Below are 71,727 nucleotides of genomic sequence, written 5' to 3'. Positions count from 1 at the left end.
CCTGTGATTGATGCAGATAAACCAGTGTCTCCCCAGCTCCGAGTCCTCACTCTGAGTGAAGACTCACTGTAGGAGACACGGCACTCTTTCATCAGCAATGCAGTGGCTTCTTTCTTTAAGTCCTGCATCAGAGAGTCTGGCAAAGCAGATGAGAAAGCACTGCTTTCTCACTGCAGCGTGGTACCATTGAGTCAGAAGTATCTCACTGATACTTAACAGACCTTAAATAATGCTCTTTGAAGGCCAGTACTGCTCTAATTTTGAGATGTTTCCATCTTTGTAGGGATGGTGATAAAATGGCTCCTTCAGTTGAAAAAAGAGATTGCAGAGCTTGAGATGGGACTCCTTCACCTGCAGCAGAATATTGAGATCCCAGAGATCAGCTTGCCAATTCATCCCATCATCATGAACGTTGCAAAGCAGTGCTATGAGCGTGGAGAAAAACCCAAAGTTACAGATTTTGGTGATAAAGTTGAAGACCCAACTTTTCTTAACCAATTACAGTCTGGAGTTAATCGGTGGATCCGAGAAATTCAAAGGGTAAGGACACTGTAATTGACAGCCGGTGTGAGATGGCTTGCCCTTTAATGTCTGTGGGAAGTTGTCCCAAGTTCTTCTGTTGTGATAATATGACAGTAGGGACGTCCTAGGGACATTCCTGCAGCACCAGAGTCTGGGCAGAGAAGTAAGCGTACTGTGAACTGAGAGAGCACTTGACACAGCCATCTTGCCAAGCTTCAAACCAAACCCTTCGCTTGTATCGGGGAGGGATCAACTTGAGATTTACCATCAAGTCAATGTCATCTTGTTTTCTTTTTTCTTTTTTTAGTTTTTTGAGACAGGGTTTCTCTGTGTAGCCCTGGCTGTCCTGGAACTCACTTTGTAGACCAGGCTGGCCTCAAACTCAGAAATCTGTCTGCCTCTGCCTCCCAAGTGGTGGGATTAAAGGCGTGCGCCACCACTGCCCGGCAGTCATCTTGTTTTCAAAGGTGACAAAGCTTGACCGAGACCCAGCATCAGGAACTGCCTTGCAGGAAATCAGCTTTTGACTAAATTTGGAACGTGCTTTGTACTGCATCCAAGAGAAGCAGGAAAGCCCAGAGGTACTTCTAACTCTGGACATCTTGAAGCATGGCAGACATTTCCATGCCACTGTCAGTTTTGACACTGACACAGGTAAAACCCAGAACCAATAGTCGGATGCATAAGTTACTGACCTTCCTTTTTAAGGTCTTTGGTTTAAATGAGAATTAGTAGACACGGTTTGGGATCAGACCCAGGCCCAGCCTTTTATGTGTCATATAAGTACTGCACCAGGGACACACCCTAAACACTACTGTTCTAACTCTTAACTCTTTTTCTCGCCTGCATCTTTTCTCCTCTCGCACTCAGTTCTACAGAAGAATTCCCTTCCCCTCATGGCTTTTGAGAAACTAAGAGAGTTCCTAGGCCTGAGGCTAGTGAGCCCTGGGACTTGCCCTCTTGTCTCTTCACTGTGTGGCTGTGAACATTCGGTCAGCCAGGAGACAGCCATTGCCCTGTGCTGAGGAAGAAGGAAGCATCCCTGTTGCTTTCCCTCTTCCCTCCTGCTTCTTTCCCTTCTCTGCTCCCCTCCTCCTTATCCCACATGGTCAGTAAATGCAGGCTGGACACGCTGTCCACACCTCAGTCTCAGCACTTTCTCTTCCTGCCCCAGAGTAGAGAATTGACCCAGTGTCTCTCAGGTACTGAGTGAATGTCCTCGCACTGAGCTATCCCCCAAACTGGTCACAGAGCTTTGCAGGTAGGAGTAGGATTCCAAGTCAAGGGCAGCCTGCTCTACATAGTAAGACTCTTGTTTAAAAATACCCAAGGAATATGAATGTAGCTTGATGGTCGAGTGCTTACCTAGCAAACACAGGTCTTGGGTCCAGTCCCCAGGTCTGTAGTAGATTATCAACTTCGTTTCTTAGTAGGAACAGTGGGAGTGGAGTTGCACTGATGTGCACTAAAAGCAGAAATGTTTGGCCAGATATATATCTGTGAAGTATTTTTATAGGCTCCAAGAAATCAAGTGATTAAGGCCTATTTATGTCCTCCCCACAAGGTGTGGCACACTCTGACAGTCTCTGTGGCCCACAGTCACAGGAGAGATACCCAGCCTCCCCCTTTCAGTTCTGCACAGACATTGCAAGGACAGAGTACCTCTCCAATGCTGACGAGCGCCTCTGCTGGCAAGCCAGCTCCCCACCTGCCGACGACCTGTGCACAGAAAATGCCATCATGCTAAAGCGATTCAATAGGTATGAGATTTTAGGCCAAAGGTGCAGCTAGAGTTTGGTATGGGCGTCTGTTCATTGTAGTCACACAGCCTGTCTGACGAGACGGAAGGAGAGCGGCTGTGGGGAGCAGGGCTGAGAGCTCAGCGTTCATGTTTACATCTTTAGTGAATTCTGCTTACCAGTTTTTCCGGGAGATAACTTGATTTAAGTCACATCTAATTAGGAATCTGGCAGTTTGTAGAGATTGCCTGTGTGGAGTGATGGTTTATTCCTATCCAATCAGGAGACTGCCTTTCCTGAATGAACTTTCACTTAATCATGTGTCATTTTACCTTCAGGTACCCGCTGATCATTGACCCCTCCAGACAGGCCACAGGATTCATCATGAATGAGTATAAGGATCGGAAGATCACAAGGACCAGCTTCTTAGATGATGCCTTCCGGAAGAATTTGGAGAGTGCTCTGAGATTTGGAAATCTTCTCGTCCAGGTTTGTGTCTGTGTTTGAATTCGTCGCTCCTAGGCATATCATTCTCTGTGGTTGATGTGAAGTAAATGTAAATTCCATAGCACAAACACCAGTAGTATTTAAACATGGTTTGATACTAAAACAAAAATAAGCTTTGAGATTATGTTTCAGAAATGCAAGTCTCCAGATAAGCATGGTCTTTACACACACCTTTATTTATTTTTTTATTTTTTATTTTTTAATTTTATTTTATTTTATTTATTTTTTATTTATTTATTTATTTTTTTGGTTTTTTGAGACAGGGTTTCTCTGTGTAGTCCTGGCTGTCCTGGAACTCACTCTGTAGACCAGGCTGGCCTCGAACTCAGAAATCCGCCTGCCTTTGCCTCCCAAGTGCTGGGATTAAAGGCGTATGCCACCACCATCCGGCTACACACACCTTTAATCCCAACACTCAGGAGGCAGAGGCAGAAAGATCTCTAAAGTTAGGCCTACACAGAGTGCTCCAGAATAGCCATAAAAAGAGCCTGTCTCAAAACCAATGACCAGGCAGTGGGAATGCACACTTGTAGGGAGGCAGAGGTAGGTAGATCTCTTGAGTTCAAAGCCAGGTCTACAGAGTGAGTTCCAGGCCAGCCAGGGCTACACAGAGAAACCCTGTCTTGAAAAACCTGGAGTGAGGGGTGCAGGGGGGATCTGAGGTGTTGAGAGTGGTTGATAAGCCCTGTGGTTGGTGTGTCTCTGAACTGGGTTTTTGTTTGCTGCTGGGGTAGAACCCAGGCTCACACTTCAAGTGCTCTGCCACTAAGGCACATGCATGCCCCACTCATCAACAACGTCTTTAAAAAGGTGAACCTCCACTTTAGTTCTCTCAAAGGTATAATCACAGGCAGGTCCCGGGGCTTATGGGTGTACACTGGCCCAGAAAGGAAGTTGATGGCTCCCTTCTGTGCGTGCATACACAGGATGTGGAGAGCTACAATCCAGTTTTGAATCCAGTACTGAACCATGAAGTTTGGCGAACAGGAGAAAGAGTGCTGATTACCCTCGGTGACCAAGACATAGACCTGTCACCATCCTTCGTCACCTTTCTGTCTACCTGAGACCCAACTGTAAGCAGTGGGACACTTCCATGGATCGGCATGATGCTGTTAGGTGTGGAGCTGAGTGAAGCTACCAGTCTGTTTTCTGTCCTGGCAGGTGGAGTTCCCACCGGACCTCTGTTCCCCGGGGGACCTTCGTGAACTTCACAGTCACCCGCAGCAGTCTACAGAGCCAGTGTCTCAGTGAAGTGCTTAAAGCGGAAAGGCCGGTGTGGATGAGAAGCGTTCTGACCTCCTGAAGCTGCAAGGTGTGCTTCTGGTCCTCAGCTTCCCAGCAGGTGTGGCAGCAGGCTGAGCTCCAAAGGGTGAGGATGACGTTCCCCAGTGGCACCAGTGGCACAAATCTGTCTTATCACAGGGGAGTTCCAGCTCCCTTTACGGCAGCTCGAAAAGTCTCTGCTCCAAGCTCTGAACGAGGTAAAAGGCCGCATTCTGGATGACAACACCATCAGTACCACCCTGGAGAATCAGAAGCAGGAAGCTGCCGAGGTCACCAGAAAGGTGGAGGAGATGGATATTGTCATGCAGGAAGTGGAGACCATGTCCCAGCAGTACCTGCTGCTGTCCACTGCCTGCAGCAGCATCTGCTTCACTATGGAGTCCCTGAAGCAGGTGAGGCCATTGGCATAGCACCTCTGGCTCCCAGCTGTGACCCGAGGCATATTCTGATGGTCATATGGTTTCCTTCCAGGTTCACTTCCTGTGTCAGTACTCACTGCAGTTCTTCCTCGACATCTACCACAACATGCTGTCTAAGAACCCCAACCTGAAGGGTGTCACCGATCACACACAGTGCCTCTCCATCATAACCAAGGACCTCTTCCAGGTAGTGCGCAGAGCATGCATCTGTCTGGTGCAAAGGTATAGATGTATGGCCTCCAGAACACCAAGGTTCCCCTCTCGCTTCCCAGGTGGCCCTTAGCTCGAGGCATGCTGCACCAGGACCACATCAACTTCGCCATGCTTCTGGCGAGGATCAAGCTGAAAGGCACCATGGGGTGAGGCTGGCTGCTCAGAATTGATGTGGCTCTGCAGGTTGCCCTAGCATGCATTCTGCCTGCCTTCATCTTTTGAGTCACAGCTTGTCTTAGTTGCTGTGTAAAGACACCTGCCTGACCTGTCCCCCACTTCACAGGGAGCCCACCTATGATGCAGAGTTCCAGCACTTCCTCAGAGGGAAGGAGATTGTGCTGACTGCTGGCTCCGCCTCCAAAATCCAAGGCCTGACTGAGGAGGTTGAGCTGTCTGCTTGCCTTTAAAGATCTAATTGCCAAGGTTCAGGCAGAGATGAGGTAATTGTCCTTTCAAGTGTTTCGAGTGAGACCTGTCAGTGAGCAGCTTACTGCATGTCTGACTGCATGTGCCTGTGTCCAAGCCGGGGGTGACACCTGCCCTTAAAATTCTGTTCATCTAATACAGCAAGACCCTAAGCTGCATGCCCAGGACCACACACCAGATTATCCATGTACCACGGTGACACTTTCCCTATTGTCTCTACAGCAGTTTGGCATTTGGCTAGATAGCAGTTCACCAGAGCAGACTGTGCCATACCTCTGGAACAAGGAAACACCTACAAGTGAGTCAAAGCCAAGCCCCTGTTGTCCTTTCTCTGGGTCTAAGTAGAAAGTTGGGTATATTGTTCCTCAAAAGAAAAAGGTAGTAACTCCCTAGAGAAGTACTTGAGCATCAGGCTTGTTGGGAAGCCAGTCTGGAGTGTCGTACCCTGAATCTCAGCTACTCGGGACTGGTGAGTGCACCTAACAGACCACACAGGAAGGGGCGGGGAGCAGCTTGTGCTCTCGAGGACCCCAGGGCAGAGAACACCACTGCACTTGGCTGGCATGCAACCAACAGGTATTTGTGGTGTGGTTTCGGGATCAATAGATGAGGACCAGCAAGACGGTTCAGTGGGTAAAGACCTGAGTTCCATCCCTGTGACCTGTGTGCTGAGAGAAGCAACCGGACTAGCTGTCCTAACTCCCACATTCCCATACACTGCAGCCACACATACATACATACATACATACATACATACATACATACATGCAAAATAAAAACCTCCCCCGGGGCAGCTAGTATACCCCCACTCCCTATAAAGAGACTTTGTCTCAAAAAATGCTAGGCCTGATAGCACATGCCTTTAATCCCAGCACTGAGGAGGCAGAGGCATGCAGATCTCAACGTTCAAGCCTAATTTAGTGTGACTTCCAGGCTGCCCAGGGCACATAGTGAGACCTTGTCTCAAAAAACAATTTTAAATAAACAGAAGACGGGGGCCAGGGAAAGTGCTTAGTGGGTAAAAGTGCTTGCCTCCCTAGACAGACAACCTGGATTTGGATCCCCAAAACCTACACACACAGTAGTGCAACCCATGAGGAGATAGAAGCAGACAGGAATGAAGAGAAGTTCACAGGCCAGCTAGTCCAGTCGCAAGGTGAAGAGTGGGCATGGACACCAGAAGGTTTATCTCTGACCTCCACATTTGCCATGCCATGTGAGTGCACATACTCACACACACACACACACACACACCCCTACACACCTGGAATCCAGCACGATGGAGGAAGAGGCTGAAGGATCGTGAGTTCAAGGCTAGCCTAAGAATAGTCTCTGAATAGGCAGTATCATCAGTACCCCACACCTAGTGGTAAGATCTTGTCACCAGATCCCTAACGTGACAGTGGAACAGAGAGACAGATGCTCCCTGGGTCCAGGAGAACCAGTAAGCTGTGGGCTTTGTAGGCTGGGGTCCAAGCTGGATCTCGGGTGCTTCATGCCTGGCCGAGCCAGTGCTCTGGGTGGAGATGTCAAATGTCAGCACTTATACCCGCCCTCACCACGCCTCATTTCAGCTCCCATTGGGCAGGCCATCCACCTAATTCAAGCCTTCTGACCCGACCGCCTGTTGGCCATGGCCCATATGTTAGTTTCCACAAACCTTGGAGAGTCCTTCATGTCCATCATGGAGCAGCCGCTTGACCTCACCCATACTGTGGGCACAGAGGTAATGTCCGAGTGCTCCATCCTGCCTCCCCATGGCACCGTGTGCTCTGGCATCAGCACTGGCCACAGCCCAGGTACACTGCTTCTTGGCTGCAGTCTTCCCAAAGCCAACGCTACCCTCCTGACAGGTCCTATCTTACAACCGGTCATCTCGGGTCTGCCTTTCATTTACAGGTGAAGCCAAACACACCTGTCCTGATGTACTCTGTGCCTGGGTATGATGCCAGTGGACATGTTGAGGACCTCGCAGCAGAGCAGAACACCCAGATTACTTCTATTGCCATCGGTAAGGATGTGTGCTGGGTCCGTGGACCTGTAGCACCCTAGAAGCAGAAGGCTGCCTGCTGTTGTTCACACTCGGCTTCCTTGTCTCAGGCTCAGCAGAAGGCTTTAACCAAGCAGATAAGGCAATCAACACCGCTGTGAAGTCAGGCAGGTGGGTGCGATTGGTTTCGTCTTAAGACCTGTGTCCCCAAGACTCCAGTGAAAGCCATTGAGTCACTGTGACTTTGTGTGTGCAGGTGGCTGATGAAGCTGGAGAAGAAGCTGCATTTCTTGCAGCCACATGCCTGCTTCCGGCTCTTCCTCACCATGGAGCTTGACCCCAAGGTAACCAGGATAGGAACCTCTGGGTGCAGGTGCCTCTGGTGTGTGTGCACATAGTCAAGCCTGGATCAGAACCAGTGGGTCAGCTGGGTGTGGTCAATGTCTGCAATCCTAGAACTTGTGATACTGGGTCAGGAGTATTGCTGCAAGCTTGAGGTCAGTCACACCTTGTCCCTCTTGTCAGGGGCAGCCTAGCGTATACACTGAAGGCCTAAAATCAACAATAGGCCTAAGTCAGCCTGTTAACACAAAATCTTGGGTCTCTGTGGAAAAACACTGAAACAGATAGCTATAAGATAGTGTAAACAGGCCGCTTTGGTGGAAATTTACCAGCTTGGATAAGAACAAGTAGTCATAGGTCTTGTGGATAGTCATAGACCTTGGGTAACCTTGGTGGATAGTACCAACTTAGATAAGGACAAGTGAATCATAGGTGGAGTCATAGTGACCTGTCCCCAGAACCTTCACCCAGCTGACACTCTGTTCTGGAAGATATCTGTACACCTACGCTCCTGCATCATCCCCTTCCCCACATCCTGCCTTTTTGCGTATATAACCCATGTGTGAAAAAGTAAAAATTTCAGTTTGATCAGCCTATAGACAAGCCGTGGTTCTTTGCGTTCACCTGTGTCCCCCCATCCTCTCTTTCAGGTGACCTCCCTGGACCCTGTTCAATGCTCTGCTGGATGGGGCACCCTCCAAAATAAAAGCAGACATGGCAGAGGCCACCTTCTCCCTCAGGTGCCAGTGAACCTGCTCCGTGCAGGTCAAATCTTTGTGTTTGAGCCACCACCTGGAGTGAAGGCCGACAAGCTGAGGACGTTCAGCAGTGTCCCTCCCTGTCTCTAGGATATGCAAGGTAAAGACCCACGACCATGCCTGCCTGTGCACACAGAGTGGCGAGTGTTCCCAAGTGAGCAGACACACTGCAGAGCTGTGACCCTCAGTCCACTCCAGAGCGCATAGCATGCACTGTTCCTGTGCCATGTGGGGACAGGGTGCTTTCAGCTGTTTAGGTTTTCAGTTCTATTTTGTTCAGTGCTGAAATCCACTGAGTCTACATTTTAAGAAAGCCTATCTTCTGGAGACTGTAGAGATGGCTCAGTGGTTAAGAGGACTGACTGTTCTTCCAGAGGTTCTGAGTTCAAATCCCAGCAACCATATGGTAGCTCACAACCATTCGTAATAAAGAACCTTTGGGCCGGAGCAAGAGGGAGAAGCCTATTTTCTAGAAACCTGTCTAAATTCAAGGGCCAATCTGTAGATCCTGATCTTTAGAAAGCTGGGTACTTTGGTCAGCCATACTGCTTGATTCTGGTGCTGCTTCTGTGCTACAGGTCAGACGGCTGAAGGGTGGGGAGTGTGGCTTGTTCTGCCGACCTTTGCTTCTGAAGTAGGGTCTATTTCCTTACACAAACAATGGTCTATTTCCAGCACATGCTGTCTGACGAATCTGTCTGTAGTCATTTTCTTCATCTACCCTCTGAATGAGCGTGCCCGCTTGTATTTCCTGCTGGCTTGGTTCCATGCCATCATCCAAGAGCGCCTGCGCTATGCTCCACTGGGGTGGTCAAAGAAATACGAATTTGGAGAATCTGACCTTCGATCGGCTTGTGACACAGTGGACACATGGCTGGATGACACAGCCAAGGCAAGTTAGGCTACACCACACCAAAGATGCCAGTGCACTTAGGAAACGTCATGCTTACACACATCATGTGATGGGGGAAGACAGTGGATCTGAACTCAAGGGAGCGCTGAGACTTTGTAGCAGCCAGAACTTGACAGTGCAACACAAAGCTGGGCCCTCCAATGTACACATGTAACCCAGCCTCTGTCCTCCCCAGGGCCAGCAGAACATCTCACCAGAAAAGATCCCATGGTCTGCCCTGAAGACCTTGATGGCCCAGTCCATCTACGGTGGGCGGGTGGACAATGAGTTCGACCAGCGTCTGCTCAATACCTTCCTGGAGTTCCTCACCCAGAGTTTCCATACTGAATTCAAGCTAGCATGCAAGGTTGATGGACACAAGGACATTCAGATGCCTGATGGTATCAGGTACAGCTGCCTGTGAGAGCAGAAGTCATGCTTGGGTGGGGGTAAGAGAATATTTGGAGCCCCCATGTCCCTCTGACTCTGATTCCAAATGTCTTCTCAGGTGAGAGGAGTTTGTGCAGTGGGTAGAGCTGCTGCCTGATGCCCAGCGCCCTCATGGCTGGGTCTACCCAACAATGTCAAAAGGGTCCTGCTTACCACCCAAGGTGGATAGTAAATCTCCTCACTCCTGGAGCCCTGCCCACCCTGAGACTGCTGGGAGGGCTTGTTCACCTCCGTGGCCTCTTACAGTTCTGCACTAGGGAGTCCTGAGAAGGAGGTTTAAGGGCTAGCTTTAGTTCAAGGGTTGGAAACACTGACTGGGGCTTGGTGGCACGCAGGCCTATGCCCTAGCCTAGAGGCAAAGGCAGAAAAATCATGGAATTCAACATCCGGTCTACACAGCATGACTTAGGCTACATCTCAAACAACACAACACACCTTGTGTAAGTCAGTTTTTGTCTTGTTTACATCTCACAACATTGGGGGTAGAATCCAGAGCCAGACACAAGCTCGGCAGAGCTGAGAGTGAGCCCCACAGGCTCTACAACCATTTAAAGCCAGGCTTCATGACTCATCCCTGGGGCCCCAGCACCACGTGCTAGAGGCAATAGGGTTGAGAGTTCTAGGCTAAGCTAGATAACATGCTCAGCGGCAGCAACAGAGTACCAGCCTTTTCCCCGTGTCCTCGGCCTTCTGGTGGTCTAATCTGACTTAAACGAGAAGGCTGAGAATACAGGCAAAGGCTAGTGCAGGCGTTCAGATGCAGTGAAGCAAGGAGGCGGGGCTGTTGTCCACAGACAGTGGGAGGTGAGCGGCTGTCACATGTATTTAGTATGAAAATGAGTGTTTGAGGCTTGGAGGCTAAGCAGTTCCTGATTGGGCTGGATGCAACCTCTCCAGCACTCAGCTGTCACTTGCCCCAGCAGTTTCCTAAGTCCTGTATCCCATCAATGCTGTCCCGAACCAGAGTCACTGTCCAGCTTCTCCAGCTTGCCACAGTCCAGAAAGCAGTGAAGTTCAGCAGTCTGGCCGTCAGTGTCCCAGTGTGAGGGACAGGCCAAGCACAGTGTGCTTTTGGTAACAACTGGGCATGGCATTTGTGCGAGCAGAGTTCAGAGGAGTCCCAGCCTCCATCCCAAACGTTCCCCGGGAGGTTCTGCATCCAGATTGAGTGAGGCTTCTGAGGCCCACGGTTGTGTGGATGGGCTGGGAACAGCCTCACAGCACACGACCAGGCCATTGGTTCTGATTCTGTCTTCATCACCCTGTGATAGACTTGAGCCAGCTCTTTTCTGCTTACCTCCTCACTGGGGCTCTGTCTGCTTTAGGTCCTGTGCGGCACTGAGTGCAGACTGCTGCGGTGAGCGAATGGCCATGCACCTTTGGGCTTTTACATTGGCGTCTTCTTCCTCCCTCCAGATGCTGGAGGATAAGGATGACATGGCCTACGCAGAGATGGAGAAGACGAGAAGGACGGACTCCACCTCCGATGGACGTCCAGCCTGGATGAGGACGCTGCACACCACAACATCTAACTGGCTGCACCTCATCCCACAGACACTGAGCCCATAGGTGACTTTACCCGTCTACTTGAACTTCACCGTGGACTTTAAAATTGCTACAAAGGAAGATCCTCAAAGCTTCTATGAGCGTGGAGTTGCAGTTCTGTGTACTGAGTAAAGCTAAACTTTTCTCCAATCTTCTTTTTGGAATAGTAAAATCCAATATTTAACATTCATTCATCCTTAAACATTTGGAAGGTTTGATGGACATGTGAAAAGCAAGTGGTTAGTTAGCACTGGCGGGATGAAAGGTGGGAAACAGTGGGTGGGAAGGTGAGGTGTGTAGGTTCCCAGGGCTGACCGAATGGCTGGTTTTATTAAATAAAACACTAAGCATGATAGGCTCCCACCTCTTGCCACTCTGCTCAGTCTGGTGTGGAAATCCTTGTGCCCCACCCCACGGGGCAGCTCTTGCCAGCTGCACCCCAGCCCACCTCACCTTTGTCACTGTGGTCACAGATGCAGAAGCAGTGAGGTGAGGCCAGGAACGCTACACGTCACACCTGTCCTTGACTGACAGACACACTAAGGCTTGACTGTCTGACACTCCCATGCCCTGGGGACCTTTTCTGTCTCTCAGACACAAGCCCTGCCACCAATCCATTTCCACACCATCCTGTAGTGAGAGAGTGGCCTTGCCCCACAGGAAAGGTGACAATTAGGCTGGTCCTGGCATCTCAGAGTTTCTAAAACCCTCTGTGACTGTGTTATGACAGGGTGTTGTCACAGCTGTAAGGTCTCCTGAGCACAGAGAGGCACTGTCCTAACTCCCTTCTTGGGAGAAGACACAGTAGGTTTCTCTGCAGAAGTGACCCAGCCCTCGGGCAGTAAACAGAAGAGACCCAAGCCAACATTCTCCACCAAGAACACCTAGGAGGGCGCAGGTGACACAGCACCCATGGCTTTTCCTTGCTGCGTCCAAACACCTCAGAGGATATTGCCTGAGTCTGTGGGGATCACTGGGAACACAAGGCTCGCCCTAGCCCCAAAACTAGACTTCTGTTCCAAGAGTGCCACCCCCATCCCTAACCCCTCCTACAATCAGAGGGGCCTTACTGGACAGTGACCACCAGCCCTATTGTCTTCCCTGGCAGAGCCACCTGAGGCATTGATGAGTACCCCTGACCAGTGTCGGAACAGCCCCAACGGCATCCAGAGGTGGACATGCCCTGCCAAGAACGGGCACCTCCTCCTGGTGCCACTTTTATTTGTACTTGGGAACTTTGTCCTGCCACCATGGGAGAACACATCTTGGAGAAGAGACCCAGACCTCAGCAGCAGCAGCAGGCTGTGCTCAGCTTCGTTACCTACCAGAAAGAATACAAAGTTCAGTAGACAAGCTGACAAAATCAGAACTGGGGAAAACCAGCTCCCATGGAGAGCCCAGCACTCCAACAGGCTTGAGCCCAAGCTGACCACTAGGAACCCTGCTCCCGGGTGACACGAAGGGCTTGCCCAGCACAGGCATCAGAGAGACATCTGAACACACGAGGAACAGGAAGGGATCTGTCCCTACCTCAGCCTTTGATCCAGCACTCAGTAGACGGGCAGGCAGACTGCCAGGGAATGGGACAAGATCCTGAGGTGGGGCTAGGAAGCCCAGTGAAGGCCACTTGGACCCATCCCTGAATTGCAACCTATTTTTAAATGCTTTTTACATTGTGTATGCATGTGTGTGTGTATGCATGTGTGTGCACGCACTTGTGCATACTTTCTCTCACAAACACACACACACATACACTATTATGTGTTCCTGTGGACGTTCTCTCCTTCCACCACATGAGTCCTAGGGATTAAATTCTGATCACAGGCTTTGCAGCAAGTGCCCTGACCCTCTGAGCTATCTCAGAATCCCCGCACACCCATTTCCATGTCAGATGGTAGGGACTTATTTACCACTCATCACTGAGTTTGGCATGAGTCCCTGGCTCTGTGCCAGCCCCATACCCCTACCCTGAGCTAACTCGGGCCCCTGGGCTAGGCCACGTACTACTTCTTTCTCCGGCTCTCCAAGTAGGAGCTCCAGTTTTCTCTTGGAAAACGACAGCCTGAGCCCCTTCTCTCTCTCACTCCTGAGTCTGGATGGTGGACAGGTGGCTCAGGCTCTGCTCAGCGGGTGTCTGCCTATCTCTGAGGTCTCCACAGGAATAAGGGGGCTAGCAGCCCTTGTCATCCTCCAGTCCTCTGGTGCCGGGGACAGCTTGCCAGGATGCCCCTTGGTCTCTGGGGGGCTCAGTGTCTTGAGTTCACCCTCAGGCTGCATATCGACATCGCCAGCTTCCAGGGTTTTAGGGGCCCAGCCAGAAGCTTTAGTGGTGAGGTCTGGAGCCTTTGGGAGCCTCCTCTGCAGTCCTGAACCTCAGTGTGTAGGAAGGTGCATTGCGGTTCCTGTCACCCAGGAGGCGGTAGGTATGCTGGCAGTAGCTGCGGTAGTTGGAATGGCCTGGGGTGTCTTCTGAGTCACCATCATAAGGATCTAAAAACTGGCAACAAAGTTTTTGAGAGTTTGGTTATGTGTGAGGGCCTGAAAATTCCCATCACCACAAAATAGAGAAGTTTCTGAGCCAGTGGGTAAATTCCAGCAGCAGCGTAGTATATAACACAGAGGTGCACAAAACAACGTGTCTCCATCACTATGATGGCAGATGGCAAATTTGTGTGCTTTGCCTTGCATCGAAACTCTTTAAAGGACAGGGTCTCATACCCAAGACTAGCCTGGATACTCCTTGTATCTGCACACATCTGTGTAGCCAGGATGACCCTGAAACTCCTGATCCTCCTCTGCCTTCACTTCCCATCAAGAGACCATTCTGAGGGTCAAACTCAGATGCTCACAGATGCTAGGCAAGCATTCTGCCCACTGGGCCACCTCCCCAGCTGCTCATGTGGATGGTTTTTGTTTTGTTTTGGGGCTTTTTTGTTTTGAGATGGTCTTACTACATAATTTGGCTGGCCTCAAACTCCTAGAAAACCACCTGCCTCTGCCTCCCATGTGCTGGGACCAAAAGTCTGCACTACCACACCTGGCCTGTTTTGCTTTTTAAGACAAGGTCTCAGGGCTGGAGAGATAGGAATTGAATCTGGAAACTGAACTGCTAACCTAACAGTCACATGATGACTCACAACCATCTGGAAGGCCAGCTCCAGGCCATCGTCGCCCTCTTCCGGCCTTCTTGTATCTGCACACATGTCACAGAGCACTCAGACATACAGAAGTAGATCATTCCAAACCATTAAAAGGCAGGGTCTCATGTAGCCCTGACTGCCCTTCAACTTTATATCCTCCTGCATCAGACTCCACAGTGCTGGGATTACAAATGTGTACCACTACCACCTGCTACAGCAAACCCCTCTTAAGGGTGCTTGTCAGGGCCTTTGGGGAGTCCCCTGACCTCTGCTGTGGTGATCAGAACTTCTTGTCTTTTCTTGTTTTCTGTGGTCAGATTTTGTCAATTTGATCCAATCTGGTCCTGTCTTGTGGTGGCGTTATCTGTCATCCCAGCACTCAAAAGGCAGAGAGACAGGAGGTGTGTCCAGGGTTTGAGGCCAGCCTGGGCCATGTAATGAGACATCAACTTTCCTTTAGTTACCAGACTGCCTGTGTGCAGGATTGCATACACAGAAACATCTCCTGCTTGGATTCTGATCCTCACAGCCTACTCACTGGGCTAGCCTTGGCTTTGAGGGCTCCTTCAGGCCTCTGGACTCTAGGGGGATGCAGCCATGTCTGTGGTATACCTCTCTCCAGATGCCTTCAGCAAAGTCCATGAAGTTCCTTCTAGAGTTGACCAATGGGGAAAAAGCTGGATGCTGATTGTACCATGGCAGCTTAACAGAGAGCACTTGGGATGCTTGCTGGCCACACCACAGGGCATGCTAACACGCAGCCTGGTGAGAGGGAGCGAAGTCCTCCAAAAGCCTAGCAGGCAGGGAGCCCGTCCCAAGCACAGTGGGCACATTGTACCTCGGCACTGCTTCTGGGCCCAAATCCAGAAGGAGGTGGAGGGCACTAAACTTTCCTTCTCAGCTGGTCACGAATGCAGAAGTGAGGCTTTAAAAGCTCACAAAGGAGCCCAGGCCTGGCCTGGCCTCTGGTGGTCCAGCACTTTCCCACCACCCCAGGCCACTGAAGAAGGTAGTTGTCATTTTCTTAATAAAAGAATGCTGGTATCTGAATATTTCTAGTTTTGGCATGGGAAGAATGGATCCAAAAGTTACAGAGATGGGTATCTTACACACACACACACCACGATTGCCGGGCACCTGAAGGCAATGGCACATATGTCTCTGCCACTTCCAAAAGCCAGCTGCACTGAACGCTTCCCTGATGCAGGTAGGTCGGCTGGTCCTCTGACTGGCCATCCCTCGAGGCCAGGCACATAGACTGTCACTTAACTAAGGAGATCAAGGACAAAACCCCCATCAGGTTCTAGAGCACAGGGAAGGAAGGTCAGACCACAGGGAGAAGAGGGAATTTTTTTTAAAAACATCTGGTTCCACCCTGTAGCTCAGGCTGGCCTTCTTCCAGATTCTCTGGGAATATGAGGCAGCTAAGGAAGGTGGAACATAAGCTCAAGGCTAGCCTGGGCTACATAGAAGGTCAAGGCCAGCTTGGGATATAGCAAGACCCTATGTCAAAAACAAAAGCAAGGGTTGTGGATATAGCTCGGTCCATCCAGTGCTCACTTAGCACATGCTGGACCCTGGACTCAGCCTCAGCACCTACAAAACAAGAGTGGTGGCAGGGTTTGAAAACCCAGCACTCAGATTTGGAGGCAGGAGTATCAGAAGTTCAAAGTCATCCTTGTTAAGGGACCAGCCTAGGCTATATGAGATCCTTCCTCAAAAAAAAAAAACCAAAACAATAAAAAGCCCCTAGGATTGTGGGTACATAACAGCTCAGCAGTAGAGCACTTGCCTAGCTCTGCATTGTGGGAAAATTCAGGTTGGGGATAGCAGGAGAACACAAGAGACAGTGCTCCACAGAGAAGCCATCCTGGATATCTGAGACTCTCTCTTTTAAAAGATTAAAATTAAGAGCTGGAGAGACGGCTCAGTGGTTAAGAGCACTGACTGCTCTTCCAGAGGTCCTGAGTTCAAATCCCAGCAACCACATGGTGGCTCACAGCCATCTGTGATGGGATCTGCCGCCCTCTTCTGGTGTGTCTGAAGACAGCTACAGTGTACTGTACATATGCTTAGAGATAAATAGATCTCTTTTTAAGTTTAAAAGTAAAATATAAAAGTGCTAAAGATGGGCCTGGAGAGCTGGCTCAGTGGTTATAAGCACCTGCTGCTCTTTCAGATGACCCAGGTTCGGCTCCTAGCATCCGCCTGGTGGCTCACAACCACCTGGATGTAACTCCAGCTCCAGAGGATCTGACCCCCTCTTCTGTTGCACAGACATTAAATCAGGAGACCCACTCACACACATAAAATATAAGTACCACGAAAATTAGTGCCACAAACCTCCGTGAAGTCTCCTGTCAGTCAGCTTCTCTGGAATCCTCAGAGCAGCTGCTATGCCCTGTTGGAAAGTTCCTCAGTTACACACAGCACACTGGCTGCTTTTCAGCAATAAGACCTGCCTTCCCAAACTGGGTTCCTGGGAGCCCCATTCTGGAACCTAGGAAAGCAAGTGAAAACTGGCCCTACCACACCCTCATGAACACAGGACTGGTGAGCATCTTAAAGGCTAGAAAGGCCTAACAGAGAAAAGGAGCCCAGCCTGGCGGTGCCTGCTTCTGCCTCGAATCCCAGCACTGGGAGGGGGAGGGTCAGGAGTTCAAGATCTTTCTCATTTACATAGAGTTGGGCCAACCTGGGCTTTGTGAGACCCTGTCTCAGAAAAATCGAAAATGGAAGAGGAAGCTGGAGAAGGCTTAGAGGTGAAGCCCACACACTGTTCTTGCAGAGAACCTGAGTTCAGTTCCCACCATGCACATTCAGGGGCTCACAACCACCCTAACTCCAGCTCCAGGGGATCAGACACCTCGGTCTTGGGCATCTGTATACATGTACATACATATATGCATGCATGCATACATAATACATACATACATACATACATACATACATACATACATACATACACACATACACCTTAACATAATACTTTAAAAAAGAGACAAGGCAGGGGGTCTGGAGAGATGGCTCAGTGGTTAAGAGCACTGCTCTTCCAGAGGACTAGGGTTCAATTCCCAGCACCCACATAGTGACTCACAACCATCTGTGACTCTAGTCCTACGGGATCTGATGCCCTCTCTGGCCTCCACATGCATGGACATAGGGTACATATATACATGCAGGCAAAACGCCCATATGCCTAAAAAATACATTTATTTTAAAGGAAGGGAATAACTACATGTGCATTAACCATATTCCTTTTCATCTAATGACCGTTTCCTGCCCCACAACCCCAAGTGACATTTAAAGATATTTAAGTCCTGTTGTCTTCAGATTTGATGCTGTTGCAGCTTCTTAGAAAACCTTTCTGGTTTGGGGGTACACTGTGGAGTGTGGCCCCCAAAGTTCTCATCTGGAATGGCCTGAGGCTTTCTTTATGAGAAAACTGGAGTCGTGGGTTGGAGGGGAGGACTCCAGAGGCCAAGTGTCTGTGTGTCCCATCATCAATATGACTTGGGTCCTACAGCCTACAGTGACTGGGCCCCGGGCTGCCGTACTGTCTTGCAGGGCCTCCATTAAGAAGTGCTCGACCCCTGTGCTCTCCTCTTTGGAAGTGAGTATCACAGTCATATTTGAAGGGTGAGGGCCATCTACAGAGAGCAAGGATCCACATAACCATATGGCCTGAGCTTCCCCGTGGTGCTAAGAGACTGGTTTGGGTAACAGTATGGAGAGGGAGCCTAACACAGGCCAAAGGGCTTCTCAGCCCCTTCCTGGCCCCACATTATATGACACTCACTAAAGTGTTTACTATAATTAATATTTGATTTTCAAGGCAGGATGTCTCTGTGTGGCCCTGGTTGTCCTGGGACTCTCTCTGTACACTGGCCTGACCTCAAACTCAGAGATCTGCCTCCTGGGTGCTGGGCTTAAAGATGTGCACCATCATTGCCGAGCTCTTCTGTTTCATGTATAAGGCTATTGTATTTACATGTATTTCTGTGCACCAGATACATGCCAGGTCCTTTGTACGCCACATATGCATACACCATAAATAAATGTAAAAGAAAAATGCACATGCACAAAATTCCCTTGGCTACAAAGTCTACAAATGAGAAATGGCTCAGCAGTTAAGCACACTGGCTGGACTACCAGAGGTCCCATTTACAATTCCAGGTATTCCCATGGTGGCTCTTAGCTCCAACTTCAGTTTCAAGGAGTCCAGTGCCCTCTTCTGGAATCTTCAGGTACTACATGCATCCGGTGCACAGACAAATTTTCAGGCAAATGCTCAAAAATAAAGCTGGTCCTGGTGGCTCATGCTCCAGCACTTGGGAGGCAGAGGCAGCTCCTGTGAGTTTGAGGCCGGCCTAGTCTATAGAGTGAGTTCTAGGACTTCATAGAGAGACTGTCTCAAAAGCAAGCAAGCAACATAATCAACCTTACTATGCCTTGGGTTTGCCAGGTTTTAAAACTACAGGTACTTTTACAGGTAGACAAAGGCCCTGCCTCCAGGCATCAAGGGCTCCAGACTCTCCCCTCAGCTGTCCTCTCACTGCTGGGACTCTACTAAGCAGAAGGACCTTGAATGGACGCAGTGAATACTCAAGAGAAGAGGCACCCTAGTCTCCTTGTGATGGAGGTCTCGGAGCTGTGCATGGGAGCCTACCAGCACCTCATGTATGTAAACTGTGCCTCTGGTTCAAACACCCTGCTCCTGTCCTGAGGTTAGGTGGGTAACACATCTGTAGCATGGGCTCTCCACCTGCAGGACACAATCCATTGAGAGAAGGACACCTAGCTTCTGGCTGGGGAAACTGAGGCTGAGAAAAGTGGACTTTTTTAGCAGCACAGAGTGAGGGCCAAAGATGACCAGGCTGGCCTGGAACTCAAAGAGATCCATCTGCCTCTGCCTCCCAAGTGCTGGAATTAAGGGTGAATGCAAGACATCTGGCTGTGATAGCCATCTCTAAAACTACATCCTGCCTTCAGAAACTGAACTTTTGCTGGACATGGCAACCAAGTTAATAATATGCCTTGAGATCATTTAAAACGTTGCCCTTGAGGAGTTGGAGCAGTGGCTCAGTGGTTAGGGGCCGCGACTGCTTTTCCAGAGGAACAGGGTTTGCTTCCTAGTGTGTATGTTGTGACACACAGTGGTCCGTAGTTCCAATGCCAGGGGGAATCTGATGTCTTCTTCTGGCCCCAAGAGGGCGCAGCATGCACACACATGGTCCACAAATATTTAGACAAACACTCATACATATAAAATAAGAATAAATACAACCTTAGGTAGGTGGTGGCACACGTCAGAGGCAGGCAGCAGAGCTTTGTGACTGAGGCTAGCCCAGTCTGCAGAGAGAGTTCCAGGATAGTCAGGGCTATACAGAAAAATTGTCTTTAAAAAAAAAAATTAAAGTCTATTTCTCTATTATGTACTCAACTTGTTTAGTTTAACCTGCCTCTGAAAGCAATGTAACTGACCCTGCTGTACCTTGAATGTCTCTTGTAATCAGCTTTACACTAAGCAAATAAATAGCTTTAATCTTAAATTACATACTCTTCCATGCCCTGGCCCAGAATAACGTGTATTATAATCTTTTCAAAATCAGACAGCAGGTGGAAACCAACCTCAAAAAACACCTATTTGCAGAGCATGGTGGTGCACAACCTCAATCCCAGAACTCAGGAGGCAGAGGCATCTCTGAGTTCAAGGCTAACGAAGTCTACATCATAAATTCCAGGCCAGCCAGGGATATATAGTGAAACCCTGCCCCCAAAAAGGAATAAATTTTAAAACCAAATACCCCATTAATATTAGGTGTAACATATAGGGATGCACAGTAACAGCTGACTCCAGGTTTGAGTGCTGTTTAGGGTCAGCTGGGGTCAGAAAAATAACATCTATCCTTGTAAACTCTGGTTAAAAGTCTAAGACAACAGCATCTTCATTACTGTCACATACCATGTTTTCTGTTCAAGAAGTACAGAGCAAAGCCTTTCACTAAGGACAGACAAACCACAGACAGCAGGACGGCCGAAAGATTTTTTCTTAAGATTTTCATGTTTGTTGGTGTTTTGCCTGCATGTGTGTCTGTGTGAGGTCCCTTGGAACTGGAGTCACAGATGTGAGTTGTCGTGTGGGGGCTGGGAACTGAACCCAGGTCTTCTGGAAGAGCAGACTGCTCTTAATCTCTCCTGCCCAACTTTTTTCTTAATATGAGACCAGTGCACCAGTCCCCTCCTGGTGAAGGTACATCCCTGAGGACCTCCCAGCTCCAAGACACAAGCTGCTTGCCACACCACTAACCTCAGAGGACAGAAACAGACCAAGAACACAGCCTGTATTCACCTCCCTCTCAACCCTGTCTTCCACCCTTAGCTTTTAAACTGGAGAATGATTTGAAGCCAAGTCTATTTTTGGCAAAGCCACCATGTCATACAAACATGCCTGCAATTTTTTCTTTTAAAAAAATTATGGGGCTGGAGAGATGGCTCAGTGGTTAAGAGCACTGACTTCCAGAGGTCCTGAGTTCAAATCCCAGCAACCACATGGTGGCTCACAACCATCTGTAATATCTGTAATGGGATCTGATGCCCTCTTCTGGTGTGTCTGGAGACAGCTACAGTGTATTCATATATAATAAATAAATAAATCTTAAAAAAAATTTATGTGTTGGGGGTTGGAGGGACAGCTCAGCTGTTAAGAGCACTGGCCGCTCTTGCAGAGGACTGGGGTTCAATTCCCAGCATCCACATGGCAGCTCAAAACTGTAACTTCAGTTCCAGGGGATCTGACACCCTCACACCAATGCACAAAAAGGGAAAACAAAATTGTGTGTGCTGGTGCATGCTCACCGTGGTGCACATGGGCCGTGGTGCACATGGGCCGTGGTGTTCATGCTCACCGTGGTGCACATGGGCCGTGGTGTTCATGTTGGGGTCAGAGGGCAACCTTTTGTTAGTTGGCTCTTCCTACCATAGTACTGAGTTTTGACCTCAGGCCTGCACAGGGTAACAGCACTTTTACCCACAAGGCATCTCACCAGCGCCCCTGCAATGTTACCAGTAAGCCACCTCCTAAGCCTCTCTACACCTTTTACCCCACCACACCCCCCTCTTTACCCCTAGGTCCCTTTGTCCCTGCTCCAGGCCTCAGTCCAGCTCCAGGGTGGCCCTGTAGCCCTAGGACTAGTGAGGCTATCTGTGTCTCAGACGCCTTATCTAAGGATACCCTGAGGTGTAGGTGGGCTGGTGGGACAGGTTGAACCACCCCCTTATAATCCTTAAAGCTGGGAGGATTATAAAATATTCACTTTTGCCTTATGTTTGAAAACTACATAAAGAAAATTCTAGAAGTCAGCACATCCACCTGAAGTTGCTAAGTCTTCACCTCCAGGAAAATTCTACTTATTCATCTCCAACGCTGGTCACAGTACATGCTGTTCACTAAACATCTGTCTCTACCTACCTGTGACAGGTCATGTGGCCCAAGATTGCCATATTACCTTGATTTTGTTTCCAATTGTATATAGCCAGGCCCACTTCCAACCTTTCCGGTGCTGTCTCCAGTGGGGATCCAACTGAGATCTTCCTGCTGTACAAATGTTACTCGTGGGGAACAGCTCTGAACTCTGTTTGCTCAGCCTAAAGTAGCATTTCACCTGACCCCTCTCACTTCCAAACCTAGCTATCAGGAAATGCTGACACCTTCCAGATAGCCAGCAGTCAGCTGCTCCTCCACACCCCTGCCCAGTCCTGAGCCAGCTTCTTATCTGCCTCCCTGCAGAATTAAACCCCGCCTTTCTCAGTGCTGCCCTGTCCCTCAGAGGAATCTTCAAACTGTTTTGTTTGTGACTGAACCCAGGTATGCTGGGACCCCAGGTATGCTCCCCAAGCACTGTATCTACCACTGAGCTACAAACTCCCAGCAGGTATGTTTTTGTATTTATTTTTTTTAAACATAATCTCCCACAGCCCAGACTGGCCTCAAATTCTCAAACTATGTAGCCAAAGATGCCTCCGTCTTCCAGGTTCTGGATTAAGGTATGTGCCACCAGACCCAGTTTATGAAGTGTTAGAGATCAAACTCAGGCCCCCACGCATGGCAGAAGGTAACCCAGCAGCCGAGCTACATTCTCAGCTGAGTTGTCTTTAAGGCCACTCTCACCGAGCGTTCCTTGCAGCCCCTGGCTGTGAGATCGTGACAGGATGGCTTGGTTTTTGGCAGAAGCGCTGGCTGGAAATGGCCCAGAGACACACCAGGTGCCCATGCCTGTGAGTAATGAGCATCTGTTTTGCCGCACTCTCAGAATCCAGGCTCCCGACACACGGCGAAGATCTCCATTGACCAGCACCTTGCAGTCACGTAGGGCAATGCCCCTACCAACCCCTCCACAGGTAGAGGGCATGACTACAGGCCTCAGCCTCAAGAGATGTCCATATTAATGAGTTATCTAAAGGCCAGAGGGCATAGCTAATTACATATTCTTTTTCCAGAGCCTCCTCCCTCCCTATTTAAGTCAGGTCCACCCTGACCTAAAGGGAAGTGCATCCAGATTCAACTACCATCTCTCATGAAAATAAAGCCTGTAAAACCTACAGACTTCCATGTGTCTTTTGGGGGCCCACCGTGGGGAAACCATGGAGAAGGCCTTTAATGAGCCACTGTAGCTGCAGCTGCTGCGCTTCCCTGAGGACCTCTCTGTGTTCCAGCTGCAGAGGCCCACCTCTTCAAGCAAGCTAGCCGAGCAGAGCAGCCGCCTTTCAGCCAAGTGAGTAACCAAAGAATCCCTCCCTGCGGGCACAGTTGGGGCTTCCCTCTCCCTCGTTTCTCTAGAACGCTATGGGCTTGATGGATTGGGCCTTTGTTTTAGTTTTGGCCGACAGTGTTATCTGTGAGTTTTACAGCCTGAATGGTACTCCCGCTGTGGAATCAGTGTGCTAAGGTCTGGGGTCTTGTTGCGTTCTCAATTGACCTTAGTGTGTCAGTCAAATCATGGACTCATCCTGCTTTAGAGAGCTGTAGTTGGTCCCAAGGACCATTGATTTTCCTGAACAGATACATAACTGGCTACATAGTTTAAGATGGAGGGCCTTGTTCCTTGCTGGCTGAGCACTCATGAGAATAGGCACTGCATGTCACCTGGGCAGCACAGTGGAGCTGGCCCTGGTAGAGGGGAAGAAGATGAGCTGGCCCCAAGAGGGGATGCCCTCCCCTCACCTGCAGTAGCTAGAAGAGCTGGCCCAGAAGGGATGAGAGCGGGACAATTAGCCCCGCCCCCTCACTGGCCATAGGACGTGGGAGGGGGCCCTGTACCTCGCCTGGGCAACACGGTGGGACTAAAACAGGTGAACTAGCCTCAAGTGTGTAAGATCAGCCTGTCCCAGCTCCTCACAGGCTGTGGCACTTGGAGAGTGGGCCTGGCGCAGCACAGTGGAGCTGGCTCTGGAGGCATGAGGGCAGAAGAGCTGACCCTGCCTCCTGCCCATGGCAGCATTGGGTGGCTTAACCAGAGCAGTGCTGAAGAGTGCATCCTGGTGGTGCAGAATAAGGGAGAGCCTATGGGGTGACCAGTCAGTTACCACCCAGGCTCAGATCCAGGGCTCTGAGTTGGCCTATCCCACAATATAGATCATCTGTGAAGAGTTGGGGTGCCTGAAAGGGCCTGTCTTTTCTGTGACAAAGCTGCAGAATCTCCATGACACAGAACAACAGGATAATCAGGAGGAGTCCCAATGAGGATCCAATATTGATGGTGTTACAGAAGCCAGAGATATCAAGCAAGACCAATGACTCATGACAATGGACATTTGCAAGTAGAGATGTGTGGACAGGGGGTATACTGTGGGGTACACTGTGACACACTACATCTTCCACAGTGAGATGCATTCTATGCCTTGTTGTTGTTGTTGTTGTCTGTCTATATGTGAGTTTTTATTTTAGGGGAGAGGTTGCAAGGGCAAAGGGCAGATATGAGGGAGTGCAGAGATGAGAGGGACTGGGGTGCATGATGTGAAACACTCAAAGAATCAATAAAAAGTTTTTTTAAAAAAGATGGAGGATCTACCATTAATTCTATCAGAATGAGAATTAAAGGCCTAGCCAGTGCTGATAGCAGAGCCGTTAGCCAGGGGACCCAGAGAACAGAGACTGTCACCATTATATCAATTATCTGACAAATTATATATTTATCTCTTTTTTTCCCAAGAAAACAAAACTAAGTTTTATTGTTGGGCTGTTTCCTTTAAGTGTCGTGTGAAATGTGTTTGGCCAGCTCCAAAGATCTCCATTCCAAGATTCAGGTGAGAAACTTGTGTGTCTATGCCACTATGCTTCAAGATCTGAATCACAGGTGAGCCAGCCCTCCAATTCTGGATTGTAGTTCAATCCAGATATAGTCAAGCTGACCACCAGGAATAGTCATTACAAGTCACCTCTTGTCAACTTGACACAAATCATATCTCATGTCCAAATGAAACAATAACTAGGTCATAAATATGCCTAAACATGATATAACTATTCCTCATACAATTGTAAATGTGTTTGTAAATTTAGCAAAAGTCAATGTCCCTTGGGAACATTCTTTTAGTATCTCAATTTAAATACCAATTGATGTCAAGGAAATTGGAAGAAAGCACAAATATCTATACAAATGTCTTCTTGACAAAATAAAACAGAAGCATTCATATTACTTTATAATTCTTGTTTCTGCAACTGGCCACGTGGCCTTAGATGGTATTTATAACTTTTGTCCTCTACTGCCCATTCTGTATTTCCTCCACCCTATGTAAGCACTTCAGCAGGTCTTGGCTCTTTCCCTGGAGGAGTGACCCATACCTTCATTCCTGGTGGGTCTATGTCCTTTGTCATCCTGCTTGGATTAGGCTGTTGTAGGTTCCCACTGACTTTAGTTACAGGACAAGGTAGTACCAAGAGATGCCCTAAGGGATTTCCCGCACTCCAGACACAATCCTTCTTATCTCCATTATGGAGAGGCAATCCAATTTCCCCATGGTAACCTGAATCTATCACCCCTTCTAACACAGTTATTCCTTTCTTAGCCTGTTGGTTTAAGGACATTAGATAGCCAAAATGACCAGAGGGAAGTCTGAGCTTCCAGTTCAATGGAATGTTTGTTGTGGCTCCTGGTAGGAGCACTCCTCCCCCTGGAACCAAAACTTCTAGGCCAGCAGAACCTAGAATTGTAGGGACAGGAAGCAAAATCTTTCCTAGAGGGTCACTAAGAGTGACAGTGAGTGGAACTATTCCCTTTTCCATCCCTTGATTCCTGGACTCATGGATCCTGGCTAGGGGAGAAACTGTACCATGTATCAGACGCTGATTCAGAAGGATATACTGCCTTCTGAAGAACTCTGCCCCAGCCCTCCATGCTGCTGCCACCTAATTGGCGCTGTAATTGAGTCTTCAAAATGCCATTCCATCTTTCTATCAGACCAGCTGCTTCAGGATGATAGGAAACATGGTAAGACCAGTGGATTCCATGATCATGGGCACACTGTCACACTTCTCTGGCTGTGAAATGAGTTCCTTGGTCAGAAGCAATACTGTGTGGAATACCATGATGGTGGATAAGGCATTCTGTAACTCTATGGATGGTGGTTTTGGCAGAAGCATTATGTAGGAAAGGCAAATCCATAACCAGAATAAGTATCTACTCCAATAAGAACAAAAGGTTGTCCTTTTTACCGAGGAAGTGGTCCAATGTAGTCAACCTGCCACCAGGTTGCTGGCTGGTCACCTTGAGAAATGGTGCCATATCTGGGGCTCAGTGTTGGTTTCTGCTGTTGGCAGATCTGGCATTCAGCAGCAGCTATAGCCAGATCAGCCTTGGTGAGTGGAAGTCCATGTTTTTGAGCCCAAACATAACCCCCATCTCACCCACCATGGCCACTTTGTTCATGTGCCCATTGGGCGATGACAGGGATGACTGGGGAAAGAGGTTGACTGTCCACAGAACGGGTCATCTTATCCGCGTTATTACTGAACTCCTCCTCAACTGAAGTCACCTTTTGGTGAGCATTTATGTGGGACACAAATATCTTTACATCCTTTGCCCATTTGGAGAGATCTATCCTGCCAGAAGCCAGGACCCTCGCCCTTACCCTGACCCCCTACCTTTCCCCACCTGCACAATGTCCCCTGCAGCGTGGCAACCACAAGATCCTGCTTGGCAGGCAGTGTACCGTATCTTCTGAGGAAAGCAGGGAGACCATAACTCAAAGCAGTGTACCATATCTTCTGAAGAATAGCAGGTAGACCATAATTCAAGGCTGTGTACCGTGTAGACCATGAAATGCTTCAGGGCACAGGCCATGAAGATTCTGTACTTTTCCACCACCTGGCCCCTCTTACTCCCTCCCCCTTGTAAAGCATACTATAAAAAGGGGCTTCACGTTCAAATACTCTTAACAAGCAATTGCTTCCTTAAGTCCTTTCTCTCTCTCGCCCATTATTTTTTCAGGTTGTGGTCCTCCTCGCCCCCACGAATAACTAGGACCTGGAGGTCAGGTCACTATCCAATACTTCTTTTCCAGATGTCTTTCTCACCAATTTTCCAATCATGATCTTTCCAAGTCCCTGACCATCCAGCCAATCCACTGGCTACAGTCAGTGAACAATCATACATCTGGCCATTTTGTCTTTCAAACAAACTGTAGTATCATGTGTACTGCCCGAAGTTCTGCCCACTGTGAAGATTTTCCTTTACCTGTATCTTTCAGGGTTGTTCTGAAAAGGTGTTGTAATGTTGCAGCTGTCCACTTCTGGGTGGTGTCTGCATCATGTGCAGAGCTATCAGTAAACCAGGTCCTAGTCTTCTCTTCTTCAGTCAGCCAGTTGACCATAGGGAACATCCTATGAGGCTATAGGCGCATGCTTGGCACCAGATGGCATTATAACAGGAGTAGAAACCATAGGCATTTGAGAAACTTCTTCATGTAACCTGCTTGTGCCTTCAGGACCTGCTCAGGCCCGATCCCACATATACCACTTCCATGTGATAACAGACCGCTGCTGTGCACGTCCTGCTTTATGACTTGGAGGATCTGATAACACTCAGCTCATGATGGGCAGTTCAGGTTGCATGATAACTTGGTGTTCTATTGTCAAACCTTCAGTTTCCCCTAAGGCCCAGTAGCAGGCCAAGAGCTGTTTTTCAAAGGGAGAATAGTTGTCTGCAGATGATGGTAGAGCTTTGCTCCAAAATCTCAAAGGTCTCTTTTGTGATTCACTACAGGGGCCGGCCAGAGGCTCCAAACAGCATCTCTATCTGCCACCGACACCTCAAGTACCATTGAATCTGCTGGATCATATGGTCCAAGTGGTAGAGCAGCCTGCACAGCAGCCTGGACCTGTTGGAGAGCCTTCTCCTGTCCCAGGCCCCACACAAAGCAAACAGCTTTCCGAGTCACTTGGTAAATGGGCCTGGATAACACACCCAAGTGAGGAATGTGCTGTCTCCAGAACCCAAATAGATCCACTAAACATTGTGCTTCTTTCTTGGTGGTAGCAGGGGGCAGGTGCAATAACTTATTTTTCACCTTAGAAGGAATATCTCTGCACGCCCTACATAACTGGACTACTAAGAATTTTACTGAGGTTTATGGTACTTGAATTTTGGCTGGGTTTATTTCCCATCCTCTGATATGCATATGTGTCACCAATGAGTCGAAAGTGGTTGCTACTTCCTGTACACTTGTTCCAATCAGCATAATGTCATCAATATAATGCACCAATGTGATATTTTGTGAAACAGACAGATGATCAAGATTCCTTCTAACTAAGTTATGACACAGGGCAGAAAAGTTAATGTGTCCTTGAGGCAAAACTGTAAAGGCACACTGCTGGCCTTGACAACTGAAAGCAAATTGCTTCTGGTGTTCTTAATGGACAGGTACTGAGAAGAAGGCACCTGCTAGATCAATAGCTGCATACCAGGTACCAGGAGATGTGTTAATTTGCTCAAGTAATGGAACTACATCTGATACAGCAGCTGCAATCAAGTTACTACCTGATTTAATTTTTGATAGTCAGCTGTTGTTCTCCATGATCCATCTGTCTTCTGCACTGGCCAGATAGGAGAGTTAAAGGGAGATGTGGTGGGAACCAATACCCCTGCATCTTTCAAGTCCTTGATGGTGGCAGTAATTTCTGCAATTCCTCCAGAAATACTATACTGTTTTTGATTGACTATTTTCTTTGGCAGAGGCAACTCTAAAGGCTTCCATTTAGCCTTTCCAACCACAATAGCACTCACTCCACAGGTCAGGAAACCAATGTGAGAATTCTGCCAACTTCTAAGTATATCTATTCCAATTATACATTTTGGAACTTCGGAAATGACCACAGAATGTGTTCAGGGACCTACTGGACCTACTGTGAGTCAGACATCAGTCAAAACTCCATCAATCACCTGTCTTCCATAAGCCTCTACTTTAACTGAAGAGCCACAACGTTTCTTGGGATCTTCTGGGATCAGTGTCAATTCAGAACCAGTAACCAATAGACCCCAGAAAGTCTGATTATTTCCTTTCCCCCAGTGTACAGTTACCCTTGTAAAAAGCTGTAGGTCCTTCTGGTAAGAACTGGAGAAAGGCTAACAGCAAAACTTTTGGTGTCTGATCAAGATCCTTCATCAGAGGAACCTGGCCACCCCTTCATTCAAGGGGTTCTGGGTCTGCAAACTGACTCAAGTCTGGAAGTTGATTCACTGGCCAAGACTGTCTTTTGCCACGATCCAATATAGCCTTTCATTTGTTTGAGAATTTTTCTGCTTATACAGATCAAACAGATACGCCGCAGTAGGCTTCCTATCTATTTCATGCCTGGAAACACCATGACTGATTAGTCAGTACCAAAGGTCCATACAAGTCATGTTATTATAAATTTCACCTCTCCTGTACTGACCATTATGGGCTAGGTCATTATGAACGTTGTTTTATCTACACTGCCCACTGTAATAACTACAATCATCTTGTCTCTGGCAATTCAGCGCTGCTACCTGGCCCTTGCTACCTTGGGACCTACTTAAACCCATTGCATTTAGTTCATCCAATTGAGCAACAGCATCTCCAACCCTAAGGTCTGGCACAAGGAAAAGAGCAAGAACAAAACTCTTCAAATGTGCTGGTGCCCTCCTCACCAGTTTGTGTCTTGTGGGATTTGTGAAGGGCATATCTTCTGGGCCTTCCCAGTGTGGAGAATTAGGTTTTACACAACATATCCACTCTAGCATTGCAATTTCCCTGAGCCTTAAAATCCCTTCATCAACACTAAGCCAAGGGATACCAAGCATCTCCAACTCCTTTTCAGTAGCCCGTCTTTTGATAAATGCTTCAGCCAAACATTCAAACAAACTTCTGACACCTTTTTTTTTGTTTATTTGTTTAACTGTGCGAGCTTCCATATGAAACCTAGAATCTCCACTCAGAGGGTCCATGTCAATAAACTCAGCCTGACCTACCTTTATGTTCCTTCCACCGTCATCCCACACCCTCACATCCATTCCCACACACATTCCCCAGACTTCTGCCTGAATGAATTAGCAAACTCATTAAGCTCCTTAGTAGTGCAGCGCATTTCCTCATGGACTACACTTCCTACCTCCCCTCTAGGGGCTGCTTTGCCTCAAGTCTGGTTCTAGGTCTAGAAGAAACTATTGGTGGGCCTTGAGGAACATCAGTATTGTCTTGCCTAGCATTTTCTTCAGAGAAAGTCACTGCTGGTTTATCAGACTCTGAGGGATTAATTTCCTCATGTGGAAAACGCATTGTTTCAAGGGGTGGGGCTAAGGGTACTACTTCCTCTGGTGGGGCAAACCCTTGAGAATCTAAAGATTTAAAATTCTCAGCTTCAACAGGGTCCTCCCACACATCCCATCCCAAGTTATAGGATCCATTCTTTGCCAATTAACGCCCTTACTTTAACTGCTGACGCCCTCTGAGGCTGAGACTTGAATTTTCCCTGTAATTCAGCCAACCTAATAGTGAGGGCTCCAGTTGGATTTTCTGCAACTGGAGCTCTATGACTGCTGGGGAGAAGATTCTCTCAAGGGCACACTCAGAGACCTTTAGATTGTTTCTCGCACCTGGAGCCGGTCAATTTTATCATACTGCTTGTTCTTTTCCTTCATCAATTTGTCCAGAGATCCTAAGAGCAACGAGCCAGCAAAATCATTTTCTGATTTCTCCCTCAAATTGTAGAAAATTTTGTATACCAGGTCACCTAATTTATTGCCAGTTACAACTGATGGATCAAGGTAATCAAAGGCATTAGCTTTTTTGAGATATAGTTTCCACCATGGGCCTTCAATGTTCCATGAGCTCCCAGGAGAGAGAGCATCTGGAGAGCATCAGTGGTTGAAAGTGCTGGTGAATTAGAAGGTGCTGGTAAATTATTAAGCCAATTCCAGATTCTTAGAAGATTCATCTTTATACTTCTACTCCTCCAGGACCACTCCTGCTACCAACTTCTGTATCAGTCAGGGTTCTCTAGAGTCACAGAACTTATGGAATGTCTCTATATTAAGGGAATTCGTTGTGATGACTTACAGTCTGTAGTCCAACTAATCCAACAATGGGCTGCTGTGAATGAGAAGTCTAAGAATCTAGTAGTTGCTCAGTCCCACAAGGCTAGCTGTTTGAACTGGTCTTCTGCAGAAATAGGTTCCAACAGATTTGCTGGCAAGTAAGTGCAAGCAGGTGAGTCTCCCTACTTCCAATGTCCTTATGTAGGCCTCAGCAGAAGGTGTGGCCCAGATTAAAGCTGTGTACCACTGTGGGACTGCGTAAGGGTATCCTGGGTCATGGTTGAGCAGGTGCCTAGAACCCTGAGACTCTGCAGACTCTGCGTGGGATTCTGCGTGAGAACCGGCAGGAGTTTGGCGCCCCCCAGAATCCAGGATCCTGAAAAGCAGTCACGGTCTCCATAGAATTACATTGTTCAGTCACATAGGCCAGGCTATAGGCCTCAGACCCTAGGGATTTACATACTAATGAAGGTCAGAGGGCAGAGCAAATTAAGCTTACCTCCCCCAGATCCTCCCCCAATCCTCCCCCTTTCTCCCTCCCTATATAGCTCAGGACTGCCCTGAGTTTTGGGGGGTACGCCTAGATCCATCTATCATCCGCCATGACAATAGTGACAATAAACCTTTTTGGAACCAAGGACTTCCTCGTGTTATTGGGGCCTGCCGCCGCCAAAGCCTCTAGGCCGCTGGAACTACAGGGTTCCTCTCGAATGTGGGACCCACCACAGCGTGGAAGCCCCTCCAGGGCCCCACCGCTGTGGCGGCCTTTAAATTTTCCCCACATACCACCATGCCTCGATCTGATCATGCCCAGGCTGACCTTGAACTCCTTATCTCTTTTTCATTTTGAGATTTTTCCCCCCAATCATAGCAAGATTTTTTAAAAATTACTCCTGATTGAGTAACATAAAACAAGTTTCTCTCAAAGCCATATGCAGTGTCCTTTATCTCATGACATGTCTAAGTTGCTATCCCTGTGTAGTACAGGGATAGCACAGGGATGTCTGAGCATAACCAGAAATCCTGGGTGATTTCTGGCTGGGAATGATTAACTGCATTCCCGTGTCCCTTCCTGTGGCATGGAGTCTGATTCCCCAAGTTCTCCTTGTTTCCCAAACTCCAGAATCTTTTAAAAGAAAATTTAAACAATTTTCCAGGAAGCTTTAGTTTCACAACCCCAGTTTTTGCACGGGAAACTCCCTTGTTCCTGGGAACCAGGAGGCCACGATGCAGGGCACACATAGATTTATAAACTCTGCATTCCTATCTCAAAAGATAAACGCCTATATCTTTGCTTTCTCCATACAGCAGACACCAAAAGTAGATGTCAGTAAGCGAAGGTCAAGATGGGTGTAGGTCTGCAGTCACACTGGCTCTCACCGCCCACCTCTGTAGCTGTCTTCCTCAGTTCCCAGGTCCAGACCTGAGGGAGGTGGGCATTGGCCCATGCCTCTGTATTCATAGCAAACAGAAGACTCAGGAGAAGGTAGAGAGGCAGGGAGTGAAAGAACCCAGGGCTCAATGAAACCTTCATTTTAATGAGTCTACAGTCTGGGAGAAAGTATTTGGCAGCAGCGTCTGCGGCTTCTCCTTTCTTTACCCAAGTGTGGCGGATCCATGGTGCAACGTTAACTTCCTCCATTGTCATAGAAGTGGAGAGAATCACCTCGTAGGGTCCTTTCTGGGTTAGTTCTAGAACCCTTAGGCTATGTGCTTGACCTGGATTAAGTATCATCGAACTCCAACAAGGGAAAGCTGGTGATGGGCTTGGAGGTCAGCTGGGTGTCTCAGAGTTTCTTGAGTAGCTTGTATGGAGAACTGGAGGGCCTGTGGTTGAAAGGATTTCATGAGCAGTTTGTAACAGATCACAGCAGACCAAATGGTTCCACAAGGCGAGGTTTATTAAGAGAGTGGGAGAGCGAGGGGAGAGAGAGAGGAGTAGAAGAGAGGCCGGCCATGACCATGTGGAGAGAGGGGGAAGGGAAGGGGGGAGGGGAGGTGGCAACCTGCTAGAGCAAGAGAGAGAGGAGGGGGCAAGCAGCCCCTTTTATAGTGGGCAGGCCTACCTGGCTGTTGCCAGGTAACTGTGGGGAGGAGCATACCTGGCCGCTGCCAGGTAACTGTGGAGGTGGAGTTTAACAGATTACTAACAGTGGTGACCTGAGAATGAATGGTTAGAGTTCTGCCAACCGTTGGTCTCTGAGCTTGGGAAGCCATAGGGGAGGTCTTCCAAACATAATCTCATAATAGAGGGTAAAGCCTTCTCTATATGGGGCTCAGAGCACCCAAAGCAAAGCAGAGCAAAGCAAAGGAAAGAGGTCTATCCACCTCTGGGGGACTGTGGGTCACACAGGTTTTTACACAGCCGGCGTTCTGGTGTCCCTCAGAGGAGGGCCTCGATGGCATGGAGTCCTGTGAGTATAAGGTCCTGACCAGAGTTAATGTCTTCATTTGTTTGCTTTCATTAGTCTAGCAGTAGCTGCCACGGCTCTTGGACAGGTGGGACATCCTGTGGCTACAGGGTCCAATCCTTTGGAAAAATGTGTCATAGGGAATTTCCATGGCCCCAACGTTTGGGTTAAAACCCTTTCGAGGTTTTAAGACAACTGCACCAGGGCTGGAGTAGAAGTCAGAACTGTTTTAAAAGTCTTAAATGCCTTTTGTTTAGTCTCAGTACAGTTTAGGAGTTTGGTGCACCCGTGATTTGTGCTAGTGTATAGAGGTCTTGCTATATCCACACACTCTGGTAACCCAGAGGCAGCAATACCTAATTATACCAAAGAACTCTCAAACCAATCTGACTCAGAGACAGGCTCCTTTTGCCTCTGCTCAGCTGGTAAACAAGATAGGCAACCTCTAATGTATGAGACTGGGCTTTCTTAGTCAATATTCTGTAGCCCAAGGTCTGTAACTCTTACAACAGTCTCTCAGTTGGCTTTTTTATATTCTATTTTTCCAGGGAACCTCTGACAGAAGTGCAGAAGGTTAACAGTTAGGGTCTCATCAAACAAAGTTGGAGAATTTTTAAATCTTTGGGGCAACCTGGTCCAGGTATGTAGCCCACTGTAACTACTCTCTGGGTCTGTCCATTTAAAAGCAAATATGGACTGACTCATTTCTACCAATGTGAGGCTGAAGAATGCATCTTTCAGGTCTAAAACAGTGTACATCTGTTTCTCTGGAAGAATCAGACTCATGAAAATCAGAAGTCTTAGGTTTCTTTACAGGCAGGAGAGGTACATCCCAGGGTGACTGTCAGGACACCGGGATACCTGTCTCTTCAAGCTTGGCAATGTGGTTGACAATTTTCCCTTTTGTTTCCAGGGCCATTGGGTATTGTTTAATCTGGATGGAGATAGATAAACCAATTAGCTGAACAATTACAGGAACTGGGTTTTGGGCCTGTCCTTGGGGGTTAGTTTCCTCCCATATCCCCAGGAATCTTTGTTCTTAATTTGAGTGGTAGTGCAACTGTATCTTTTGACTGGAGGTAAAACTTTCTGCTAGGAGGTTTTCTTCTGACAAAGGGTAAGACCAAATTTTGCTGGTATTTTTAAGTCATCAGAGAAAGTGATGGTAGCTTTCAGTTTGTGCAAAGGGGCTCATGGTAATCAGTTCTCTGTTGTTAAACACTTTTTGAGCTACCTCCAGCAACTGGGATCTGTTTATACCTTTAAATTTTTCTAACCTTTATATATTTTTTTCTAATATCTGCGACCAACTGGGTGACAAAGGAAATCTTTTTAGCAGCTACCTGTAAGCCTTCTAAAAAGGATCTAGCAAAAGTTGTTTAAAGTTTCAGACCTTGGTCAGTGTTAGACAGAAGAGAAAATCTACTCTGTCCAGGCTGCATTGTCCAGCAGCAAAATTTCCCACCTGGCCCTGGGGAGGTTTTTTATTTTTTATTTTTAGAGAATGGTAAGTTTTGAGTTTTCCAATTATATGGATCACTGGTTGAAAAACAGACATAAATTACAAAAGACAAAGTAGAGCTTCCTCCTACCCGACCCCCTTCCCTAGGGTCCCTTAGAGCAGGTGGAAGGGCAAAGGGAATGCTCGCCTCAAGCAAACTAATCCGTGTGTGCGTGTGTGTGTGTGTGTGTGTGTGTGTGTGTGTGCATTCCACTTAGTTGGCAGGGGGCCCTGGATGAGAGGCCCCACCCCACCTCCACAGGAAAGTGAGCAGGAGTCAAACAACAAACAAGCAAGTGTTCCTGCTCTGAGACTGAAACAGGTGGAAGTCTTTTGTGTTTGTTTGTTTGTTTGTTTGTTTGGCTGGTTGGTTGGTTGGTTGGTTGGTTGGTTGGTTGGTTGGTTGGTTTCTCTGGGTGATCTGACAGAACCAAAAGGATTCAGGTCCCCAACAAGAGGGGACATAGCTCTTTAGCCAATCACACCAGAGAAAGCCACTGGTCAACACAGGGAAACAGAACTAACAGAAATACATAGAAAGACACACAGAGACACACAGTAAAGACAACCAGTGCTGGCCACCACACATTCATATGCCTGAACAGATAGGGGGATCCAGTAGCATCTCACATGGGCCCTGGACACTGGGTTAGCAGCTGCATTTAACCTCTCCTATGTCTCCAAATAGAAGGTGTCACAACTAGACTTAACCTCCAGAGGTGACAGACTTTGTAATTTGTTTCCTTTGGGGGTTAAGGTGTCAGAATCCTCAGGGTAGAGATTGATCCTGGGGATCTGGAACATTCCAAGATCGTACTCTGGAGGAGTCCCTTGACCACTGAACTCTTCACCACTCCAAGGTCCTCAGAGACTTCTGGTATCTCTTGGGATCTTGGTGGGACTTCCAGAAATGTTGTGTGGTATCCGCCAGAGAAGACTGCTTAGACATGTGTTTAAACCAATAGGACATCTTTATTAGCTACCTGGACACTACACTGGGTGTTTGGGATTGAAGTGTAGTCCTGAGCCTTTCTCAGGGAGAGATTTTAAGCATAAAAACAATGTTCTGGGTTGATATACTTCAGTTTTTTTGGGGGTTGAGGAGTCGCCTCACAAACCATAGGAACACCCATCTCTGTCAGACATGGATAGTTTATTGAGCTTTGCCCCAGGACTGATTGATCAAAGCCGTAGGACAGACTTAAGAACTGGCTGTGACCCTGGGTCAAGATCCTACAGGGCTTTTAAGCCTTAAATCCATAAACATCTGTGTCAAGTTATTCCACCTATCAGGATTTAGGAATAGGGGATTTCCTTAGGAAGATGTATTTGTTATACACTTATCCTGCTTCCATTGGTTGGGGTATTCAACTGTGGCAGGGGACTTGCCTTACCTAACATTCATGTCTTAACTTGTCAACCAGGATGGGTCTTGTCTTGCCTAACATTCATGTCTTAACTTGCCAATCAGGATGACAGTTACCCAAGGACATATCTCTTTCTGCCAACTAGGATGTCAATTCCCAGGGAGGTTCTTGGGAACTTAAACTTTATTTGACACCTATTCAAAGTGGTAATCTTATTCCGAATCGCTTCTTATATTGGTGCAGGTGTCTCTCTTATGTTGGGGTACATCCCAGGGGCAGCTTATAAAAGCAAAAGCCATAAAAGCTCATACACAGGTTCAGGAAGTGCTGCCTAGCAGTTGGTTTGCATCCAAGCTTATTGTGGCTAACTATACAAAGCAGTTCTAACTGACTTCTATTGTAATTGGTTTCCAAGAAAACCAAAGCACAGAATATAACAGAATATGCAATAAACTTAGTCATGAGAACGTTTCCTAGTAATGGCACAAAGTGGCAGGCTAGACAGGTAACAGTTACTTAGGCCTTAACATTTTACCTAGGCCTTAATACACTTAACAAGAATAGTAGCCAAAAGTGTAATTACAGAGACAAAAAAGCAAGAATATTACACTTAGAGACATTCCCAGAACTTATGGACTTTGATGCACTAGGTCTTTGTTTTAGTTTTGGCAGGAGGTGCTGTCTACGTGCTTTATTTTACAGCCTGATTGGTACTAGCTAGCATCATGCTAAGGTCTGAGGTCTACTAAAGTCTGGGGCCCTGTTTATACAATTCCATAACCCCTTTCTTGGATCCTTGACTCTAATCCCAGAATGGTGGTCCGAATCTGCAAAGTTCTTTTGATTTCTGGGGTTGGAACATGACCCTCATCATTCAATTACATCTGCATCAACTTCTGGTTTTGATGGTTTCCTTCACTGCTTAAGCTTTTCCTTAATTCCCATTCACAGGTTGGAAGCTTAGCTCTGTAGGGTCTTGTCTGAAGTCACCACTCCCTTTATTCTATTTAGTATCGGGCTTTTTTTTCAAAATATAATCTCCTTGAGTCCTGGACTTAGCTCCATTAAACTTCCTTGTGTTCCTTTTCTCTTCAAGCTGTACACTTTGTATTTTTCCTAGTTCAGTTTCCTTCTTTTCATAATATATCTGTATAAGAGTGACCACTAATAACCAAATGACACAGTCAATACTGTCTTGAGATCTCATCTGCCAATGCCACTAAGCCAAAACTCTTCAGTTTAGCCTCAGACAGATTTCTTTGGCACAAAAAGCAGCTATATCTTTTCTAAAATATCACAAGGCCATTTACTAATACTCTTTTCCCCTGAAGCCTCTTGAGCTGAGCCATCATAGTCGACATTGCTCTCAACACCACTGTCTTCCTCTACATTCATACTAGTATGGCCATTAAGCACTGCTTAAAGCATTCAGCTGCTTTCCTAACCTAAAGTCCCAAAGTCCACATTCCACCAAACAGCATCACGATCAGGCCTGTCACATCAATACCCCACTCCTGGTACCAACTTCTGTCTTGGTCAATGTTCCAGTGCTTTGAGGAGACACTATGACTGTGACAACTCTTATAAAGAGAAGCATTTAATTAAGTCCTACTTACAGTTTCAGAGTTTTAGTTACCGCCTCCTAGAAGAAAATTTGTCTAACCTAAAGGAGATGCCTGCCAAGGTACAAGAAGCATACAGAACACCAAATAGACAGGATCCAAAAATAAATTTTCCATAACACATTATAATAAGACACCTAAACATACAATATAAAGAAAGAATATATTAAAAGTTGCAATGGAAAAAGACCAAGTAATATATAAAAATAGACCCATTATTTTATTAACACATGACTTTTCTTTTTTTCTTTTTTTCTTTTTTTTTTCATTTTTTTTCGAGACAGGGTTTCTCTGTGTAGCCCTGGCAGTCCTGGAACTCACTCTGTAGACCAGGCTGGCCTCGAACTCAGAAATCCACCTGCCTCTGCCTCCCAAGTGCTGGGATTAAAGGCAACACATGACTTTTCAAGGGAGACCCTAAAAGCCACAAGGGCCTGGAAAGATGTTCTTTAAACTCTAAGAGACCATAGATGTCTAGACTGATATACTCAGCACAACTATCAAACAGACAGAGAAAGATAAAGCCAAATTTAAGCAGTATCTGTCTACCAATCCAGCTCTACAGAAGCCACAAAAAGAAAAACTTCAATCTGAAAAGGTTAGCAACACCCAAGAAAATGCAAAAAATACATAATCCCAGGCCAGCAAATCAAAGGAGGGAAAAAAATCCATACCATAACAACAAAATAAAAACAGGATCAATAAACAATGCTCACTGATAATTCTCAACACCAATAGTCTCAATTCCTCCAATAAAATGACACAGGTTAACTGATCAGATACAAAAACAGGATCTACCTGTCTCCTGCACTCAAGAAGCACACCTTAACATCAGAGATAGACATCATCTCAGAGTAAGAATGGAAAAAGGTATTCCAAACAAACAGACCCAAGAAACAAGCTGGTGTAGCTATTTTAATATCTGAAAAAATAGACTTCAACCCAAAACTAATCAGAAGATGCAGGAAAAGAAACTATATATTCATCAAAGGAAAAATCCACCGAGAGGATATTTCAGTTCTAAACATCTATACACCAAACACAAGGAGTTCTTAAAAGAAACACTACTACAGCTAAGATCGCATATTGACCCTCACACAGTGATAGTGTGAGAATGCAATACCCCACTCTCTCAAAAACAGGCCATCCAGACAAAACCTAAGCAGAGAAATGCTAGAGTTAATTAATGCCATAATTCAAATGAAACTAGAAGACATTTACAGAACATTTAATTCAATATAAAAGAATATACTTTCTTCTCAGTAGATCATAGAACTTTCTCTAAAACTGACCATGTACTCAGACACAAAGCAAGTCTCAATGGATACAGGAAAATTGAAATAACACCTGCATCCCATCTGACCACCATGGACCAAAGCTGGATATCAACAACCACAGATTTTGTTTTGTTTGTTGTTTGTTTTGGTTTGGTTTGTTTGTTTGTTTTTGAGACAGGATTTCTCTGTGTAATAGCCATAGCTGTTCTGGAACCCATTTTGTAGACCAGGTTGGCCTCAAACTCACAGAGATCTGCCTTTCTCTGTTTCCTGAGTGCCGGGATTAAAGGTATGTGCCACAGTTGTCTGGCTAGCAACAACATTAAATTTAAAAAACTCTTGGAAATTGAATAACTCACTGAATAAAAAATGGATTAAGATAGAAATTAAGAAAGAAACTAAAAACTTTTTTGAATCAACCTAAAATGTGAAAATGAAATCATAATACAAACAAATGAGGGTGGTCCTAAGAGGCAAGTTCATAGCACAAGTGCCTACATAGAGAAAATGAAAAGATCTTTATAGTAACAATATAATGGCCCACCTGAAAAGACCTAGAACAAAATGAATAAACAACACCCAGTAGATGGTAAAACATAATCAAACTCTGGGCTGAAAGCAATAAAATAAAAACAAACAAAAATTTTTTACAGAGATTCAATGAAATAGGAGTTGGTTATTTGAGAGAATCAGTAATATTTATAAACCTTTAGCCAAGTAACTAAAAGAGAAAACAAGATTCAAATTAATAAAATTAGAGGCAAAAGGAGGACAACAGCAGAGGAGATCCAGAGAGTCATAAAGACTTTTAAAAATCTGTATCCCACCAAACTAGAAAACCTAAAAGAAATGGATAATTTTCTTGATATATATCACCTACCAAAGTTAAATCCAGAACAGATAAACAACCTAAACAGACACATAACCCCAGGAAAATAGAAGCAGTAACTAAAAGTCTCCCGAAGAACATCAACAAAAAATAAAACAAAACAAAAGATTCTGGGCCAGATAGACTCAGTGCAAAATTCTACCAGAACCTCAAGGAATAATTAATATCAATACTTCCCAAACTATGTCACAAAAGAAAAACAGAAGAAACACTACTTAATTTTTTTAATGGGGCATAATTACCCTGATACCTAAACCACACAAAGACCCAACAAAAAAATTACAAACCAATTTCCCTAATACACATTAGGAGCCAACAAAAAAGAAAATTACAAACCAGTTTCCCTGATGAACATACATGCAAAGTTCTCAATACTTGCAAACAAAATTCAAGAACACATCAAAAATTTCATCTATCATGATCAAGTAGGCTTCATCAAAGAGGTGAAGGGATTATTCAACATTTGTACAAAATAAATATAATCCATCATATAAACAGACTAAAGACACAAACCTCACTGCAGAGGCCTCTGACAAAATCCAACATCTTTCCACAATAAAAGGGTGATTTACAGCAAGCCTGTAGCCAACATCAACTTAAGTGGAGAGAGACTCAAAGCATTTCCCCTAGAATTAGGAACAAGACAAGGCTGTCCATTCTCTCCATACCTATTCAATATAGTACTTGAAGTACCTACAACTAAAGCAATAAGACAACTGGAAGAGATCAGGGGATACAATTAGGAAAGGAAGAAGCCAAAGTATCTTTGAATTCTACCTAAAGTTTCTACCAGAAAATGTCTACAGCTGAAGAACACTTTCAGCAAAGTAGCAGAATACAAAATTAACATGCAAAACCCAACAGCCAAATGAAACGAGAAGGAGACCAGGAAAACAAAACCTTTCACAAAAATTTTAAAAAATATATTTTAGGGCAGCTCTAATTAAGCAAATGAAAGACATATTTAACAAAAACTTTAAGACATTAAAAAAGAAATTGAAAAAGATATCAGAAGATGGAAAGATCTCCCATGCTCATGGATTGGTAGGATTAATATAGTGAAAATGGCCATCCTATCAAAAGCAATCTACAGATTTAATACAATTCCCACCAAAATCCTATCAAATGCAATCTACAGATTTAATACAATTCCCACCAAAATTCCAATACAATTCTTCACAGACAATTCTTCACAGGATGATTTTCAGCTTCTATGGAAACACAAAAAAAAACACAGATGGCTAAAATAATCCTGAATGATGAAAGAACTGCTGGAGGCAGGCAGCAGCATCCTCAGTCTCAAGCCATAGTCTACAGAGCTGTGGCAGTAAAATCAGTGTTGTGTGGTCACATAAACAACCATGCTGGACAGTGGGATAAAACTAAAGACCCAGGCCTAAATGTACAGACTCATGGACACCTGATTTTTTTTTTCAAGAAAGGGTTTCTCTGTGTAGCCCTGGCTGTCCTGGAACTCACTCTGTAGACCAGGCTGGCCTCAAACTCAGAGATCCGCCTGCCTCTGCCTCCCAAGTGCTGGGATTAAAGGCATGTGCCACCACTGCCCTGCGGACACCTGATTTTTAGCAAACCTTGAAATACTCAGTGGAAAAAAGACAGCATCTTCAACAAATGGTGCTGGTAAAACTGGACGTCTGCATGAGGAAGAATCCAAATTGATTCACGTCTATCATCCTGTACAAACCCAAGTCCAGATGGATCAAGGACCTCAACACAAGGCTGGGTACTCTGAACTTGATAGAAGACAAAGTGTGGAAAAGTATTGCACTTACTGGCACAGGAAAAGACTTCCTGAGCAAGAATATCAACACAGGTGCTAAGATCAACAATTGGTAAATGGAACCTCATGAAACCTGAAGCTTCTGTAAGGCAAAGGACACTGTCATTTGGACAAAGAAGTAGGCTGCAGAATGGGAAATGATCTTTACCAGCTACACATCTGACAGAGGGCTAACATCCAAAACATATAAAGAACCCTCCCCGAAAATCAAGAAAACAACCCAATTAAAAACAGGGTATAGTCTATATACAGTCCTCAAAAGATGAAACATAAGTAGCATCTTTAATTTCTTTAAAACTAAATATTCAACATCCTTAGTCATCTGGGAAATGCAAATCAAAACTACTTTGAGATTTCCTCTCACACCAATAATAACAAAGATCAATAAAACAAATGACAGCTTGTGCTGGTGAAGATGTTGGTTAGGGGAAACGCTCACTTATTGATGGTGGGTGTTGGAATAATCTTTTTGTATACTGTATGAAGGTATCTTTCTGTCCTTCTTCACCTAAATCATTCTCTGATTGGCTTTAATAAAGATATGACAGCCAATAGCTGGGCAGGAAGAAGAAGTTGGGACTTCCTGGTAGAGAGAAAGGGACTGTGGGTAGAATCATGTGCGGGAGGATTCAACAGTGTGATACAGACGTGGCAGGAACTCAGTAAGTAACTGAGGTGCCAGGTCTGAGTAAGAGGTAACGGGCCATGTGGCAGATGTAGACTAGAATAAATGGGTTAATTTAAGTTAGGCAAGGTAGTTGAGAGGTACCCAGCTATAATGCCTAAGGCTTTATAAGTAATAAAAAATGGCTCTGTGTCATTATTTGGGAGCTGATGGGCCGAGACAGTTTGGCAATAGGTGTGAGTGTAAACTATAGAATCATCATGGAATTCAGTGTGGCAGTGCCTCAGGAAACTGGGACTAAATCTACCTCAAAACTCAATTATACCACTCGTGGGCATATAGGCAAAGGACTCTATATTCTTACTATAACAGTGATTCTCAACCTGTGGGTCGCAACTCTCTTGGGGTTGTTGAATGACCCTTTTGTGGGGTCGCCTAAGATCATCGGAAAATACTGACATTTATTTTACAATTCATAACAGGAACAAAATTACATCTATGAAGTAGCAATAAAAATAATTTTATGGTTGGGTGTACCACAACATGAGGAGCTGTATTAAAGCGTTGCAGAATTAGGAAAGTTGAGGACCACTGTACTACGCAGAAACTTGATCCACTGTGTTCACTGCTGCTCTATTCATAATAGCCAGTGTTACAGGATAGTTGGTGATAACACATAGAAAACCTGTTTGTTAGAAAAACATGAGAAAAGATAATGTGTTTGTCAGATGCAGTTAGGTGTGTCTGGAAGAGATGCAGTTTGGGTGTGCCTCTAAAGGCCTAGATAGATAAGAATGCTAAAGAATTGAAAGTTCCTGCCCATTTCGAGGCAAATTGCTTGGGTGAGGTCTGTGGTCTTTGCTCTATGACCTGAAGCAAAGTCAGCTGGATGGCCTTGAGCCGCTCCACTGAACAAGTAAAATGGTTTGGCCCCACTGCCTTGGCTTGGAGCCACCGCCACCACCACCACCACCACCACTACCACGACAGTGACTCGGATCAGCCTGGCCAGGGTGTAAGGAGGAGCTAGAGACTTCTTTTATAGCAATGGACCTTGAGAGAGCTCTGCTCACTTGGTCTTTTGGGCTCTCTCTCTTTTGACTTGGAAGAGCTTCATAGAAGGAGCTCTAGGTAAGTACTGACTCGTTCTTTGGGCTAGCAGGAACCTCAGAGAAGCAGCTGGCAGGACACAGGTGAAACAGGATTCTAGGAAAAAACAAACGCCTTTAATCCCAGCACTTGGGAGGCAGAGGCAGGCGGATTTCTGAGTTCGAGAGTTCGAGGCTAGCCTGGTCTAGAGAGTGAGTTCCAGGACAGCCAGGGCTACACAGAGAAACCCTGTCTCGAAAAACCAAACCAAAAAAAAAGAATGACACAGATAGAAAGATTTCTAAAGAGCTAGCAGCATATAAATAGTCCTTTTGTATATAGTTAAGAAAATAAAGTTACCTTGCTTAGCTAGCAGGTTTTTACCACAGCTCCTGCCTCCAGTGTCTTTATGGGTATAAATATTAAGTAAAATTTAAAATATAATTATTACAAGCCAGAAATTGGTAACATCCTTGATGCCTGTGTTAATTAGGGTTTCTATTGCTGTGAAGATACACCATGGCCCAGGCAACTCTTAGAAAGGAATATTTAACTGGCTTACAGTTCAGAGGTTTAGCCTATTATCATCACAGTGAAGCATGGTGGCACGCAGGCAGACATGGTGCTGGAGAGGTAACTGGTGTTCTACACCTGGATTCGAAGGCAGCAGGAAGAGACAATGAGCCGCTAAGCCTGGCTTGAGCTTCTGAGACCTCAAAACCTGCCCCCAGTTAACCACTGCCTCTGAAAATGCCACACCTACTCCAACAAGGCGACACTTCTCAATAGGCTAGTCCCTAGGAGCCTACGGGGCCACTTTCAAACTACCACGATGCCCATCAGTAGATGAATGGATCAGGAAAATGTGGTATATTTACACAATGGCATATAATTCGACTGTTACAAAAATGAAATCATGAGACTTTTCAGGTGAATGCATAGAAGTAGAAAAAAAAATCATCCTGAGTGATGAAATAAAGAATTAAAAGTGAATGCATAGAAGTAGAAAAAAAAATCATCCTGAGTGATGAAATAAAGAATTAAAAAGTCAAATATGGTGTTGTGATGCTTTGAGTGAGCATAGCCCCCGAAGGCTTTTATGTTTGTATGTTTAGTTCCCAGTTGATGAATTGCTTGGGAATGACTGGGAGGTATGGCCTCACTGTAGAAAGTGTATAACTGGGGATAGGCTTTGAGGTTCAAAAGCCTACACCAGGCCTAGTGTCTCTCTCTTTGTCTGTCTGCTGACTGTGTGTGTATCAGGATATAAAGCTCCCAGCTACTGCTCCAGCACCATGCCTGTCTGCTCTCTGTCCATGATGAAAATGAACTAAGCCTCTGAAGCTGTAAGCAAACCTTTAACAAATGCTTCTTTTTGTAAGAGTTGCCTTGATCATGGTGTCTCTTCATAGCAATAAAACAGTAACTAAACCAGGTATGTATTCTTTTATATGTGGATATTAGGTTTTAAGCTTCAGTAGGGAGGTTACTATATGAACAACTGCAGAGGTTACTTTTGTGGTGAGGAACTAAAGGGGAGGAAAGAATCCCCCAAGGATGGGGAAATAGAATATATAGAGAAAAACGGTGGGGAGGAGATTGGAACAGGAGGATTAAGTGGAGAGAGGAGGAAAGATGGGGTAAAGGAGGAAATATAGGGGAGGGACAGCTAACAGCAAGGACATTTGAATGGGTCATGGAAACCTACTATAGTAGAAGCTTCTAAAAACAGTGTTCATTGTACTGGAAGGTACTCTATACCCTACCAAAGGAGAAAGGTAAACACGAACTCAGCTACAAACCCTTTTACCTACTACTGTGACTTTCCTGCATGGCACACTGGTTACAACAGTGGCATAGATGTTTTTGGAGTAACCAACCACCAACCAACTGGATATAAGGCCCACACCACGTGATGAAACCCATGCCTGACTCTCTTCAGGTGGCCAAGAACCTGAGACTACATAGGCCATGAAGCTAGGGAAAAACCAAGTACTACTGTTGTGCTAAAGTAGCATAGTAATAATATGTATCCTAAGAACATTCCACTATAGATCAGTGTCTAAGATCGGTGACCCGGATCAGTGTCTCACTTAGGTATCATCAGACAGGCCTTCTCCTGCAAATAATTAGTGCAACTAATAGAGACTTGAGGCTGAACGACGTGTAGAATGTGAGAGACCTCGGAACACTTAGTCCTAATTGGGATGTCAAATCCCTCCCCTCAGGGCTCAGGGAACTCTCAGGAAGAGGAGGCAGAAAGATTCTAAGAGCCAGAGGAGATAAATGATATCAAGGAAATTGTCTTCTAGATACAACAGAACTGAAGCACATATAAACTCACAGCGGCAGCATGCATTGGGTCTGCATAAATCCAAACCAGATGGGGTCCCAGCACTGAGACGGAGAAGTAGGCATAAGCTCCCATACCCAACAAAGAAATGATCTCCAACTGACAACTGCTTCCAAAGGAAAAATTTGTGTCCTCAGGTCTCAGTGAGTAAACAACTACAGTTAAAGGAAGGCCCTATGTCCAGCAGCAGATGTCCAGCACAAAACAAACTCAAAGGTATCTGTAAAGTTAGGGTTTCCATTGCTGTGAGGAGATACCACAACAAAGGCAACTCTTATAAAGGACAACATTTAATTGGGGCTGGCTTACAGTTTCAGCTTAGCCCAGGAAGCATGGCAGCATCCAGGCAGACATGGTGCTGGAGAAGGAGCGCAGAGGAGACTCAAATTCCACTCTGGGTATAACTTGAGCCTATATATGAGATCTCAAAGACAACCTCCTTTATTAAGGCCCATAGATTCATGTGTTTGAATACTTGAGTCAACTAGAGCCACTCTAGGCTCTGGCTGACTCCACTCCACTACTGCTGCTATTCTTGGTGATCATCTCATGGTACTGGGGTCTTCCTATATGCTGGGCTCTTTTGCAACTAGCTACATTTCACTAACACCCTCTCATAGGCTCTCTTCATGGTACTAAAGCCTTTACCTCTTTGCATGATTCATGCAGTCCTGGGCCTTCAGCTGCCACTGAGTCTACACCTTCTCCAGAGGCTTTTCCTGGCCTTGAACAGTGCCAAGCCTCAGCAGCTTTCTATGACCCCTTCATGTCTTCATAACCAGTACCACATGGATGACTCTTGCACATTCCCAAGTATGGCTGCCAGGACAAGGTCCCTGACTCTATAGCCAGAACCCTATGGCTGAAATATGCTAAGGCCTTCTGCTTGCTGGGTGCTGGTACATGCCCCCCTTGTTCAAATATGTCTTCATCAGCTTTCTTTTTTTCAGTGGTTTCCTTTATTGCCTAAGCTTGGCCGTCATGGAGCTTGCTCTGTAGACCCAGCTGACCTTGAACTCAAGAGATCTGATACCTCTATCTCCTGAGTGCTGGGATTAAAGGCTCCTTCTGCTGGGAATAAAGGCATGTACTACCATGCCTGGACCTAAACTTCTCTTTAATTCCTTTTTAATTATAGATCTTTATAAGCATGACCATTATGCCTTAAGATCTGGATTAAATGTGTGTGTCGATCTGGATAAAAATTGTGTGTCATCCCACCTCAATATCAGGATCAAAGGCATGTTGTCTTCCTGCCTCAGGATCCAGCTCACAGGTGTGTCCTCCATTTCTAGACTGTAGTTCATCCCAGATACAGTCAAGGTGACAACTGGGGATGCCCATCACAACCCATCCCTTGTCAACTGACATACCATCATATCTCCTACGTCCAAGTGAAAACAGTAACCAGGACATAATAAGACCTAACATGACATAACTCCCTTGTACAATGCGAATGCATAGTAAATAGACTAGGTGACATAGTAGACTAGGTGACAATGTCCCTTTTTCTACATCTTTTCACAAGATGGGAGCTTACCTGGTGGGATCTTGCCCCAAAGTCATCGCTCTCTTAATTTCATTTTGTATCTTTAATCTGTTTATCTTCTTGAACACAGGATTTAGCTCCATTCCACTTCCTGGTGCCCCCTTAGTCCTTTATCTTACATTTTGTATTTTCCCTTTCTAAGCTTGCTATACTTGATCAAAATGCTCTTCATAAGAGTGAACCACAGAGCAGCGTCTATAGTAAGCTTTTTTGAGACTTTCTTTGTCAACGCAATTAATCTGAATCTTTTTACCTTAGTTTCAGGCAGACTCTTCAGACAAGGGCAAAAAGCAGCTACATTCTTCACCAAACTATCACAAGAACATTCTCTAGGCCACATACTAAAATTCTCTGCTGAAACCACTTTGGCTAGACCCCCATGGTTCAAATCACTCTCAGCACCAACATCTTCCATGCTTCTACTAGAATTGCCCATTAAGCCCCATTTAAAGCATTCCACAGCTTTCCAAAATCTACATTACTCCAAACAAAAGCATGGTCAGGCCTATCACAGCAATATCCCAGTCCCTAGTGCCAACTTCTATCTTAGTTAGGGCTTCCACTGTTATAAAGAGACAGCATGACCAAGGCAGCTCTTATAAAGGACAACATTTAATTGGGAGTAGCTTACAGTTTCAGAGGTTTAGTCTGGGAAGCATGGCAGCATCCAGGCAGACATGATACTGGAGAACAAGTTGAGAGTTCTATGTCTTTGGAATATTCTTTGGAGTTTTTTTTTTTTTCTTACACTGCTTTGTTTGGTAACTGCTGAGCCATCTCCCCAGGCCCATTCTTTTTTTTTTTTTTTTTTTAAAGAGAGCAAGAAAGGAGCGGAGTTTGAAGGGTAGGGAGGCGGGGATGATCTGGGAGACGAGGAAAGGGAGCCAAAATTGAAATATAAAATTGAAATAGTAAAATAACTATATTTGATTTAAAATGTAAAAAAAAAAGAGGGGGGTATTACAGATTTGTCTAACAAAAGCATTTTCTCAATCTCCAAATGACTCTAGCTTCTGTCAAGTTGATATAAAACGAGCCAGCCCAGCAGCCAGTTATCTCTTCTTGGGACCCTCTCATGGCAGTCTCTACTAGTTTCACAAGGATGTTCCAGAGACAAATGAGGGAAATATTTCATACATCATTAGCTTCTGTGTTTTGTTTTTTAGACATCATCTGCCCTGGCATCGGCCTTTGCTAAGTAGACCACACTGGCCCCAAACTCATGTTTTGGTTTGTTGTTTGTTAGGGTTTGTCCTAGTTAGGGTTTCTATTGCTGCGATGAAACACCATGACCAAAAAGCAAGTTGGGGAGGAAAGGGTTTATTTGGCTTATGCGTCCACATTACTGTTCATCACTGAAGGAAGTCAGAACAGGAAATCAAACATTGCAGAATCCTAGAGGCAGGAGCTGATGCAGAAGCCATGGGGTATGCACAGTAGGTGTGCTGCTTACTGGGATTGCTTCCCCTGGTTTGCTCAGCCTGCTTTATAATAGAATCCAGGACCACCAGCTGACAGGCCCTCCTCCATCAGTCACTTATTAAGAAAATGCCTTACAGCTAGATTTTATGGAGGCATTTTCTCAATTGAAGTTCCCTTTCAGGTAACTCTAGCTTGTGTCAAAACTTGCTTCTGTCTCCAGACTGCTGGATTTACCGATGTGAATTAACTTTTTCCAAACTTTTCTATAAATTGTTGTTTTAACGTATATCTTGTGTGTACTGTGTTATGTGTGCCACAGCATATTTGATTATGCCATGGTAGCCAACTCAGGTCATCAGGCTTAAAAACCAACATTTTTACCTGCTGAGCTCTGTTGCTAGCCTTCTAAACGTCTTACAGTCCATGCTTAAGATGGTTTTAAAGGTCCCGGATGTAGTTCAGTGCTAGAGAGCTTGCCTAGCAAGTGTGTAGCCTTCTGTTCCCATTCAGCAAAACAAAAGAAAGCAGTGGTTTATGTAGTTACTTAAAAAGCAACACCCCCCCAACACACACACACACACACACACAAACCAAAGATATGTGTATTAAAACACACAGGACTGGCAAGATGGCACACTAGATAAAGGCGCTGCCACCATGCCTGATAACTCGAGTCCATCCAAGGGACTCACATGGTAGCACTGCCTCTCAACAAGTCGGCCTCTGATCTACACACACATTTTAAGTAATTATAATTAAAAAAAAATAGAACTCACATTTTCCTGTCCTTACTATTTCTGAAGGCATCTTTGACTCAAGGGTTGGTTGGTTGTTAATGGGGGTTTCTACGTGATGCCCAAGCTGGCCTCAAACGCCTAGGTTCAAGTAGTAAAGTGATCTTTGTCTTTTGCTTCTTTCTTTCTTTTTAGGGTGACGACATTAAATGGTAAACACACTTCTTTTGGTCTATGTACCCACAAAGATTTTCAATAATCCAGGAGGGAGGCAATGCAAGATTCTTCCACAAGCTTTCCAAGCGAGGACAATGAGATTCAGAAAGACCAAGTGGTTGCGTGTTGAGTAGTTGGGAAGAGCTCAAATCCCTGATGCCCACGAACCGCTCAAACAAGCTCCACTAACGGCTGTTCCTAGACACTCCGGATCCTGATGCTCAGCGACTCTCAGCTTTCGGTAAGGTGGCACTTCCGCTGGCTCCTCCCTCCGCTACCAGTCACGAGTTGCCCCCAGGGCTCCGCCCCTTTGCCAGCCGATTGGGCAGCTCCCGTCTTCTGATTGGCTGTTCTTTTTGTGGCTCACCAACCCAACCGGATATAGAAGCAGGGTTTCCGCTTCCACCTTCTCCCACCTCTCGCTCGTCCTCCGGTAGCAGCCGCCAGCACAGTGTCTACTGCTGGGTGGGGTATCGGTGGATCGGTCGGTTGGTTTCAGCTTCGGTGTCGCTGCAGTTGAGTTGGACCGTCATGGCTGAGTTGGATCCATTCGGCGCTCCCGCCGGTGCGCCCGGTGGTCCCGCACTAGGGAACGGGGTGGCGGGCGCCGGCGAGGAAGACCCGGCCGCGGCCTTCTTGGCGCAGCAGGAGAGTGAGATTGCGGGCATCGAGAACGACGAGGCCTTCGCCATCCTGGACGGCGGCGCCCCCGGGCCGCAGCCACACGGCGAGCCGCCGGGGGGTCCGGGTGAGAGGGCGGCGGCGTTCGGGCGGGAGGACTTGCGGGCACACTCGGGTCGGTGCTGTTCCGCGGAACTCGGGCTTCTGGCTGAAGCTTTAAGCTCAAAGAGGAAGTGAGACCCTGTCTGGGTCATTGCACAGACCTCCGCTGCTGCAGGCTGCCGGCGTCCGAGTGCTGCTGGGCCGGGGCGGAGGGGAGCGAAGATGCAGTGACTGTCAGGATCCGAGCCCGTTCTGTCCAACTTTTCACCAAGCACTTGCTATGCTGGAAGCCTGGTCTCGGAAGCTGCCGCATTGGCGCAGTTTGGCCAGACTTACAGACGTGTTTGAGTCCACTCGGAAATAATTGGTTATTAGGAAAAAGTAAGAATAATATAAACTTTGGAACACACGTGCAAACAAAAATGTCAACATAGTTCAGCAGTTAAGATATAAAATGTTGGATTGTGGGGAAGAAGAAAGGAAGATAAGGAGTTCATAGAAGATGGGCTGGCGGTGGAAAAAGAAACTGGCCCAGAAGGATAGGTGTTACATTACATACATTGGATACATTGTTGAGGGTAGGACTCCTGGCCCTTCTCTTTGGAAATGGCTTTGGAAAGAATTATTGCCTCAGGAAAAGCCAGGGATAGTCCGGACCAATCAAAGAGGGAGGAAAAAAAGATGACTGCAGAGTGCAGTGTGGACCTTTCCACAGCTAAGCTCAAGCAAAAGAGAAGGGGTAGGATGACAGTTGGCCTTCGGATGGCTTCCTTGTGTGATGCTTAGGATTGTGGTGTGGGAGGAAAGATTGAGTGGAAAAGGCCCATTCAGTAGTAAAGGAAGTAGGAAATTGTTAGGAAAAAAAAAAGAAAAAGGAGAAACAATGGCTTTCCATTTACCAGGAAGAAAAGCTTGGCATTGTGGAGCATGCACTTAGGTATTTGGGACATTGGTGCCAGAGGTTCACAACCAGCCTGAGTAGTATGGGGGGGACCCTCTATCAAAAAATGCAATTTTAAAAAATTAAATGGCAGTCTCTGGGTGAGTAGGAATATCTACCTTCTCAACTCTGTGACTATGAGGCAGGTAACTGATGAGAGCAAACAGCATCAAGACAGTGATGGTGCAGGCTTAGGCTTTGGTGCACCAGAGTAATGCTTTGTGTGTATTTGAGGCCAGAGATCGCAAATGACCATTCTAAGCAAACAGAATATTTTCAGACAGACGTGCTCCTACTTTTCAGCCTCTGGGTTTGCTTATTTGTTTAACAAAAACAAACAAACAAACAAACAAAGCCCAGGACATTATGCTATCTCCTTGACAAATCATTCCCCAGCGAGGGCTTGTATGGGAACCTGTACTGTACTCCAGGTTTGCAGTTTTCCACAAGCTGCTTGGACAGAACTGGGCTGGAACCTAGAGCTGAGGTTGATTTTTAAGCAGCAGAGGCTGTTTTCTTTGAGTGGTCTTCTGCATTTGCCTGAGAACTTCTAAATGTTGCTTTCTAGCCCTCTAGTGTCTTTACTTCATTTAATAGAAAACTGAACCCTGGAGAGTCGGAACGTGGTTAAGAAAACAGCTGCGTCTTGACTCCCCTCTCAGATGGTACTGTTCTGCTGCAGATGTTTTAGAGGGTGCTCTTGCATGGAAGGAAGGCAGGAATTGGGAGAAGTAGCACCCATGGAAAGCATATGATTCCACGGGCAGTGTTGTGTGTGTCGAGTGTCACATTTGGATCACTTAATTATGTGGTCTATAGTAAGTGCTCATGTGTTTGACAAATAGGCGAAAAGAGCCCTGAACAGAGCACCCAGCTTTTGGGGGTCGGCAGTTTAGGAAGATCAAATGGAGAGACTGGAGCTGCACAGTAGTGCCTTTTTTCAGCAAAGGGAAGGAAAGGGCTGATCGCTGACTTAGTTCCTGGGAAAGACGTTTTTATGAAGTAAGCATTTAATGACTCAGTGCCAGGTCCTGACAGTGTGTGGAGGGTGGTCATAGTGTCATCTCAGCACTTCCTTTTGGGAGTAGAGAACTTCTGTACTCAACACAGTACTGGTTGGGATTTGGGCCATCCTCTGCTGCTTGAGGGTGAATTTAGGCAATTTATGTAACTACCATCACTGCCTAACCTGTTTTCTTCTCTGTTAAGGTGCATAATATATACTACATTGGTGTTTTAGGTTTTTTGGTGTTTGTTTGGTTGGTTGGTTTTGGTTTTTTCGAGACAAGGTTTCTCTGTGTAGCCCTGGCTGTCCTGGAACTCACTCTGTAGACCAGGCTAGCCTCAAACTCTCGAACTCAGAAATCCACCTGCCTCTGCCTCCCAAGTGCTGGGATTAAAGGCATGCGTGCGCTACCACCGCCCGGCTCACATGCTGTTTTAGAATTACATTAATTGGTCTATAAAGTGCTTACTGATGTGTAGTAAGCAGTCAGTGAATTTTGGCAACAATTTTCCTGGAAGTAGGAAGAAGCATTACAAGGCTTGAAGGCTTTGGGGTATACCCAGTAAACTGAAAGTGTAGATGGCAGCTTTGCTTCATGTACTTTCCAGAGGGACAGAGGGGAAAAAGACATAAACGTTCCCCCTCTGTGGAGAAAATTCCCATGGGAGATGCACATAGATTAAAAAGAAGGCTGGGCCAACACATACGTGTAGGGATAGGAGGTAAGCAAATGGGTGAAGTGGCTGGGGGCAGTAAGGAAGAACAGATGGTCAGGAAGGAGGCGGGCCTGGTGGAGAGGATAAAGAAGGTACTGATGGGCTACGGAGCGTGTGGCCACAAGGCACTGTGTTTCTGACAAGCCGAGAGAGATGAGTTAAGGGTTGTTCTCTGGAGGGAGATTAATTTTATTGGTAGAAATGGAAGAAAGAAATTAAGAGTGTTACACATGATATTTAAATATGCTGTGTATCTGCTGCTTCCAAACACTTCCTTATACCTCCGGATCCTGCAGCATCTGCCAGCTAGGCTGAGGTGTCTGCATGTTTCAGATGAGAACTGTGTGCAAGTTAAGCTGTGTCCAAAGGTAGCAAGCTAATCAGTGCCTCAGCCAGGATGCAGCCCTAGGTCTGCCTGACTTCACTTGCTGACATAAACATAAGGTTAAAGTTGTTTTGCTCCGTGGAAACTTTACTCTGGCCCTTGGTTATTTTCTTCTTGCGGGAATGGGGTGGTGGTTTGAGACAGGGTCTGTCCCTGTAGCCTGGACTGTCCTGGTACTTGTTATATATAAACAAGGCTGGCAGAACTCAAATCACTTGCTTCTGTCACCAAAGTTCCGGGATTAAAGCATGTCTATTGTGCCTGATTTGGCCTTTGTTTCTTTCTGGACTTCCCTTTTTGGTTTTTTGAGAGGGTTTCTCTGTATAGCCCTGGCTGTACTGGAAATCACTCTGAAGATCAGGCTGTCCTAGAACTCATAGAGACCTGCCCATCTCTGCCTCCCAAGTCCTGGGATTAAAGGTGTGCCCCACTACAGCCTGCCTACTTTCTGGACTTGTTAAGATGCCTGAGAACATTTTCTTCTGGATCATTGGAGTTAGTGTAGCTGTCTTAAATCAAGGGGCATAACTAGAATTCCTTTGTTTCTGTAGACTGTCCTTTGACTTGGGTCATTTGACTCATGTACGAATGAGAAGAGGACTAGAGAGATGGCTCAGTGGTTAATATCACTGGCTGCAGTTCCTAGCATCACTTGGTAGCTGTAACTTCAGTTTCTGGGGATCCGATTACCTCTTCTTGTCTTTGCAGGCATTGTATACACAGTAAACACCTACATACAGGCAAAGCACTCATATCCATAAAATGTCTCTAAAATGTCAAAAGAATAATATAATATGTAATAAAGAGCTCAAAGCATGTTCCAGAGGGTCAGGATGAATCCTCAGACCTACAGGACAAGCTACAAGTAGCTGAGGAGGTATGGGGTGTGCATAGCTCTGGTTTTATAGAGAGAGTAATGGCCAAAGTCTTCTTTTGGAAATGGCCCTAGGCCGAACTGTATTCATGTGTTAGTTGTAATATATTAACTCTACTGTAGGACTGGTCAGGCTAGCCTTTGGAGGCTCTGGGATTTAAAACTATCTCACTCTTCTACCTTATACAAAAACAAGTTCCAGGTGAAATAGATATTTTTAAAGTTCTAGAAGAGGGCCAGAGAGATGGCTCAGTGGGTGAAAGGCCCCTTCTGCCAAACCTGATGGCCTAAATAAGTCAAGTGTAATAAATTATTTTTAAGTACCAAACGAAAAATACTATTGTGGGGTAGCCTGTGCAGAAGCCACAAAGGAAGAGTTGGTAACATTTGCAGACAAATTAAATTGTAGATCTTAGTATTAAATGTCATAAGCCAAATTGAAAAACAAAATGGGGTGTTGGGATATAACTCAGTTGGTAAAGGGCTTGCCTAGTATGCATGAAGCCCTGGGTTCAATTCCCAGTACCACATAAACTGACTTACATGGTGGTGTAGGCCTGTATTCCCAGCACTTGGGAGGGGAGGTAGAATATTAGAAGTTTAAGGTCATTCTCACTAACATGATGTTTGAAGACAGCCTGGGCTACAGTGAAAGCCTGTGTCAGTTAAACACAGTCACACGTACACTCAGGGAACGTAGGAGATGGCTGAAGCTGCTGAAGTGCTTCCTGCACAAGCTTGAGACCCTGAGTTCGATCCCAAGGCCGCTGTAAAATCCGGCTGCTGTGCTGGATGCCGTCATCCCAGAGCAGGGAGGAGACAGGAGGCTCCCAGGTGCTTGCTGGTCAACCAGCAGACCATATCTTAAAAAATAAGGTTGAAGTCAATTGGGGGAAGATTTCCAATGAGAACCTTGGAGCTCCACATAACATACACAGGTGCAAGAGAGAGGAGCCTGGGGAGGGAGGTGAGCAAAATGGGAAAAATACCTGCAGATAGGTATATCAATAAAGAAAATTTAGAGATCAGAAGACAGTAAAAACAGGCAAATCTCAGATATTTGAGTAAAGAAGTCAGATATATCATTACCTCACAGGGAATAGGGACCTTCACAATAACATACCCTGTGACCCAGCGATTCTACAAGGAATTTATCAAAGGAGTAGGTGACTACACCAGCCAAATACTTTTATTCACTGTTAGAAGCCTTTGTTAAAATAGTTAGGCTATATGCTACCTACCTTTAGTTTCTTGCTGTATGGCTGACGTGCACCTGGAATTTGCCCAGGCTGGCCTCACAACCCTTGATCTCCTACCTCAGCTTCTGAGTGCTGGCACTACAAGCTGTATGAACACACATAGTTCATATCTACACTCCAGCCCCTGTGTGTGTGCATGCAGGTCAGAAGAAAGCTTACAGGAGTCCTGTTCCCCTACTGTTTGGGTCACAGGGATTGGACTCAGGACTCAAGGTGTCGAGTAATTTTTTTTAAAAAATTATGTATATGAGTGTTTGCCCTGCATACATATTTCCGCACCACTAGGGTCCCTGGTACCCATGGAGGCCAGAAGGAGAGCACTGGGTCTCTTGGAACTGGAGTTACAGATGGTTTTAAGCTGCCCTGTGGGTGCTGGGAATCAAACCTGGGCCCTCAGAGGGCCTCCAGTGCTCTTTATCATTGAGCCGTCTTTCTAGCTACCTTTCCTTACCGAAGTACTTTGCCTTTTGATCCAGGGCCTCTCTGAGGCATGCACAATAGGCAGGCTGTCTTGCCACTGAGCTGTGCTCTAGCCTATCACCTCTTAAAGGCTGGTTAGTAGCTCATAGATGCTACAGCACACAATATTGTATTCTACTATTAAGCAGCGCTGATTGACAGGCTGAATCTTATGTCTTGCAGATGCCGTGGATGGAGTGATGAATGGTGAATACTACCAGGTACAGAGTGCTCTTAACTATATTAAATGACAATAAACTAGAGTCTTAACTGTGATTTGAACTGACTGACCTAAAGACACCCCAGTGTGGGTACACTGTCTACCAGAGTGGACGTGGCATTGGTAGAAAGAGTTTTTTTGAGAAAACTAAAATTGAAACACTGTTCATCATCCTCAATTTAAGCACTGTGTTGCCATATGCCATATCCAGCACTATAAAAGTCACTAGTCACAGTGTAGTCCTGGAATTCACTGGGAGACTAGGTTAGGTTACTTCAGTTTCACTTGCCTCTGCCTCCTGAGAGCTGGGATCCACCACTAAGCCTGGCAGTCACTAGAACTTTAAGTAATTCTCTTTTTCTCTTTGTCAGAGTCTAATAAGGTTAAGCTGGTAATGATTCCCCAGTTGGCCACATAGTATAGTTCTCAAATCAGTTTGCAGCTATGAGTTTTTGTCAACGTGTTATTAGCTCTCAAGTCTTTACCCACTGCAGAGAAGCCTTCCTGCCCTCTGACTCATAGTCGCCCACAGTTTTTGATTTGACTGTAGTTGCTATACATTTTCTTTTTAATTCTTTCTTAAAATTCACTGTTTGGTTAGATGCTATCCAGTGACTGTCCTGTGTGGTAAGATGGCATTTGGAGTCGTAGGCCCTAGGCTTGGCTTTGCTATGTCCTTAGCGCTGTTACTTTGAAGGTAGCACATATCTCTCCGTCAGGTGAGGAGAGAAACTGATCACAGTGTCCTAATATCTCCCTTATCCACCCAGCTTTCCTATCACCCACTTGTGTCCCACTTTTTAACAGATAACACTAGTCTGCCTCCCTCCTGAGAGTGCAAGGACCCAGCTCAGTGACACTGCAGCGCAGGAAGCTCTGGTGGCGTGTAGGTTCTCCTGTTGCTTTAAGTAATCCTTTGACATTTTACAGCAGCCAGGCTCGCTGTGTGCCCTGATGCTCTACTCTTAGGAAGAGCGTTTCAGAACGGGTTGGGATACTGATGGAATGTGTAATTGTTTTGTGTTAAGGAGAGCAATGGTCCAACAGACAGTTACGCAGCCATTTCAGAAGTGGATCGGTTGCAGTCAGAGCCTGAGAGTATCCGTAAGTGGAGAGAAGAGCAGAGCGAGCGCCTGGAAGCCCTCGGTAAGGAGCCCCGCTCTGCCTTCGGGGTCTGTTCTCAGTAGAGCAGTTGCCGTGCACTGTACTCTTATCCCTTTGAAGCCTGCCTCAGCCATAGTGTTTCTGAACATAGTGTTTCTTGAGGAAGTTGTATTTTTCAGCCTAAAGGTCACAAGGCCACTGACAAGGATATGCTTCATCGGAGGCTATTGCATGAAGAACTCAGGAATATAGGGAGGCATTTTCTCCAGGAAGAGCCCGGATTTGAAGTGAAAGGGTCAGTTCAAGATTCCTCTTTACTGACTGTGTGGGCGCCTGGTTCCCGTCTTTCATTCTGTCACGGTCTGAGAGGAAGTCCGTGTTATTGACCTAGAGCTGAGTGCTGTTTATACAGTATATGGGACTTGAGGTACTGTTCATGTGAGCAACATTGACGGTTCACTTATCATTTGAAAGATGAATCTAATGTTAGAAAATGTGTTAGTAACTTTCCATTGCTGGAACAACCTAGTGGAGAGAATCAGCTTAAGGAAGAAGATCTAATTTGGCTCACAGTGTCAGAAATGGGCTGCTGGCTCTATTACTTTTAGGTCTCACAAGACAGAAACATCCTGGCAGAACAGAGAGAGGACATCTGTTCACCTAATGGCAAATAGGAAACAGAGAAGGCAGGAGGCTACGGACGCCGTACATCTTCAGAGGGACTCTCCACAGCCACTACTTCCTCCAGGCTTTACTTTCCCCTGTTACCAGCGTCTCCCTGTGGTCCATTCGATTGTGAATCAGTCATGGATCAATCCATCAATTAGGTTGGATCTCTTATAATCCAGTCACTTCCCAACAAATAGCGCCATGAGCCTTTTTTTTTTTTAAGGTTCATAATTGAATTTATATGTATGAATGTTTTAGCAGCATGTATGTCTGTCCATGTGTCTGGTACCTGCAGAGGTCAGAAGAAGGTGTTGGATCCCCTGCACCTGGAGTTATGGATGGTTGTGACCCATTATGTGGATCCTGGTCTTCTGCAAATCAACATGTGCTCTAAATTCTCAAGCTCCCTACCTGAGTCTTTTTAGGGGGTCCTATCATATCCAAATCATAACAGGAAACATGGACTTCTTTTTCTTAGCCTTACTATTCCTGTAAGGTAAGGGGTCTTTTTGCATTTTAAAAAATTATTTATTTTTATTTTATGTGCATTAGTGGTTTTGACTGCATGTATGTCTCTCTGTGGGTGTTGGATGCCCAGGAACAGGAGTTACAGACAGTTGTGAGCTGCTATGTGAGTGTTGGGAATTGAACCTAGGTCCTCTGGGAGAGCAGCCAGTGCTCTCAGGTGCTGAGCCATCTCTCCAGCTCCCTTTTGCACTTTTATGAGTAAAGGTATTAAGGGTTATAAATAGATTATTTGAAGCACACAGCTAAGAAGTGGAAAAAACAGATCTGAGTCTGTCTTGCTCTGCTTCAGGATCCACGCTCATCCTACTAGCTATGCTGCTTTCTAGATGCATTCTGTGTACGTGGTGGCCATCCAGCCAGGCAGGCCAGGCCCGACTTTGGCATCAGCTTCTGGTAGAATTGTACCTTAGTGTCACATATTCCTTCAAGACGAGGGAAGCCTGGTGGTGTGGAGTGCTGTGACAGTGTGAGAAGGTGACCAATAGTGTCTCTTTGTAGTCCTGGCTATCCTGGAGCTTGATGTGTAGACCAGGTTAGCCTAGATATAACTCAGAGTTCCTGCCTGCCTCAGCGCTGAGATTAAAGGCATGCAATATCATGCCCAGCTTAATGACTTTCATTTAGTTAGAGTGTGTATCTGTATGTGTGTACTTCATTTATTTTAAGATTTGTTTATTATATTTTGTGTGCTTGAGTATTTTGCTTACACGCACACATACACACACACACACCCCAGTGGTGCCTGCTGGGACATCTCTCCAGTCCTACATGTATGGCTCATAGAGAGATGTGCACACACTCCTTCTGTTTTGGCTGATCAGCTCTAACATACAGGCACAGCTTCTGTCTCTTTTATTCTGTAACTCGTAGAAATAGTGAAGTCTTCATGTACCTACACCAGTATTCTCCCAGACACTGACCTAATAAAGCATAACTCCTTGTGTTTCAGATGGGGTAACTGACTCCTAGAAATAGGAAAGACCTTGTCCAAAACAGAGTGACCCTGAATAGCAGTAACTAAATGTCTTTTCCTAGGTGGAGATACTTGGTATCTATACCTTTGGTCAGTTTGGATGTGGTAATACACAATATCGTAGGCCCTGGCCATATAGGATTATTCAAGTACTTGTAACTGAATCCAGAAGCTCAGTTTTAAACTTTGTTCATTTTTAGTAAGCTTACATTCCAGTAGCCATGTGTGGCTGGAAGCTGCTGTATTAGAGGGTGTCGTTTAGGGAGGTGAAAACAGAATGACTGGTCTTAGCAGCTGTAGTTTTTCTGCTTGCTTTTTGTTTGTCTTTAGTGAAGGTTTGGAGGCAGTTTGTCTTCACAGAAAGAGTATATTTTGGTGGTAGGAAATTCCTTCCTTCCTTCCTTCCTTCCTTCCTTCCTTCCTTCCTAATCATCAAGTTTGTGTTTTGGACAATTTTTTGAAGAATTTTCTTAACTAAGAAGGCTTCACCCAGCTCCACTACAGAGTCGCATAGTGTAGTCCTATTTGACCTGAAATTCGTTGTATATTCCAAACTGGCTTTACACTTAGGAGCCTCCTGAGCTCCGTGCTTACAGGTACGCATCCCCAGTCCCAACTCAAGATGGCTGCTTTAGGGAAAGTCGAACATTGAGTCTTGTACTGCAGTCACATTGTTGGCAGTTAGAGGTTTCTGCAGTTTTACCCTTTTTCCTGCAAGAACTGAAAAAGCACAGGTGTTAAAGTAGAGTCGGTGGCCGTGGTCTCAGATGGCAATCCTGTAAGGAGCAGTGAGGGTGGCTGGGGAAGAAGGTTCCTGTGCCGAGCTCTAAGGAGGCTCCTTCCTTTCTGCTGCAGCTCATGCTCTTAGATCTGTGTCCCATCAGGCTGCACAGGAAGGATTCTGAATTACTTCTAGTAGCACATCCTAAATCTGTGAAAGCCAGGGGACAAACATCCTGGTTTTTATACTAAATACATTCTGTTTCAGATGATCGCCCATTTTACTTCAGTTAGACTAATCTATTTTAGAAAAATGCCCATATTTTAATCCTAACATTTAATGAAAAATACATATGCTGGCTATGGTGACACCTGCCTCTAATCCTACTAATTGAGAAACAGACAAGTTTGAGGCCAGTCTGAGCTGTACAGCAAGTCCATTTTGGGCCACGTAATGAAACTCTGAAAAAACGAACGACTTTTTTTTTTTTTAAAGATATAGTCTCTCTATTATGTATCTCTTGTTTCTCTGGCTGTCCTGGAACTTGATACTTAGATCAGACTGGCCTCTAATCTACAGAGAACCATCTGCCTCTGCCTCCCAGATGCTGGGACTAAAGGTATGTGCTGTCATGCCTAGCCCTAACAAAAAATAATTTTAATGATTGTTAGAATACATAGAATATAGTTCAATCAAAAAACCACTTGAAATTTCAAGGTTCCATTATGGGCCCAGGATTGGACTGAGGTCATCAGGCTTGTACGGCGGGTGCTTCTACCCCGGAGCCGTCTTACCAGCCACAAAAGGGCTGCAATTGGGAGGTAATTCCACTTTGGATTTAGGTTTGGTAGTAGAGTTTCATTTCATTGAAGCTCACATGGCCTCCTCAACTTGGAGAATCTGATAGCAATATAGTTTCTCCTCTGTCCTGTGTGTGCCGTGGACAGGACCATCCGACGCTCTCTGCCAGTATGTCAGAGGCTTTAGTGGAAACTCCAAGTAGACAGGTCTCGAGTGAGTGCCAGGCCAACAACAAAGAGGAGAGTCTGTAATGCAGGACACTTGGAGGTGACTGGCCTAGGTTGTTAGTGTGTCTTGCAAAGGGCAGATGCCCAGGAACGCTCCTGCATCTTCAGACCGTTCTTTATTTGATGCTACCCTGCCTTCACTCTCCTTCTCCAAGATGCTAATTACAGGTTGGGCTCTTACTCTGCCCTTGGAGAACTCTCTGGATTACTGGTAGCTTTGATGCTTATATAATCAAGTGATTATTTCCAGGCTTGCCTTCTGAAGCAAGTCAAGTGTGAGCCTGAGAGCAGACAAGGTCTTTGCTCTCCCTTATCTATGGCAAGTTCACTCAATTTTTTTAGTTTTTTTTTTTCTCCCTCACTGCTGAAAATGAACCTAAAGTTTATCTTCTTGGGAGTATTGTAAAGATTGAGATACATGTAAAACACATGCCAAAGAGGATGCCCCAAGAACACGTTTGACTGTTAGAGTGACTCACATGTTGTCACCACCGGTGATCGTGCTTGTCTACCTTTGTGACAGGTGGTCTTCAACTAAATATTGTGCAAAACTACATTGAGTCGTAAAGCTTCACATTGGAGTTGGGAAGACGGCTCGGGGGCTAAGAGCACTTGGGACTCTTGCAGAGGACCCAGGTTCAGTTCTTGGCACCCACACGGCAGCTCACAGCTGTCTGTAACTCCATCTCACGAGTTCTCATGCTTCCGGCCTCTGGGCACCTGCATATGTGCCTGATTGTGTGTGAGCATACACACACACACACACCAAAATAAAAAGCTTCCAAAGGAGGAAATGTTTTGAGAATCCAGGGTAGCAAACCTCCACATGTGAATTTTCTGAACCTACTGTCTTGACCTCTCGGCAACTGTTGAACAGTGAGTGACCTTGTGTCCTTGGCCCTGCGGCTCCTCCATCCCTGTTTGCTTTCTGTTAGCTCTGTTACAGACTAACTGCTGTCCAAGCTGGAATAGGTAGTCTGTGGTCCGATTTGTGAGTCATTTCTACCTCTGCTAATTTTACTGTTAAGTTCCCTGCCTCGTACAAGTGTTTCCACCATATTTATGTTTAGGGGAGCAGTGACTTTGTGTAGTGTTTCCACCATATATGTTTAGGGGAGCAGTGACTTTGTGTAGTATAGAAATGTGAGTGGTTACTTTAGGGGTCTGGACTATGTCCATCTCTAGAAGAGTTAGAAGAATCTGTTCAGTTAGTTAGAGTGCTTGCCCAGCATGCTCACAGTCCTGAAGTCCCTAGCACAATTCAAAACTGGGCATAGTCATACATTTCTGTAGACTACCATTCAGAGGGGGAAGCGGGAGGCAGAAGTTCAAGATTTTCACCAGTGTCATAGGTTTAGGGTCATCCTGGGCTACATGAAAGACTGGCTCAAAAAAAGAAAAAAAAAGAAAAAGAAAAAAGTTGTATGTATTCCTGTGCACCATATGTTTGAAGTACCTGTAGAGATCAGAAGAGGGTATTGGATCCCCTGGAACTGGAATGAACTGGTTGTAAGCTACCGTGGATGTGGGTACTGGCAATAGAACCCTCGTCCTCTGAAAGAGTGGCCAGTGCTCTCAACTGATGAGCCACCACCCATCATTTTTTCTCAACATATGTCCGTCCAGACATTCTTATACCTCCTATATTCAGTAGGACCAGAATGTTACATGTTGAAACGAACTTACTTTTGCTTTCCCTCAGTTGTATTCTTTTCTCTCTTCTACAAGACGCCAATTCTCGGAAGCAAGAAGCAGAGTGGAAAGAAAAGGCAGTAAAGGAGCTAGAGGAGTGGTATGCGCGGCAGGACGAGCAGCTACAGAAGACAAAGGCAAACAACAGGTGGGCCTTTCTCTGCGACTGAGTCAGAGCCATTCTAGAACCCAGTCTAGGTTCCTGGCTGTGCCTGCCTTCTCAGAAAGGCCTCGGAGATCTGGAAGAAACTGCTAGAAACAGAGGCAGCAATTCTCCTGGGTCTTGTGAGCACAATTCAACTTGGATTGAGTTTGGCTCTTGAACTGGGTCTGGTTTCATGACCTATAATGGCGTGATCTGGGAAAGTTAGGGCTGGAGATCCCTGAGGTGAAGGGTCAGTTGCAGAGTCTCATTACGTTGGAGACAATTACAGACTAACTTATACAGATCTCCTAAATGTAGCCCTGCCCTCCTAAAGAGGCTTCCTGAAGTCCTTAGCATGGATGTGCTCTGTAATTAGCTCAGGATGTTCCAACATGGACTACAGGATTAAGGCTTCACTGACTACTGCCTCTGCTTAAGAAGCTTTGGTTCAATAGGGAGAGAAAGTACTCACTCTCCTATCATTACCAGACAGTCAGTAGCTGTGATGTGCACTTATTTCTTAAGGGCCCTTACTTCTTGGAGGTAGCCTAGGGAGATACTCAGAGCATAGCTCCCTGCCACAAGGCAGATTAGCTTTCTGCTGGATTCAGAGCCACCTTTTACCAAGTAGGAGGTATTCCCCCACTCATTTCATTGTTAAAACAAACAAAAGCAAAAGCAAAGCCCAAGGCAGATTAGGCCTTAGGTTATTCTCTATGGGCTGGGTTGACATTTTGGGGGCAGCTCTTAGATGGAAATCTGTCAGAAAATGTAGCTGACTCCTTCACCAGCCCGCCAATGCCATTGTGAAGCAACTGTGACAGAATAAGTTGATGGTCCTTTAAAACTGCCTGAGTCCCTTGATCATCTTGGGCATCCTTTGATGCCAAGCCCAGGCTTCTCAACCTGGCCATTTCTCCGAGGGATATGCTCTTGGGTCAGCTGCCTGGGGCAGTTACCATCCGCTGCCCCATGCGGGTGTGAAGTGTGGAATGCCAGGCTCCTTTGCTCTCTCCACCTCAGGATGATCCCCTCCAGGGCCAAGTGTGGCTCTGCAGTAAAGGAGGATGCTACAGTGTGGTGGTGCTCCCCAGCAAAGGTGCCTCGGCACCTGCTCTACTCTGAAGGCCCTAGGTCAAGTCCACTAACTCTTCCCGTATCAGGTCCCTATGGCTTCAGCAGCTTGACAAATAGATTTTCAAACTTAACAATGTAGACATTGGGAACAGGCTTTCTGTTGCAGAGGTTTTTGCTTACTCCCTTTATTTAAAGGATTACACCATGTCTATTGTAGGAACTTAACCTTAGAGGCTGAGATTCTGAACATGTAGTCAGATTGTAGCACTTTAGTTTCCTTGGAATTGTAGAACGTTGAGTTGCCTGATCCTCCCTAGTTTCAAAGAGAAGAGATTTCTTTTTTTTTTTGGGGGGGGGGGGGTTTCGGGACAGGGTTTCTCTGTGTAACCCTGGCTGTCCTGGAACTCACTCTGTAGACCAGGCTGGCCTCGAACTTAGAAATCCACTTGCCTCTGCCTCCCAAGTGCTGGGATTAAAGGCATGCGCCACCACTGCCCAGCGAGAAGAGATTTCTTATGGAGTGTTAACATCGCTGTTAGACACCAGCTTATCTGCCTTGTAAAACCTGCTCACAGGCTCAAGGCTGAGTGCATAAGTTAGGGTATGCTAGCCACCATCCCCCAATCCTAGGACACGAGAGACTGTTTTTACTCTTTATTCCTGTGGTTTTGGTTTTTATGTTTTTGGTTTTTTGTTTTTATTTTGAGACAGTCTTTCTATGCAGTCCTGGTGGCTGTGTCAAACTCAAGAGAGATCCACCTGCCTCTGCCATCCCGAGCACTGGGATAAAATGCCTGTGCGCCCGGCTTCCAGTGATTTCTTCAGAGGATGGTGGTTAGGAGGATTTATAAATGATTTGAAGGGCTAGGAGTGACGCTGTGTGACGCAGGGCCTCGTGTTAAATCCTGAAAACCACACTGTTATAATGGGATGCTCTAACAGCTGAGGCAGAAATGAGGCTAACCTGGGACATATAGACCGATTCTTAAACAAACTACCTCACCAAGACATTGGGAGCACATCCAGGCCAGGTACTCCTATGGGGTGTGGAAGAGTCAGCAGAAGCCTGGGGAGGGTGTTTGATTCTCATGTGGCCAGTCCTGTGCTGTCAGTGTCAAGCTGTATCTTATCCTAAGTTAGGGCCTCCCTGTCGATGTACCAGAGCATGGATTACTGAATAGTGTTCCCTTCTCAGAGACTCAGAACAGTGGAAGTCTGCAGTTCATCTGTGGGGACAACTCCAGAACATCTCCCTTCCCAAGCAGGAAGAGAAACTTTCCCCTTGTCTGTGTTAGGACTTTCAGCTCTAACCAAGGCCTAAAACCATCTGAGAAATTAGAGCCATTATTCTTAGCAGTGGTAGACTTTTTCCATGCCCACTGTGGAGCTATTTATAGAATGAAGTTCTGAATTGTTATTTTAGGCCTTTGGTCAGTCATTACTCTCCCCCTTTCTCAGGCTTCCCTGAGCACCCTGACAGTTGCTGATTCCAGGTCTGCCTTATCCTGGGAGAAGAGCAGACAGGTGGGGTGGGGATGCCTGGGCTTGTGAGTATGATTTTGTCCTTCAGAGGCCCTGCTTGTCATTGACAAGCTCTGTATTCTTGGGACTAGCTGTGGAGAGGTAGAGCCTCTCAAAGGCCTTTGTTGTGAAGTGTTGCCCTGAGGGGAGGCAGTAAGCCTCCTCCCACCCCCAGTTAGAGCAGGGCAGCATGGATGGATTAGGCTGAGCCTTCTGTAAACTAAGGGATTAGGGTGCAGAGCTGCCTGCCCTGTCTGCCTCCCACCCACTTGACTCACCAGCAGCTGTTTCCCTGCCGGGAGTCCCGAGTTACAACCAGGCTGCTCCTTTTGCTTTCTTTAAATTTCCAGATATCCTCCGGGTAGAGAATTAGGAAGGAATGAAGGGTATGTATGCATTTTAAAAGTAAGCTAGAACGGTGGGAGGTGCAGTTCAGTTAGTAGTGATTGGACAGCCTGTGCGAGGTCCTGGGCCTGGTCCGCAGCACTGCCTGAAGTGGATACGCGAAATCCCAGCATTCCTAAGATTGGGGGACAAGAGGCAGGAGAACTAGAATTTCAACATCATCCTCAGGTACTTGTCGAGTTTAAGGCCAGCTTGGGCTACATGAGCCCCTGTATCAAAATGAAATAAATACAAACTAGAATATTACTAGGATTTGCTTTCAGATAAATGTGTGTGTGAGTTAATGAGTGATCATGGTCGTCTTTAAAAGTGACCCCTCCACCCAGTCACTGCCTCACTTTTGGGAGGCCAGGGCTACTAAGTGAGATCCTGTCTCAAAACACAAAAATTTCCTGTTTTCTATCCTAAAACAATGTGACAAAGGACAAGCTGAGACTTAGCAAGGTTATTCATAGTGTACTTTCTTGACACACTGAGCCCTGGTTAGTTAAATCCTGTTGTTTGATACACTCCACATCCCCACCCCCAAGTATATAAAGACTTGCTAAAGGTCAGGGGTTTAAGCTACACTTTGTCAAAAGCCCAGACTGGCATATAAGTGTTTAGAAACTGTCCTGGCTTCCTGAGCAGACACAGAACCCCAGGGCCAGAGCCCAAACTAACTTCCATTTCCCCAGACCACTTACCCTCCAGCCTCTTTTATGTCTAAGACTGACATTATACAGCAGCCACAGGGGTTTATTCCACCAAGCGAGTATGAGAAGGCAGTGATTGGGCTTAAATCCTTGGGACTATCCCATCTGTTGGCTGGCAGTGATCACACCCAGTGATAATTCCTGAGGCCGGCAGAGAGGCAGCATGGTGTCCTGCACTGGCAAATGTTAATTTATAGTGAATAAAACGTGCACTGTGAGCCACGCTGCCACTAGCTGAACAAGCCTTCACCACTGAGCCTCGGTCAGCTTACCTGGGAGGAGGGCGAGAACACCATCAGTGTTGGTGGTAACGGTTGTGGTGTGTGGAATGGCATGTAGCCCATAACAAAGTGCTTACTAAAGGTTGTCGCCAGTAAGGCCCAAAGCTGAAGCTGCAGTGCTCTCCTGTGGAGAGCCCATGAAGGCCAGCTTCCAAGATGCCTCAGTCACTGGAGTGTCCACCGCTGGAAGCCCCTAGGGTCAGATGGAGCCCTGGGAGCAGCTCCTGGGTGCCATCACACCTCTACTGTGGATTTTAGATGTTTCTGCTTCTCAATGTTTTCTCTTTTTTCCTGCCTGCTTGCCTGCCTTTTGGACTTCTTGCTGTCTAGGGTGGCAGATGAAGCTTTCTACAAACAACCCTTCGCTGACGTGATTGGTTATGTGTATGTTGGAAAACTAATTCTTTTTCTTGTTTTGATTCTTTCTTTCTGTTTAGAGTTAATGCTCCTTTTTGTCACAAGTTGCTTTGCTTTTTAAAATATTTCACATTGGCTCTGTGGGGCTGCTTGAGAGTTGATAAGCTAGAAATGACCATTGCTAATCTTGTCGGACTATCACTCCATGCACTCCCTGGCGGCCATTTTCATACTTGAGGTCCTGGAGGGAAGAAGCAAGCTTTCATGCTCTCTCTGGCAAGGGTTTGTTTTGGGCTTAGATGGGTCTGACCACTTGCTGGTGCTGCCAGCTTCCGGGCCCTACTGCCTGCCTGTCTGACTAAGATGGGAAGGAGTCTCCCCTGTGGAGCTAGTGAGGACCTAAGGTGTTAGGGGCCACGGTCAGCAGCACTGTCTTACCAGAGTCAGAGCTGGGGGTGGGGGGGCTCTTCCTTGCCAATTCCTGATCCCTAAAGAATGTGAAGTGTCACTTGCTCAGGCAGCATGGGTATCTGTCACCGTTTTTCCCTGGTCTCAGATATCAGAAATTGCTATTTTAGTGGCCAGCTTCGGTGCCCTGTCCCCTCCCCCCAGCACAGAGTTCCCCAGCTGTGAAGTCAAGATACTCAAAACTGTCCAGTAAACTACTTCAGTTTTCTCCCCCAGAAAACTATCTTTTCTGGAAAAGCTTTTTTTGTTTTTAATAAAGATCCTTGTTAATGGAAACAGTATTGCTGAGGACTTGGAAATAGTCCTGTTTTCCTTTATGATGGAACCAGGAGGAAACAACAACAACTTGGGGAAGGTGGTGACAGAGTCTCTTGGGGCCCATGATCCTGAGATGGCTACCTCATTAGACGGCAGAACTGGGTTTCCTGGGGCCCTGGGTGAGTTTGCAATGAGACTTGTGAAATGCTGGACTTACAGGTGGTGTTCGCTTTAACTTTTACACATTCTCTGGAGTAGAAATGGAGACTGGAAAAGTTGAGTCTGGGTTTGCTGGTCAGCAGGGTGGCCCGGCAAAGGCGGCTGCACGCTCCCAGGCCTAGGAAGAACGGCAAGGGCATGTCTAGCTTACTGACCATCTACATTGAGCCATTCTCATTTTCTATATCTGACCTAAAGTTTCTCCTTGTTTCTTTTCTTCTCTTCACCTTTAAGCACAAACATAAACCATCCTTGCTACAGCCTAGAACAGTTAAGTAAACCTTTCTCACTGCCCCTAACTGTGTGTGCCATGAAGTCGCAGTGTTGTAGTGGCTCTGGGCTTCAGCGGTGTTTGCCACGGCCATCCCTGTGATAGTGCCACCCTCTGTCCCCACAGACCAATCATCTCCATTGCTTTTGCTTTGCCCGTGATGCTTGTTGGAGTAGCTGAAGTCCATCGTGTCTCCCACTTCTCCCACCGTGCCTTTGAGCTGTCGCTCCAGCCAGTTAGTTCCCACTGGGGGTGGGCTGATCCTCGTGTGAAAGAATGCTGGGAGTGGCATCCTGCCAAAAAGCAGCTCACGTTGGCTCTCCTACCAGGGTCTTCCCTGAATGGCACCAGACACCTGGCTGGAGAGAAAATGGCAGACTGTTGGCTGTGAATGTCCTAACAACCCCTTCCAGAATGGCTTTAGTCTCTAGTGCCTGCTAGCATGGGAGCTTGGTCTTGAATGCCTTTTGCTCTGCCCTGTTTCTCTCCAGCCTTAGGAGTAAGTTTGAGGCTATTATGCAGTGACCCAAGGGCTTTTTAGAAGTCTTAATTTCCTTGAACCTCAGTATAGCCCAGCACAAGCTACTCTGCAAGCCCTTGATGAGCCTGCTGCTTTGTTCTTGTTTAGAAAAGCAGTATGCAGTTGGCCAAGGACTTGCTTTTTCATGCTCTGATGAGCAAAGCCAGCCATAGAGACAGACTGAGCCCTGAACCAAACCTGTACTCCGCCATTTCACACAGCAGCCTGGGTACCTGTATCTGGGAGAGCTGGCCACATGTCTGCCCTTGCTTCTGACCTGAGCTAAGGGCTGATACTCTCTAGAAAACCAGAATGCCACTGAGTCAAAAGTCACTTACTCTGTAACAAGTTATAGCAAGGCAGCCACCAGATTGCTCAAAGGGTTTTTTACATTAAACCAACATATTTTGTTATTGCTTCCAGGGCAGCAGAAGAAGCCTTTGTAAACGACATTGACGAGTCATCCCCAGGCACTGAGTGGGAGCGGGTGGCCCGCCTGTGTGACTTTAACCCCAAGTCCAGCAAACAGGCCAAAGATGTCTCTCGCATGCGCTCAGTGCTCATCTCCCTGAAGCAGGCCCCCCTGGTGCATTGAAGAGCCACCCTGTGGAAACACTACGTCTACAATATCTTAATCCTACTCAGTGAAGCTGTTCACGTAATTGGATTAATTATGTTGAGTTCTTTTGGACCAAACCTTTTGTCTTTAGAGTTGATCATTGTTTGTGATTGCATGTTTCCTTCAACTGTGTTCTCCCTGGCATTCAGAGAAGTAAGAGGAAGAGGAAGGGAGGGAAGCTCCCAACAGTAGCCTCAACCTGTGCTTTTGTGCATTATTCTGAGAATAAATTTCTGTTTCAAACAATATAAATATGAAGTATCTTTAATTGATATGAAAATGGTCCTGCAGCTTGGGGCAGGCTAAAAGGGTTGAGTGAGTCTGTTATTTCTGGAGCTGAGAAGGCATAGCCATTGAGCATCCACCCTTTTTAAACTATAGTAACTCCATATTTCTGGTGTTTGAGGGGGTGGGATACTAGAGAGTGAACCTAGGGTTTTGGGTGTGCTAGGTAAGCATTGCTATCGGCCCATCAGCCGCCCCCTTTACATTTTGAAATAGGGGTCCAATTTAACCAGTTTAAAGGCCTCTCCATAATGCCTCACTCCTCTCCCCTGAACTCCCACGGTCTTAGAACATGGCACTTGGTTTTGGTATTGGCCATTGTATGGGGTTTTCTTGGATATGTGACAGTTTTAATTTTTGATATTATCCAGATGAAGTAAACTAGAGGACAGAAGTGATGGCTGTGAGTTCCAAGGCTAGATCATAAAGAGCAGCACAGCTGATATGTTAAATCTCTACCTGGTAACCCTGAGCCACTCTATACGAAAAGCTCTTCTGCTGTGAAGCCACCATGTATCAAGGAAACGCAAGCTCACCCAGGGACCACCTGAGAGACCTTCATGTCAGCTCTAGCCAGAGTACCACACTGGGAGCAAAGGCTCTCCCAGCCTGTGACTCAGACAGCATGGATGGAGTTACTGATGTTTAGAATCCTTTATGTCTTTTGCTGCACAGCATTTACAGTTCTTACTCAGCCACATGTACCTTCAGAAAGTGACAGAATGCAGAAGAGGCTGGCCATGATGGCACACGTCTTTCATCCCAGGACTGGTGAAGCAGAGGCAAGTAAGCCTCTTGAGTTTGAGGCCAGCCTGATCTACAGAGTGAGTTCCAGGCTCACTAAGGCTGCACAGTAAGACACTACCTTTAAAAAAGAGGAAGTAGTAATTGGTTCAGGGGTGATTCAGTGGCTGTTCAACATTTAGTTTTGAGCTTCCTTCTTGGGGCTACCTTTTCTCTATGTCAGATACTAAATGCTGGTTTAATAATGGTCTCTATTAATAGCGCCTGTTCCCTTGGTTAAGAAAGCAGTAGTACTTGATAACAAATTACTATGTAACGATAAAAGGGTAAGCAAGGCCACAAATACAGAGCTCTTTTGGGAAAAGAAATGATTTTAGCTGAGGTAAGGGTAAGCATACTGTAAGGGTGTTAAGACTTGGACAAGGAAATGTATTTTTTCTTTTAAATTTGGTTCAGAATCACAATAAAATATTTATTTAAATTGAGATATAGTTTAACCACATATTCTGTCAGAATATATTACACTTTTCACAGATTTGATTAAAACTAAGATTTGGCTTTCAATTTGGTATCCTTTCAAATATATGGCTCACAGCTTGGTAGCAGTGCAGTTGTTTGGTGTGCAGTAATACAGGGTTACCCACTAGTGAGTGATAAGGCCCCTCAGTGTGCATCCTCTGCCCCAGACATAGCTGCCTGGACAATAACCAGGCCCAGGTGATGATTGAAGGCAGCAGTTCTCAACTTGTGGGTCGGGACCCTTTTGTGGAGTCAGAAACCCCTTTTCATGGGAGGGGGACATATATCAGATATCCTACATACTATATAGAATTACAGTTAGCAACAAAATAGCAACACAGTAATTTTATGGTTGGGGGTTATCGCAACATGAGTTGTATTAAACTCATTTAATACGTGGAACTGCAGTAAAG

The 71,727-nt window shown here is 46.1% G+C and overlaps 1 protein-coding gene and 1 pseudogene across 1 annotated transcript; one reads left to right on the top strand and one right to left on the bottom strand.

Moving 5' to 3' along the window:
- Positions 1–11,824: 11,824 nt before the first annotated feature.
- LOC114623591 lies at positions 11,825–15,463 on the bottom strand (annotated as a pseudogene).
- Positions 15,464–43,123: 27,660 nt separating this feature from the next.
- On the top strand, positions 43,124–70,018 carry Clta (clathrin light chain A). Its single transcript, XM_028770301.1, has 6 exons — positions 43,124–43,401; positions 49,613–50,381; positions 56,179–56,216; positions 57,244–57,361; positions 62,967–63,078; positions 69,571–70,018. Exons 2-6 carry the CDS (start codon positions 50,165–50,167, stop codon positions 69,740–69,742), a joined length of 657 nt encoding a protein of 218 aa, XP_028626134.1. The 5' UTR covers positions 43,124–43,401; positions 49,613–50,164; the 3' UTR covers positions 69,743–70,018.
- The last annotated feature ends 1,709 nt before the right edge of the window (positions 70,019–71,727 follow it).

The sequence above is a fragment of the Grammomys surdaster genome, unplaced genomic scaffold, assembly GCF_004785775.1.
Source record: "Grammomys surdaster isolate TR1022 unplaced genomic scaffold, NIH_TR_1.0 199, whole genome shotgun sequence".
In the NCBI taxonomy this organism is placed as follows: Eukaryota; Metazoa; Chordata; class Mammalia; order Rodentia; family Muridae; genus Grammomys; species Grammomys surdaster.
Note: the sequence above shows the minus strand (reverse complement) of the source record. Positions and strands in the feature narration are given on the sequence as shown.

What these genes read in the sequence shown, in the direction of transcription:
- Clta (XM_028770301.1), top strand. Translation starts at nt 50,165, where the DNA reads ATGGCTGAGTTGGATCCATTCGGCGCTCCCGCCGGTGCGCCCGGTGGT. An exon ending in CGAGCCGCCGGGGGGTCCGG is followed by an intron (nt 50,382 to 56,178) that starts GTGAGAGGGCGG and finishes TATGTCTTGCAG; the next exon opens with ATGCCGTGGATGGAGTGATG. An exon ending in TGAATGGTGAATACTACCAG is followed by an intron (nt 56,217 to 57,243) that starts GTACAGAGTGCT and finishes TTTTGTGTTAAG; the next exon opens with GAGAGCAATGGTCCAACAGA.